Source organism: Muscardinus avellanarius, assembly GCF_963383645.1.
Source record: "Muscardinus avellanarius genome assembly, chromosome: 2".
NCBI classification, from domain to species: Eukaryota; Metazoa; Chordata; class Mammalia; order Rodentia; family Gliridae; genus Muscardinus; species Muscardinus avellanarius.
The window spans coordinates 17,130,673-17,202,761 of NC_137787.1; positions in this window are offsets into that span (position 1 = coordinate 17,130,673).

The following is a 72,089-nucleotide window of genomic DNA, read 5'->3' on the forward strand; positions in this document are numbered from 1 at the left end:
AAAATGTTGTTGCTACCACTTATTTCTCTTGGCATGTTCCATGACTAAGTCCCTTTGTTCTGACTGCCTTCTCAGTAGACCCTCTTCGGCTCCTTCTCTTGAGTAAATAATCTAGCTTTTCTGTGGCTTGTGCAGCAGCTTAGCACTCCTTGGGTAATTTTTTCCCTCTGGCTCTGGGGTTCTGTCGACCATGTTCTGAGTATGCATGCATCCCTTCTTTAGTTTCTGAAATGAAGAGTGTTCTGTTTTATTGTCCTCCAATGGACAATTGTCTTCTCTCTCTCTAGTCCTCTGGAAGCTTCTCAAGCTGGACTTCTGTTCTGATTTCACACTCTGTCCTCTAACAGCCAGCCAAGGGTGCAGCCAAATGAAGCGATTCCCCCGGTACGCTCTGTGTGGGGTATGTCTCTGCTGAATAGCATCGCGTTCTGTGCTCTTGTTTTTTGGTTGTTAAAAACAAACAAATACATAAACAAAACCGAAGACAGCTAAAGACCTCAGTTCTTAATTTATTTCACTTGTCCCTTCAGCTTTCCTTGCATGTCGACCTCTCTGATTCTCTTTAATATCCTGTTGTTTTGTTTATATGTCTCCTACCACTCCAAATAGACATGCTCTAAAGGTAATTGCTTTCCTCTTCTAAGGGTTTCTGTTCACTGCCTGCTGCATACGCCACAGCTGTCAAATCAAAGTTTCCAGGGAAGAATAGACGGGGAGGACCCAAGTTACTCCTGCAAGCAGACGCATGTGGCTTTATAGGTTCATATCAAATATGTTGAGATATATGAAGAAGGAGATGGGCAGTAGCTTGAATTGCCACATCTGCCCATTTAAGAAGCTGTAATATTGAAAACAGAGACTGCTTCTCATTCTGTCCCAGTTTCTTTTCAAAGCCTTTTGAATCTTGAAGCTAGTTTTGCTGTTGTGCAGTTTTAAGACTGTGGCCTTAGAACGAGGAGAGAGGAGGAAACGGGATTTGCAAGACAAAGGCAAGCTCTTTCCTAATGAATGGGAAGTGCTAACTACCTGGGAGGTGTTACTTTACACACCCTGGTAGCATCTCTTCCTCCCTCCACCTGGAAGGTAGCTTATGCTATAAGGCTACCAGTCATTAAACCTCTCTGTCTCTGTTTTGGCTTTCAGAAATATAACTTGGGATGCTGAATTGGGGTTGCATTTTTGTAGGTTAAACTGGGGTAGCTGCATCATCTGCTTTAGCAGAGGGGCTTGATGGATAGGGTGGGGGATCATGCCCATATTTGCTGTATGCTCATCAATCTTATTTTGAATTCCAGCTTTTAAAATAGCTTACAAATGGCTCGTAGTCATTAATGCTGTTTTCCTTTTAAAAAGTTCCATTGCATACTAATGAGCAGCTTAATGCTAACAGAAGCTACATTTCCATGCAAGCTAAAGCTTGCCATATGCTTAACTCCTGTTTCACACAAGCACTAAGTCTGCAGAATGCAGAGTTGCCACAAATAACCAAGTGCAGAATTAGGTCCCATGCACAAGTATGTGAGTGAAAAATTTGGCTCATGCCTACACTCTTGGAAAAAAAATTTTCCCATAGTTTTCTTTTCTCTAAGGTATTGACTGGGCCAATACTTGTCCTCATGTTTCAAACATTTCAGCCCCCTTGAAACATTCTGATTGCCTCTTACATTGACTAGGATTGCACAATACTATGTTCCAAATGATATCTTTTTCACTGGCTTCGTATAATTCCAGAACAAATCCTCTGCTTCATACACTGTGCCCTTATGTATACGGCTTCTATTTTTACTTTGCTTCTTCCTCTGTTTTCCTTCTACCATTTCAGCCAACATGTTTTGAATTTGCGTAGTTGTTTATATTTGAGACAATCATACTTGAAACCAACAATACTTACTTTATTTAAAAAATATTTGTCTTGATGCAATTCCCAATTTGGGGACCTGGCACATCAAACTCAATAGAAAGAATGCAAGCCTTGGGATGATGGAAGGAACCCATGATGTAATCCGCACAGTGGATGTGTTGATTTGACCCTGGTGGAACTTGTGCTTTTATCATCTTCTAATCTCAAAAATAACAGAAGCATAAGAGTAGTCTTTTAGCAGTATAAAAACTCAGTATTTTTTATGCAAATGAGGGAATTTGAAAAAAGAACTCTGGTGGTCTTGTTCTTTATTTTTAAATTGTATGTCATCTCATTTTATCCAATCATCAGATAGGGCCCTAGGTACCTAAGATAACACAGGTGTTTGTGTGTTGATTTTAAAGTAGAGTACCAGGTGTTTACTGGTAAGCTTACAATATGCCTTAGGAAATCAGAAAACTTAAATCCTAGGTCTATCCCTTAAGCCTAGAAGGAACCAATGAGTAGAAAGATATTCATAAAGCGTTGCCTCATCATATTGATGAAGTAGAATAAGATGCCAAGTTTCTCTGGTACAACTTGACTTTCTGGGGGAAATCTAGTTTCATGATTCACTTTCAGGTGAGATTCTACTCTCATTCCCTGGAAGTATCATTAATTATGACTTGCAGGCTAAAGTGTATATTAATACACTTTTATATTAATACATTCACCTCCTGCTTTTTCCTGCCTGGCCCATCTGCTCAGAAATGGCCCTCTTAACTTTGGTTCACTCAACTTCTTTTGCAATGGCTTCAGACCTTTCAGCCTCAGGCCTTGATTGTCTAAGTGGTAGGAAGTCCCACCTTGTTCACTTATCACATCTGTGTTTTGGGCCAGCTTCATGACTGATATTTAATGCCAGTATCCAGTTGCTGGGATGAATCCCCTGTTCTCCTTCTTTCCCCCTTGAATCTTAAGTTCCTGATCAATTAGAGTTTTATCATTGCTCTTTGCTAATCTTGAGTTCATCTCCTAGCAGATATGAGACAAAGATTTGGGTATACAAGTTAATTAGAAAAATGATCTTAGAAAAACAGGGAGGAAGTTGGGAAGGGAGACAAGGAAAAAAGGATGTGGATGATGGGTTGGGATTGTGGGAAGCAGATCTAGGCCCTGTGGCATCCTCTCAGAGACAGACGGGGAGGCCCTTAGGATTATCAGCTAATGAAGTGTAAAGTTTGGGGTATTGGTCCATGATCAGCCTTCATGGTTTGAAGTTTTCTCTTACCTGGGTGTTAACTTTGGCCATACCCCGCCTGTCCTGAACATCTACCTTTGGTCAGACAACGCTCCCTGACAGAAGGACGCCAGTGCTGGAAGTGGGATGCTCTCAGCATGTTGAGGAATGAGTACCAGCCTGCAGATCACCTCCAGGCTGGCCTGTGTTGGGGGTGGCCACAGTGCTGGTAGCATTCATTACACCACTTTTCAATGGAAAAGAATGAAGCCTTGGGATGATGGAAGGAGCCCATGATATAATCTGCACAGTGGATGTGTTGATTCCACCCTGGTAGAACTTGTACTTTTATAATCTTCTGATTTCAAAAATAACAGAAGCACAAGAGTATTCTTTTAGTAGTGCCTTCTCTTTCTTTTAAAACATTCAGATTTAAAAGAAAGAGAAGGCACTGTTGCCAGGAGTTAGGAAATGCTGCTGATGGAGAGTTGATTTCCTGGAGGAATTATCTTTCCGGATCACTTTTTCCCACTAGAGGTAACAGCTGAGGTTCTAGAGAGGCCTTAAGTAGCATTTTCTACTATGAATAGAAGCTGAGTAACACAAAGCATTGTTTTAAAAGAGCCAGAGCCTGGAAGGCCTGTCATAAAACATGATGTGCTGGCTACAGCCCACTGAAGTTCAGGCCACTCAAACTCACTTTGTAACTCACCTATGTTTTCTGAACATGTGCTTTGCATATCTTCAGTGGCAATTTTTTTTTTTTTATAAATGGTAGGCTATTCTTACTTTACTGTTGTGTGCCTTCCTCTTAACCCAAATACTTTTTTAACTGGCTTGAAAGAGATATTCCACTTGTTTCTTGAGCCTAACGTGTTCTGCAACTGAACTTGATGCTGAACTGAGCTAGACTCTCCCGTGAGCACAGCAGAGTGAACAAAGACCCCTATCAACTCTGTTTCTAATTCCGAGTCCGGGGAAGTATGGGTAATCTAAATGAAACTCACATATGCATAGTTTATTTGTAGATATGGTTGTATAAGAGATTTGTAATGAGTTGTATATGCTTAATTTGAATGCTTGGTAAATTTTGGTTATACGCTTATGCATATGGTATGTGCATTAAACCATTCTAAGGGTTGCCTTTGGTTATAAAGTCTCAGTTTAAGAACTCGGGCAGGGCAGACTCTGCTACACATCTGGTCGTTTCTTTGTTCCCAGGCAGTGACTAATTTTGATCAGACCTACTTGCACCTCCTACCTTCCAAGTAGAGAGAAGATAGATTCCAGAATTAAAATACCAACATGAATGTTTGTATAGAGAAATTAACAATTCTTCAACAGATCACAGAACCTGAGCATTCTGTTCTGGGAATGAACTTTAAAGAAATTTAAAAAAAAATGGAGGTTTATGGAGAAACAGTAATTTGCCCTCAGGCCATGAAGATAATGGCTTATCTTTAACTCAAATATAATTTTGGCAATACACTTGTTCTGTTGATAACAAACTATGACAATTTTGACGAATGCTAGTGTCTGGTATCATGTAAAGTTAAGACCCTTTTGTGAATTCCTTTCAACACAGAAGAAGATATTGCGGTCATAAATTTTTTTTTTCAACTGCAGCAGCTGCCCTACAAGACAGTAGTAAAAATTCTCACATTAATCTCTTTTTTTTCCTGAAGATTTCAGTACTTTCTGGACTTTTAAACTACCCTTTATAAATGGAAGTGGGGCCATCTGGCATTAGCTTTCACCAGAAAGCAGCCTGGGACAAGAACAGCCTTGATTGATGCGCGTTAAAGGAACATGTTGGAAGAAAGTGCAGAGTAAGACTGTGAGCTAGGGCAAGGGTTTTTAGATGAAGCTTCCTATTCCCGAGCCAGGCGAAACTCTGAAGGAACGACCCGGTTGGCAACTGGCAAAAGGAAATATGAGGCTAAAAGTCACAGTAAACACTCTTTCTTTGTTTCTCCCCAAAGAGTGCCAACACATTTTTAATTCTCAACAGATACATTATACCTAGAACTAAACAAGGTACAGATTTATCTTTCTGGGAATAACTGTGCATTAACTCTGCAACAGTTTGGAAAAAAGATTGAATCATTTATTCCATGGTCAGTAATAAACAAAAACACACAAAGAGGAAATTGTTCCCTTCGTTCACCACAGACCCCTTGCTGTCTGCTTTTGTTTAATAACTATCGCTGTTTATAGCTATCAATATTTTCTGACTTCTTGTCAGAAAAGATCACTGCACTGTAGTTAGAACTCAGCCAAACAAATGCAGGAAATGCCTTTGATGCGATGGTGGTGTTCTTTTAGAAATACATTCTTTAAGGGAGTGTAGGCATCATTTTTTCTTTGTAATATTCTAAAAGGTAAACAAAGTATTTAAAATACAAGATGCTAATAACAAACACCACATTCCTTCAAATAAGCAAGGAAACAAAAGACCTCATATCAGGATACAAAGAGATGTTGATGACTGTACTTCAACAAGAAAAATAAAATAAATTTAGGGCTGTAATTGATGGTTTAATCTAATTCATCTTTAAAAACCCATGGAATAGTCAAGAGTTGAAGACACCTGCCCCCAGGATACTAAAATCTGAGAAAATGTTACTTGCCCTTGATCACAATTGGAGGTAATTTAATTGCAATTACTGAATGAGATTTGGTGAGTGACATCCTAATAAACTCTGCTGAGGTAAACATCTTATCATTGCAAATATAATTTCTGATGTCCCTTGCATGAATCAGATGAATGACAATTAAATGCCAATTTCTAAACAACAGCAATGATCAAAACTGCTTATAACATCTTTAGTTTGTTTTCTGATCTCTCACTCCTAAGTCAGAAAACTGTGAAGCTGTGCTCATTCACATGACTGGAAAGTCAATCTCTCTCCTCTGGAAAAAAAAAGAAGGAAAGAGGTACCTCTCAGTCCTCCAAACATGCAGGACAATCGAACAAGAAGTTGATGATCAGAATGAGAAAGGTGGTCTTGTCTCAAGTGAGATGGATATTTATGTGCAATGTTGAATCTAAATGTTAGCTTGCAAGTGTTAAATCGAAAGCCAGACTAACACAGGAGACTTGATGGTAGAAGTCCTTTCATTCAGAGAACATCTAATGGGTCACGGGCATACTTAGTGTTTATTTGAACTTACTGAGTTTTCAATGACAGGGCAATGTAATTTTATTTATTTATTTATTTATTTATTTATTTATTTATTTATTTATTTTGCGGTACTGAGAATGGAACCCAGGGGCATTCTACCTCTGAGCTACATCCCGCAGCCCTATTTTTAATTCTTTATTTTGAGAAATGGTCTCACCAAGCGGCAGAATGCCTCACTAAGTAGCTGAGGCTGCCCACAAACTGCCATCCTCCTGTCTCAGCCTCCCAAGTACTGGGATTACAAGTGTGTGCCACCATGCTGGGCAAGGCGATGTAATTTGAAGGGGAAATAGAATGTAATTATTTAGGAATGATACTAGGCAATATATTTAAAACTAAAAACAAGAAGATTGATAGAGGAGTGGGCTTGTAGGTAGAACAGCAGTAGTCCTGACATGGAACCAGTGAGCTGGGTGACAACAGAAATTGTCTAACCTCCATGTTAGCACAGACTGGTTCAGCTCTAGTAAAGACTGAATGGGGAATCAGAGGATTACTCACTCTAGAGACCTTTGCAATAGCAGAAGCCATTGCAGCATGGCTTAGTAAAAGGAAAATGCATAGTTGGTAGGGTTGCTGTAACAATGAGGGTGATCTGAAACAACAGAAATTAATTTTTTCATAGTTCTAGAGGCTAGACATTTGATATCAAGGTGTTGACAGGGTTGGTATTTTCTGGGTCCTGTCTCCTTGGCCCGTAGGTCACTATTGCCTTCCTGTATCTTCACATGGCTTTCTCTCTGTATTCTGTGTCCCAGTTCCCTCTTCGTATAAGGACACCAGGCATACTGGGCCAGGGGCCACCCAAATGGCCTCATTGTAGCTTAGTCACATTGTGAGGTACTGAGAATTAAGACATAAACAACAATAACAAAAACAAAATCAACAAATATATGAGAGGCACAGTTCAACCCATGATAGATGGGTTGTATGTCATTTGGAAGTTTTTCTTGAGGCTGGTAATTCTATGAAGCTTCTTGATTGCTTGGATAATAGTGTATGAAGAAAATATACCATTGTGTTTTTGCTATACAAAGAAAGGTAAGAAGCAAGGAAGTTATTTAGCTAATTTTAAAAATTTTCTATTTAGAAAAATGGTAATTTTGACCTTTTTTCCTGTTATGGTCTAGATTTAGAATATTCCACCAGGCCACCCAAAGATAAGGGAGCCATGCTGGAGTCTGAGGAGGGGTCTCTGGGGTGGAGCCTTTGGGTTTATATATGGTCCCTCCTTCTGTTACTCTCTTTCTCTCTCTTGCTTACAGCCTTCTTGATGTAAGAACAGAGTCTTTGTTTTCTTTTTTTTTCTGCCCCCCACTGCCATGTCTTGAGCTCTGTCCATGTAACCAACCTAACATGGGCTGAGACTTTGAAATCTCCAGAACTCTGAGCAAATACTTTCTTCTTCTAAGTTGTGGTGGTCAGGTGTTTGGGGTTATAGCAGTGAGAATTCTGATTGAAACAGTACCCTAGTTTTTCTCTGACCCCCAGCTCTTCCCTTACATGGTTTTAGAAGGGCAAAAATGTTGCCAGAGACCCCCGTGCTACCTGTGCTGTAATGTGTGTGAGCATTCCCATGGGAGACAGTTCTTATCATGACCTTCATGAATTAGAAGCACATTTCTCTCCTGAGTATAAATTTTGAAGAAGGAAAAGTAGCTGGCACTCCCAGCTCACCTTCTGTTCTTCCTTACTAAGCCATTAGCCCTCAGGTAATTCTGCTTAAATGTTCCCTTATTAACTATGTCAAACATGTTTATAAAAAAGATCCATATTGAGCCTGATCATGCAATTTCTATTCATGGTTCCATGTAATTATTTGTAGCAATCATTTGTATGCATTTACCAAAAAAGAAGAGTTCCAACAAAATCTATAGTTTGCATATAAGATAGTTTTTAATTGTATTTTTGTGGGTATTTTTAGCGTGTGATAAGTTTTCTACTACTTGTCCCAACTCTTACATGCAAATGGGACAGATGCCTGTGCTCTCATACTTATCAAAGCATGATTCACAATAGTCAAGAAATGAAAATAACTTGACTGTCCATCAACTGATGAATGATAAAATATGGTCCATATATACAATGGAATATTACTCAAACATAAAGAGAATAAAATTCTGTCACTATGACAATATAGATGGAACTAAAGTTCTATTAAATAAAATAAGTCAGGCACATAAAGACAATATGGCATGATCTTGCTCATAAGAGAAATATTTTTTAAAAACTTTGATTTCATGAAAGTTGAGAATAGGATAATGGTTACCTGAAGATGGGGTAAATAAGCGAAATAGAGAGATGGGAGACAGTTGATCAAGGGATATTAAGTTAAATCTGCATGAGAGTAAGAAGTTCAGGTGTGATCACACAGGAGGGTGATCATAGGTCATGGCAATGCACTGTGTATTTCAGAAAGTTAGAAGAACAGTGTGAATGTTTTCACCATCAAAAATGCTAAATATTTGAGGAAAAATATATATTTAACTTGCCTTAAATATTACACAATGTATACATATATTGAAATGCTACATAGTGTCCCACAAATATGTACACTTTCTGTTTTTATTTATAATTTAAAAATATTTTTAGCCAGGCATGGTGGCGCATTCTTGTAATTCCAGCGTTGAAAAGGCTGAGACAGGACAATCACAGTTCATGGACAGCCTCAGTTACTTAGTGACGCTCTCCACAACTTAGTGAGACCCTGTTTCAAAATAAAGAATAACAATATGGCAGGGGGTGGAGCTCGGAGGTAGAATGCTCCTGGGTTCCATCCCCAGACCTGCAACATGTATATGTATATGTATGTGTATGTGTATGTGTATGTGTATGTGTATGTGTATGTGTATGTGTATATGTATGTATGTATTTAAATAAAAATTTAGGGGCTGGGATGTAGCTCAGTGGCAAAGCACCTGCTTTGCAGATGTGGTGCTCTATATTTGATTCCTGGTTCCAGAAAGACAAACAAAAAAGAACCCCTTAAATAAAAATTTAGCAGGAACTCAATCTCTGAGCCCAGGGCTTCCATGTCATCATCAGGATTCCATGAAGCATCATCTCCAGGGGCTTGCTTTAGGATCTGTGTTAAGGGTGACATTGAGCTGTATAATATTTACCTTAAAAAATGCCTCTTCTGATGAAGGCTAGCAGATAGGCAGTCATGGGAAATGTTAAAGTCATCTAATCTAAATATGTTTGACTTTCCCTGTGTAACTTGAACTTGAGGAGGCCTTCCCAGTGTGTAGGACTCAGGGTTGGCGAAGAGCTTTCACATGGTGTATTTTAGGATACCTAGCATCCCTATGGGTGGGGTGAGGTATTTTATAGATGTAGGTATTTTGCCCCAGAAGTTAAATGCTTCGTCCAGAGCAGTTTTATCTATTGAGTGGAAGTACAACAACTTCAAGTTTATTCTATTTCTTTGTACTTGCGGAGAGTCAAATCAATCCCTGAAGCTGACTTGCTGCATAACGGAACACTTTCCCTTGTCTAATCACGGTAATGAACCCAGTATGTTTATGAAGACTGACTCAGCTTTGCATTTCTTACACTAGAGAAAAAGTAATCATTGTAGGTCTTCCATCTGCTCTTGTAAATTTTAAGAAGAATTTCCTTGCCTATTTCTCAGGACACCTGTAAAATGATATAAAGATACTCTGAATTCTCAAATAAATTTAAACTACCTTTTTCTTATTTGGGCATAATTTTTATAGTTGATATGGTTAAGAATAAATAATCACACTCAAAAAGAAACAAAAATACCTATTATATTTTGAAAAGTTTACAAAGCTCTGGAGAAAACAAAATAAGTGGGAAAGATGACTCCATGGGAATTAATTGTTTCTCAAAATATACATAACATTTAAAAATTTGTAAAACTCCTGCTTTAAAATTGTTCACTTAATAATTTCCTTATTCTATATACTTTTTCTTCACTAATGTTCTTTCATAGATTTTTCCTCTGTAGCTCACTCTTCCTCAGAAGCTTTCTTAGCCTTTGTTGACAAGTTGTTCAATACTTTGCTGGGACACAAAGCGCTCTATGTGCTCTGACTTGCTCACAGGGAGTGAACTGAGATGAGAAGCCAGGCATTCTAGCTCAGGGTCCAGCTTCACATCCAGGTATGCTGGGTTAGGTGCTCAACCATGCTGTGATTTTTCTGTCTGATATATTTTTAGCACTGGAGATTGAACCCATGGGCACTCTACCACCCTTTCCCTTTTTATTTTATTTTTAAATTTTAAGGCAGTGTCTGGACTAAGTTGCCCAGGCTGGCCTCAAACTCCTTATCCTTCTTCCTTAGCCTCTCTCTGTGCTCAACTCCGAGAGAGATTTTTAATTACATTTGCACCATTTTTTTTTGTTTGTTTGTTTCTTTTGGTGGTACTATGATTCCTGGAAGCCCTTCTACCTCCAGGCTACATTCCCAGACCTATTTTACATTTGTTTTTTATTTGGAAACAGGGTCTCTTAAGCCAGCGAGGCTGGCTCCGAACCTGTGCGATCCTCCTATCTCCACCTCCTAAGCGCTGGGATTATAAGCGTGCACCACCATGCCCCGCATATTCGCACCATTTTTTATAGCATCCTGAGAGGCATTAAGTTCCAAGGCAGCCACACTATTTTAGATGTCTCTTCTCTCCACTGTTGCTTATTTTCCTTGGTTGTATCATAGTTAAAGGTTGTTGTATTCACATTGTTTGAATTGGAACTGACAAAAACCTAAATTTAGAATAACTTAGGCAAAGACAGGAATAGTTCATGGAAGCAGATAGCTGAGGTCAAGAGGATCTTACTTCAGACAAGGCCTAATCTATGAATTCAAATGTTGCCCTATTTCTCTGTCTCTGTCTCTCTGTCTCTGTCTCTCTGTCTATGTCTCTCTGTCTCTGTCTCTGTCTCTCTGTCTCTCTCTCTCCCCCCTATCCCTCAGCAATGCTCACTTTTGTCCTGGCATCTCTTCTGGTTACTATTGCTGTATAACAAAGCACGCCTGTTAGTACTGTAGTACCTGCACTTTACTTTGTTTGGCTCAGAGTTTTGGAGAGTTCAGTATATGCTTGGTTGGCCCTGTTATTTGGGCCTGTGGCAGCTCATCATGGTGGAGTCTAGGTGGTAGTGTGGGGCTAGGAAGATCTAAAGGCTCGTTCATTAACATGAATGATGGTTGATGCTAGTGGTTGTCTGGGACAGAATCTGGAGAGAACGCTCACCTGAATCTGCTCCCTGTGGCTGCTTAGGCTTCCTTATTGAATGGTGGTGGGTATCCATGAGTGAACATTCTAAAAGAACCAGGTAAACCCATATGGCTTTTAGGCTCTGGTCTCAAATGTTGCACCATGTCTGTGGCTTCTGCTGTTTCCCAGATTCAAGGGGAGGTAAATGTAGAGTTCCTTCTAACCCCTTCAGGGGAGGCATGTCAAAAAAGAGTGTGGGATGGGAGACATTTTTGCAGTCATCTTTGCAAAATATAATTGGCCATGGTTTTACTCTCAGCCTGGCTCTGAGGATAGGATAGGGAAGACATGATCCTGGTATCTGGGGGTCTCAGAAAGAGAAGGGCTCTCTCTTTCAGTGTTGCTGTCAGTTGAAAGAAAAAAAAAACTGATTGGTCAGTCTGGGTCACGTGCTCAGTCAGTTGTAGAGATTGATAATACTATGTTAAGCCAGAAATAGTTTCAAAAAGGAAAAAGGTTCTGATGATATCAGAAAAAAAAAAGGATAGTGGCAGATAGAAAAACAGTGTTTAATACATTTGATTTCTTTGATCACTAATCTTTTTTTTTTTTTTTTTTTTTTTTTTTGTAGTGCTGGGAATTAAACCCAGGGGCATTTTACTTCTGAGTGACAATCCCAGATCTATTTAATTTTTATTTTGAAACAGAATCTTGCTAGGTTGGTGAGAGTTTCATTACTTGCAGAGTCTGTTCTTGAACTCGTGATCTTCCTGTCTCAGCTTCCCAAGTGCCAGGATTGCAGGCGTGCACCACCACTCCCAGCTGATCACTATGTCTTATATGCTGCCCCCTCTTTCATCTGAATCAACTCAGGGGTCACCAGGAGACCTGCATTTTTCTCTGATAGTTCTCACCTGACCATCTGACAACTACTGATCTTATCTGTTGATTCTTACCTTCCCCAGTAGAATGTAAGTTTTGTTCATTCATAACCATATCTCACTTGATGGCATGTCTACCGTGTCACCTGACACAGCTCAGAGCTTCTAACTGATTTCTGGAATAGCAACATTATTACCATTCCCTGGGGGCTCGTTACAGATGCAAATCTGCAGACCCCCTTAAGGATACTACTAAATCAGGAATTCTGGGGATAGGGCCCAGCAATTCTCTTTCAGCAAGACCACTGGCGATTCTGAAGTATTTTAAACCTTGAAAGCCACTGTTTTAGATGCTCAAGAGTGTTAATTGACTACTGAATGAGTAAAATGTGTCTCCTGCCCAGAACTTCTGTAAAAAGATCTGGGCAGGGGTTTGGACCGCATGTGCATCGAACATTTGTTTAGTCAAAAGTGCATACTTTGCCAGGGAAGACAGTTATCCAGGGAAGAATTGGAAATAAGATGTGACGAGGATCCACTGCCCCTCCAGCCAGCTGTAAATGGAGCACGGTCTCCCAGGAGAGTGCTGGGAGGGGGCCCGGGGACCCTGCTTATGGTTACCAGTAGGAGCAGCAACTGTTTGTAGTCAGGGCTGCCAGGAACCACCAGGATGCTGAAAGCTCGGGGAAGAAGTGCTGCTCGTCTTTACATTTACATTTTCTTTTCATCATGTTGACATGAATGCAGTACGGCAAAAAGATAACTTATTCCAAATTGTACAAGATGTTTTCCCCGTGCAACCCAGCCCCTGTGGCCGTCCTGGTGCAGAGACACATGGAGACAAAAGCCCATGTGGCCAAATTATCTCCTCAGTTACACATGTACCAGCACTAATGATTTCAATGGGAGTGGCTTGTAATAACCGAGGGTAGGATTTGGCCCATGCAATTTAAATTGAACGAAAGCCCAATTTGTAATACTTTAGTTGAAAACCAACAGTGATTATAAGACTAGCGCGTGATTAAAGCTTCACCTCTAAAATCTGCTGCCCAGAAACAAAAAAGTTTAAAAAATCATTATGTGTGTGTGTGTGTGTGTGTGTGTGTGTGTGTTTCCAACTTGTAGTAAAGAATGAATTGTTAAAACTTCCAGCCTAAGAAAAGAATTAAAGTATTGGGGGAAATTGGATATTCAGGGTGGCTGTTTTCCATTACTCTGCAGCTAATGAAAAAAGTGAGACTTCAAATAGGATTCTGCTTTTATTGTTTCTATTTCCCCAAAAGGACCTTCATCACGTTTTCTGTAACCATATCTATAACTTTCTTCTGAAGTCAGCCTAATCCTAGGAAACAACATTTCAGGAATTTTTAGGTTCTTAGTTTTCAATTATTACTTCCAAATTCTTCATTCCTGTTCTCTATTGTTGTGAGGTAAAAATGACCCAAACTCCAGCGGCTGTTTATTTAGCTCGTGGTTCTGTGGGGCAGGAATTCACCGTGGCCTCAGCTGGGCAGCGGGGTCTGTGAGGTCCGCCTCTGAGAGTGCTCTGCACCCGCTTTGAGGCAAGCCTCCTCTCGGCATGACCTCTCCACATGGCCTGGGCCTCACGCAGCCCGGAGGTCTTGGGGATGTCGCCCTTCTTCCCCACCTTGACTTCTTCCTCACCTTTCTTTTCCTTCTTGTCTTCCAAAAGACAAGAAGTGGACCTTGCCAGGCAAAGTAATTCTTCACCCAGAACTGGGGCAAGATTGTATCCATCCGATTTAGTAGACAAAACTTTCACAGGACCTGCACAGACTCCAGGAAGGGGACAGAATTCTGCCTACTGATAGGGAAATGTGAGCTCTTGGTAAGCATGTATGAGGCAGAGATGCTGTGGCCACTTTTATAAAATACAGTAAGTCACATCCTTAACACCGAACTGAGCTTAACATATCCTATATCAACAGCTATTATAAGCTTTTGTGCCCATGTATGATACCATGCCCTATTATCACTAAAAACCCAAATAGCAGATAATTTTTTTTTGGTGTGCGTGTGTGGTACTGGGAATGGAACCCAGGGGAATTCTACCTTTGAGCTGCACCCCAGTTCTATTTTTTATTCTTTAATTTGAAACAGGATCTCATTAAGTTGTGGAGGTCCTCACTAAGTTGCTAAGGCTGGCCGCAAACCTGTGATCCTCCTGTCTCAGCCTCCCAAGTACTAGGATTACAAGTGCTCGCCACTGCCCCCAGCTAGCACATCATTTCTTAGGGTGACATATGGAAATGTGGAAACCATTCATTCTTTATGAAAAAGAAAAATGCATAACCAGATTCAAGTGTTCTCTTTAGACTAGTAAAAGCTTCTTAAGATTATGAGATTAAAAATCTATAATCTTATAAAACTATAAGATTACACTTATCTCGTGGCAGATGTAACTGTGGATAAAAGTAAGTAGCTTTTAGAATCAATGAAGCCGGGCGTGGTGGCACACACTTGTAATCCCCCTGCTTGGGAGGCGGAGACAGGAGGATCGCCCTGGTTCGAAGCCAGCCTCTCTAGTTTAAGAGACCCTGTTTCCAAATAAAAAATGTAAAATAGGTCTGGGAGTGTAGCCCAGAGGTAGAAGGGTTTCCAGGTACTGTTTCTTTTTTTTTTTTTTTTTAATTAATTTATTTTTTAAATTGGTGCATTGTAGTCATATATCAATCACATTGGAGTACAAGACTTGAGAGGATATACAAGCACACATCATCCAATTAGCCCTCCTCCAGCCCCCGTCCCATTCCCTCCCCCTCCCTCCATCCCACACTTCTTTGGTGATTTACTTTGATACATTTGTTTATGTACCTCCTGCATTTTAAAGAGGCTCCGTCCTCCAGTATTACATACCCTCTGATTGATCACATTAGTTGCTTCACTATAGGGCCCTTTCTATAGCTCAACCTCTTCCTGTTGCCCTTTTCCTCCTAGTTATTGCTGATTAAGAGAAGCGTCTGATTTATATTTTCTGCGATATTTCTCTGTGCATGCTGCGTTGCAAGTACCAATCCCACTCTTGATGGTCCCAGTAGTGGCCTGGCTACTCAGTGGACTGATCCAGACCTCGCTGGCTCACGCAGCGGCCTTGCCTCATGGGAGGACCCAGTTCTGGTCTCACTGGCCCCTGAACCAGTCAAACCCCTAAGCTGGCTTTGGTCCCAACCTTGGAGGCCGCAGGAGTGAACTTGCCTCACGCCAGGCTCCGATGCTGGCCATTGGCCCCTGCACCGGTCTAACCCCTTGGCAGGATTCCAATCCCAGCCTCGGAGGCCCCAACACTGGTAATGCCTCACGGCAGGCTCCGATGCCGGCCTCACTGGCCCCAGCACCGGCCTAACCCCTTGACAGGCTCTTATCCTGGCCTCAGAGGCCCCAGTACCGGCCTTGCCTCACGGCAGGCTCCGATGCCGGCCTCGCTGGCCCCAGCACCGGCCTAACCCCTCGGCAGGCTCTCAACCTGGCCTCGGAGGCCCCAGTACCGGCCTTGCCTCACGGCAGGCTCCGATGCCGGCCTCGCTGGCCCCAGCAGCGGCCTAACCCCTCGGCAGGCTCCGATCCCGGCCTCGGAGGCCCCAGCACTGGTCATGCCTCAAGGCAGGCTCCGATGCCGGCCTCGCTGGTCCCAGCACCGGCCTAGCCCCTTGGCAGGCTCTTATCCTGGCCTCGGAGGCCCCAGTACCGGCCTTGCCAAACGGCAGGCTCCGATGCCGGCCTCGCTGGCCCCAGCACCGGCCTAACCCCTCGGCATGCTCCGATCCCAGCCTCGGAGACCCCAGGACTGGTCATGCCTCACGGCAGGCTCCGCTGCCGGCCTCGTTGGCCCCAGCACCGGCCTAACCTCTTGGCAAGCTCTTATCCTGGCCTCGGAGGCCCCAGTACCGGCCTTGCCTCACGGCAGGCTCCGATGCCGGCCTCGCTGGCCCCAGCACCGGCCTAACCCCTCAGCAGGCTCTTATCCTGGCCTCGGAGGCCCCAGTACCGGCCTTGCCTCACGGCAGGCTCCGATGCCGGCCTCACTGGCCCCAGCAGCGGCCTAACCCCTCGGCAGGCTCCGATCCCGGCCTCAGAGGCCCCAGTACCGGCCTTGCCTCAAGGCAGGCTCCGATGCCGGCCTCGCTGGCCCCAGCACCGGCCTAACCCCTCGGCAGGCTCTTGTCCTGGCCTCGGAGGCCCCAGTACCGGCCTTGCCTCACGGCAGGCTCCGATGCCGGCTTCGCTGGCCCCAGCACCGGCCTAACCCCTCGGCATGCTCCGATCCCGGCCTCGGAGGCCCCAGCACTGGTCATGCCTCACGGCAGGCTCCACTGCCGGCCTCGTTGGCCCCAGCACCGGCCTAACCCCTCGGCAAGCTCTTATCCTGGCCTCGGAGGCCCCAGTACCGGCCTTGCCTCACGGCAGGCTCCGATGCCGGCCTCGCTGGCCCCAGCACCGGCCTAACCCCTCGGCAGGCTCTTGTCCTGGCCTCGGAGGCCCCAGTACCGGCCTTGCCTCACGGCAGGCTCCGATGCCGGCTCCAGGTACTGTTTCTAGTACCACCACCAAAAAAAAAAAAAAAAAAAGAATCAATGAAAATTGTCTACTTAATTGCCTTATTTTCATCTAAGAGGATCCAGAGAAATCATCTAAGTTTGAACAGCTAACTTGCCTATTTGAGATTGCCCCAAGGCAGACTTGGAGACCAGGGCACGGCTATGGACTATTTGGGAGGTGATTTTAAGAAACAGATATCAAAGAACACGGGAAGCAGGAGAAGGAGGAAAGAAGACTATACAGGGCAAGTCAGCGAGTAAATATCCCTGCCAATAACTGAGGCTCAATTGCACTGGAGACTCTCAAGAACCTGGATGAAGCACAACTCAGAGGTGTACTGCCGGACGATGGAGAGGAAGCCTGCTGGGCTTCTTTACCAACCCTCACTCTCCCTTGACTGATGGTAGCCTCTGGCTGTGCAGTTAACTCCTGGTCGTGGTCCAGCAAGTCTTTGTGATGTCAGAGAAATCCTGAGACAAAGAACAGAGATGCTGGTGCTTAAGGTGAGAAGTTGATCCTGCCAGAAACTGTCCACCAGACCTGCTGTGGGACTCAGGGGATTGGAGGTAGCAGGGGGTGGGGCTCCAACAACATTTGCTGCGTGGTTGCTGGTGTCATTGGTGGGGTGAATTTTGAAATGTCATTGTCATTAGGCATTTATTCCAAGGGCTTTATATGTATTGTTTGGGTGACTCATCATAATCATCATGAAATGAAGGGCAATATCACCCCCTTTTTTGCAATACTGGGGGTGGAACCGAGGGGCATTTTACCTTCAAACTACACCCCGCAGCCCTATTTTTTATTCTTTGTTTTGGAAACAGGGTCTCACTGAGTTGCAAAGGACATCATTAAGTAGTAGCTGAGGCTGGCTGCGAATCTGGATCCTCCTGTCTCAGCCTCCCAAAAGCTGGGATTACAAGTGGGCGCCACCACGCCTGGCTTAATAGCACGCCTTCTTGATAGCTAAGGCTTAGCTGAGGCTCATGGAGATTGAGGAAGTGCTTTAAAGCCATTTGCACAGGAAGGGACACAGTTGGAACAGGGACCTACATCGTTTTGATGCCACCATCCTCCATCTTTATTGTGCTACTCTTCTGAACACATTTATGCTGCCTCTAAGACGTCTCTGAGGTCACTCTGGCCTTGCACAGAGCAGCCAAAGTGATTTTGTACAAACAACTCGGCTCTTCTTTCTTTATCAAGAAGAGAGAATACCTGTACACACACATACAGGCACGCACGCACATACACATACACACGCGCGTGCGCGCGCACCCACACACACACACTTCTAGGAGGTGACTTTAGGTTTTGCAAATTTGTTCTTGAGTAGCATTTCTATGAATGAAAACTCATGGTTTTAGTGAGATACGTCACTCCAGGGTATGTGTTTATGTGTAGTGTGTGTGCACAAACTATTCTTTTCTTTTAAAGCAGCTTTACTGAGGTATGATTTATGGGTTATTCACACGTTGTAAGTGTACGCTTCACACATTGTCAGTTTATAGCTCGATGATTTTAGTTAATTTATTCAGTATGCATCATTTTCACAGCCCAGTGTTATAACATTTTTATCAAGCGTCCTCATTTCTGTTGCCGCGGATTGGATCTAGACATATTCTCTCAAAAGCTACTGTGTTGGAAGCTTGGCTCAGAGGTGGGGCCTTTAGGCAATGAGTGAATGGTGAGGAGTCTGACCTCATTGAGGGCATGTCCTGGGAGGAATGACCCAGTCCAGGCTCTCTCATTCATAATCTCTCTCTGTCTCTCTTTCTCTCTGTCTGTCTCTCTCTCTCTCCTGCTTCCTGGTTGTCAAGAGCTTTCCTCTACCTTGCCCTTCTGCCATGCCCTTCTGCCATCATGTTTCTTGCTTAGAGCCAGCCGGCCATGGACTGAACCTTTGAAACCATGAGCCAAAATAAACCTTTCCTTTTCTAAGTTGTGCTTCTCAGGTGTTTTGGTCACAGTGGTGAAAAGCTGAACAACACACCTGTTTCCAGTTGATTTCCATTTGCACCAACAGCTAGAGATGACAACTGATCTGCTGTCTGTCCCTATAAATTTTCTTTCTTGGACATTTTGAGCAAATTTAACATTAATTAATTTCATGTCTTGTTTCTTTCACTTAGCGTAATGTAGTAAGATTCATCCATGTTGTTGCCTGTATAAGTAGTTTGTTACTTTTTAATGTGTTTATTTTTATACTACATTTTTTCATTTATCAGGTGATAGATATTTGGATTATTTCCAGGTTTTAACTATTAGAAATAATGCTGCTCTGAAAATTTGCGTAATTTTTTTTCTGTGGATGTGTATTTTCTTTTTTCTTTCTTTCTTTCTTTTTTGTTTTTTGCAGAACTGGGGATGAAACCCAGGGGCACTCTACCTCTGAGCTACACCTCCAGCCCTATTTTCTATTCTTTATTTTAAAACAGGGTCTCCCTGAGTTGCAAAGGGCCCACCGCGTAGCTGAGGCTGTCTGTGAACAGCAATCCTCCTTTCTCAGCCTCCCAGATGCTGAGATTACAAGTGTGCTCCACCACATCCAGCTGTGGATACATATTTTTATTTTTGTTAACTAGATACCTGATGGAAAAATTGCTGGGTCATATGGTCAATGCATTTTTAACTTCTAAGGAACTTGCCTATTTCAAAAAATAGCTGTTATATTTTATTTTAGCACCAGCAATGTCTGAGCATTTGTTTCTCCATATCTTCACTAACACTTGGTATTATTAGTTTTTATTATTATAACCATTACAATAGATATGTAGAGGGTTCTTATTGTGGTTATAACTCAAATATCCTGATGACTAATAATGCTGAGCATCTTTTATGTGCTTCTTACCAATTGGTTATGTCTTTTGGTAAAATGCTTATTTAAACTCGGCTTTGACTGGTTTGTCTTGCTGTTAGATCTTAATAATCATCTTAACCTCTTCCCCATATGTATTTTTTTCCAAAAGTATCAGGATTGTCCCATAGGCGAAGGCATCACGGTTAGATAATGTCAGCTATTATTTGACCTCACAGGTCATTTCTAGTATTTCCTAAACTGGTGTTCCAGGGAGGAATGTTTTAGGAGCTATGAGATGAGTTCTCCAGTTAAAGAAATTTGAAAAACTGCTTACTGTAGCTTTCATCTTGGAGGGTCATAATATATGTCCAAACCATTAAAGGCTCTGAGAAATTCTATGGTAACAATGTGTGAGCTCCTAGCTGCAACATCTCCTAACCCTACCTTAGCAAGATCAGAACAACAATTAATACTACTGATGTTGACACATTCCTAAAGCAAAGTTTTTCCAACTGTTTTCCATGGAACTAGTTAATATGTAAATAATGAAAAGGGGCATTTACATAATTCTCACTTAAGTTAGTGAATAAAGTTAGTGTGAAGAACATAATTTTCTCAGTTTTTATGTTGGTCCTCTTTATTCAGTGCTCCTTTGGGTTCCTATCAGCTTCTGTCTAAAAACAAAAGAAATCAGACTAGGCAGAGGTGCATGTTACAAATTCCAGCCATCTGCTTGGCATATACAGTGGCCAGAAGATCTCTGTTCTTGAGTGTCCAGCTGGTAGGAGGCAAGCTCATTCTTTTTCATTACCATTTTGTTTTCAAACACTAATCTTGAGTTTAATTTTAATATTAGGAATTTACCCATGAGGTAGGGCTAGGGAGACCCTAGTCTGAACCCCTATCATCGAAACGGTTACAAAACAGTCAAAAATTGGGTCTTGAACAAGATTCTCTGGATGCTTCTTTTTCTTGCAGATTTCCTAGATCTGTTTATTTGCAGGTATATAGCAGGCAATGCCCAGGAGACTCAGAGAACAGCAGTGAACAAAGTGTAGTCTTTATGCTGGTGAAGATTATAAGTGTATAAGGGGAAATAGAAACAGCACAGAAAGATGAGTGAATGTCAGGCAGGGTCATATGCCATGAAGAAAAACAGAACAAAGTAAAGGGAAGAAGAAGAATGAAAGAACACAGTTATTTCAGTAGAGCTTTGGATGAACCTCGGAGAGAGAGTGTCATGGGACTGTCTTTGGGAGGAAAGCTTCAAGTGGGCAAAGAAGAAGTATAAGCCAGGAGTGGGCTTGGCGTGGCTGAGCAGCGCTGAGTAGGTAGAGAGAGGGAGGGGAAGAGCCCAGGAGGTGAACGAGAATGGCAATGTCTTCTGAGCCACCAGGGAAGAACTCTAACATATAATGGTCACACTCAAGGAGTTTATAATCCAGCACAGTGTAAAAACACACAAACACAAAACTCCATGATTGTTTAAGATTCCTGTTTTTCTACATGGGGGTTTCATGGAAATGACTGATATTGGTTCCTGCAAAAGTGTGGCTTACAAAGGGAATTTTTAAAAATTTTTTTATTTTTTAAATTTTTTTGGTGGTACTGGGGTTCTTCGAAGCCCTTCTACCTCCAGGTTACACTCCCAGACCTATTTTATATTTGGAAAGAGGGTCTCTTAAGCCAGCGAGGCCGGCTTTGAATTTGCCCAATCCTGTCTCCGCCTCCCAAGCTTGGGGATTACAAGTGTGCGCCATCATGCCCGACCAAAGGGAATTTTTAGATAGATGTGTGGGAAGTACTTGTCTTGGAGATCCACAGTACAAATGCACACATGCTGCCCACACACAGGTGCTTCTAAATTCACTAATAGTCCAGCATGGTTGTGCATGCTTGTAATCCCAATCCTTGGGACGCTGAGACAGGAGGATGGCAGGTTCTTGGCCAGCCTCAGAAGTTTAGTGAGGCCCTCTTCAACTCAGTGAAACTCTGCTTCAAAATAAAAAATAATAGCTGGGTGTGGTGGCGCACACTTGTAATCCTCGCACTTGGGAGGCGGAGACAGGCGGATCTCGCAGGTTCGAAGCCAGCCTTGCTGGCTTAAGAGACCCTGTTTCCAAATACAAAAAAATATAGAATAGGTCTGAGAGTATAGCCTGGAGGTTGAAGGGTATCCAGGAACCCCAGTACCACAAAAACAAAAACAAAAAATAATAAGAAATAAAAAATAATAAAACACGGCTGGGGGCATAGCTCAGAGGTAGAATACCCCTAGTTCCAACCCTAGTACCACACACACACAAATAAGGTATTTACATAGTATTTACCAAAATATGTTCTATCACAAAGGTCTTTTGCTTCTTAAAGAATGTTGAACAACATCCTGAGAAATAATACCGTGGGAGAATTATTTCTTAAATTGATGGTTCCCTCTTCAGATAACCAGAAATCACAGGATTGGTTACCCCAGATCCTTGCAGACATATTCCTGTCTCTTGCGCAGATAATGTTGAATACTGTGCCTTTGATAGGCACTAAGTGTGTGGAACTAAAAGGATATATTAGGGGCTTGAGATTTTTATCTTTATTTTAAACTAGACAACGGACACATTTTACTTTGAAGTACTTCCCAAATTTTTAACATGCCACATACAAGGATCAGAATTAAACAGAGATGAGAAGTACACAGTCTTAGTAGATCCCAGCTCGGTTGTTTGTACCGTTCTTCTAACCAGTCTGATTTACGGCTCATCTGAAATACAATCGTCTTATAGAGACTATCATGAAGACATCGCTAAATGCTAAATACATTCCACTGTGGCTATCAGATGAGAAATGTACTGTCAATGAATCATATATTTCAAGATACAGAAAAAGGAATTCATGTCAAATTTTATGTGCTTCGAAATAGAATAATCCCTAATTCTTGCAGGGAGATCTTAAACACTAATGTATGCATATTTATGGAACACAGAACTGAGACCTGGCACGCTGCCCCCCAAACGCTGCTTCTGCAAGCACCAATAAAGTCCACCTGCTCCCACATCCATTAGACTTTCTGCACATGTAACACAAGCCAGAGTCCTGCCTTTCATATGTGATTTTCAGAAACTGGTCTTCTTACCTTGGACTACCCCACACCTGAGAAAACAAAACAGCTCAAAGAAAAAAAATGTGTTTAGGAGAAGTGAGAGGAATAAGAAGCCAGTTAACTAAGCATCCTGTTCTCTCAAGGCTGTTTTTTTTTTTTTTTTTTTTTTTTTTTTTTTTACCGTGTATGGCAACAGTCAATGCATGGCCTTTGCCTGGAACTTTCTGAAACTTTATGGATGTGACATTTTTCCTTCCTTCCTTCCTTCCTATCTTCCTTCCTTCCTTCCTTCCTCCCTCCCTCCCTCCCTCCCTCCTTCCCTCTTTCTTTCTTCCTTTCTTCCTTTCTTTCCGGTACTGGAGATGGAACCCAGGGGCATTCTACCTCCAAGCGGCACCCCCAGCCATATATATATATATATATATATATATATATATATATATATATATATTTTTTTTTTTTTTGAGGGTCTGGGGATGGAGCCCAGAGGCATTCGACCTCCGAGCTACACCCCCTGCCCTATTTTTTATTTTTTATTTTGAAACCATGTCTCACTGAGTTGCAGAGGGCCTCACTAAGTAGCCGAGGCTGTCTGCAAGCTGCGATCCTCCAGTCTCAGACTCCGGAATGCTGGGATTATAAGCGTGCGCCACCACGCCCGGCATGGACGCTGCATTAATCAAACTGCACTTGTCAACAGCTGGCCTTTCCCACCCAGCTGGTGCCTCACGGAGGGCCGTCCTCACGCCTCAGGGAGACAGTGCGTGGCTGCTCTTCTGAGCCACAGGGCAGATATGGCTCGAAGTGGGCTGTTGTGTGGAGAGAGGAAGGTCACATCTTCTCTCCAGGTTTCATTTTCCTCTTCTGCCTGGATCTATTGAACCCTGAAAGCTCTGCGATTCTACATTATTTTTTGTGCCCAAATTACTTTGTTTTTAAGATACTTTTATGCCGGGTGTGGTAGTGCACACTTGTAATCCTAGCATTTGGGAGGCAGAGACAGAAGGATCAGGGTTCAAGGACAGCCATAGCTACTTATGCCCTTAGCAACGCAGTGAGACCCTGTTTCAAAATAAATAATAAAAAAAATAGGACTGGGGGTGTAGCTCGGAGGTAGAATGCCCCTGGGTTCCATCCCTAGTATAGCAAAAAATAAAAATAAAAATAAAAAATAAATATGTTTTATTGGTGCAATAAAAGTACCTGTCATAGTGAGATTCAAAGTGATCCAAACATGCATTTCTACCTTACCTGGTATATTTCCCTCTGCAGATCTCCCTTTTCCTCCCCCTTTCTTCCTCCCCATGTACTTTATTATTTATTTATTTATTCACATTTTTTTTGTGTGGTACTGGGGATGGAATCCAGGGGCATTCTACCTCCGATCTACACCCTGGTCCTATTTTTTAGTTCCTTTTACTTTTTTAAGCAGGGTCTCACTGATTTGCGAAGGGCCTTGCTAGGTAGCTGAGGATGTCTGTGAACCGTGATCCTCCTGTCTCAGCCTCCCGAATGCTGGGATTATAGGCCTGCGCCACCACGCCAGGCTTCTCCCCATTTAGTGAGATTGGAAGTGAAGCCTTGTATGGATGTAACCTTGCCCAAATTACTCTCAAGTAATCCTTCAAGTGGCCAAGTAAATTTTAAAAATCCACAAATTTGGTTTAAGCAAGGGTCTCATGTTTCTATCATTTAATATTACATCTTTCTGAATCAGAAACCCCAAACTCCACTCACCATTTTCCCTCCCACATTCTCAAGCCACATCGACAGCAGTGTAGAGTGCTCTCCCTTTTCCATGTCCCCTGCACAGCCCATTCCTCAGCCCTCAGTGGGACACAGGGCTGGTTTTCTTCCCCCATTTATTTCCAGTTGGGGCTGCATGGCCTTCTGAGTTCCTGCTGGAGGAAAATGGGATTTTAATCCTAGAGAGTTCTTTGCTCTGGGGATCAGTCTTGTCTTGTGAAACCAGAGTCTGCGTCTCTTAGTGTCAGCTTTCCCAAAAGGCCAGCCTCATGTGACCAGCCACTCAAGGGAAGGACCTCTTTGCCCAGCCTCACTGTTCCTCGCCCTAATCTGTCATTCCCTCGCATCCTCCTGCTTCCCTCCACACCTGTCACCTTCTCAACATCCACACTCATGGTTTTATATCCTAAGCGTGCGTGGGGAGGGGGCATATCTACTCTCCAGAGTCAGTTTCGTGACCTTCCTGCTTGAGACAATGAATCTCTAGGCAGGAGATTAGATAACAGGTTTTATAATTTGATAGAGAATTCAAGGATTTCTCTAAGTTCTTCAGTTGTTTTTGTGAAATTTTGTGTTATTGTTGCTTGAGGTATTTGTCTGCTTGTGTGTTTGCATAATTCTCTTTTGTTAAAAATGTCTCACTGTCAGGGCACTGCCGGTGTTGGTGACCTTTTGGCTGTGCTGAGATCTAAACCTCTTGGGATGGGCTTGAGCGTGTGTAGGTGTTTAGAGGGGAGCTTTGTGCATTTTGTTGCTTTGTGATTCCATGCTATGGGAGGTCATGGGTTGGAGGAAGACCCGCCATTACTCCCCACTGCACAGTAAGTCATCTATCTTCACAGAAGACGAAGAAGCTATTTGATGGGTTAGTTTGAGAAAGGACATGGTACGGCCTTTTTGTTCTTACTCTTTCTTTTCTATGTCTCCATCTCTCTCAGTTTTCCACATCCACTGACCTACAGAGACAGTGCATTTCACTTGTCCAGCTGCAGTGATGAGACAAACCAGGATGAAGCCTTGTGTGGTGGCTCAAGCCTGTAACTTCAGTATTTGGGAGACTGAGACAGGAAGCTCATAGGTTCCAGGACAGCCTCAGCAAACTAGTGAGACCGTATTTCAAAGAAAAAATTTTAAAAGAAATGATAATGTAACTCAAAGTTAGAATGCTCTTTACCCCCCAGCGATACACACACATGCACACACACACAAATGTAATGGTGAAATGTTATCGCATTCAGTCATAATTTTAAAGCCATACTCTCCCATCTGTCTTCGCTTTATATATTTTTCTCCTTTTTCTTTTTCGTAAGTTTAAAACTGGTATTTTGATTTCTTAGTGTCTGCGATCTTTCTTTCATTTTGTTTTTACTCTGGAGAGGTGCAAAGATTAGTCTTACTTGTTGATGCTGTCTTTGAGTTTGGGAACAGGTGACGAGTTTTTCCACTCTTTACTTTTCCACATTTAGGGATATTTTTTATGAGCCTGAAAGAAACTCCCCCAAAGTCTTTACAAATAGCAACGAGCTTGCCCTTTCAGAACTAATTTAGGCAAATCACAGTGACACGAGGGAGGCTCGCTGAGCTCACAACAATCAGGACGGAGGGATTTAGTGATCTCTGCCAAAAGGGGAGGTGGGAATGAGGACCGAACCTTCATGCTCAGACACACGAGGGTGCATAAACACACGTCCTGGTGGCCTGAAGTTTCCCAGTCACCGTTTCGGCTTCTCACCCACCTGCGCAACAGCGGGGATTAGTGGAAAACGTTCAGTTTACGTATCCTGCCACACGCATGCTGTGTGGGAAAGCGGCACATAGAAAACAAACTTTCTGGCTTTCAAAACAAACATTAAAAGATGTTACACAGGGAGGTTCTGGGAAATGGGAGAGAAGGAAGAGGTGTGGGAACGTGAAGAACTGTGATGTTAAAACAGAATGGATGGAGAGCTGACACGGGCCGGTGTCCTCAAACGCTAGCTGGTGGAAATGTACGCTCTCTTAGACTCTCCCAGGATCCTTTAGGATTTGTAGTGCTTTTTGGTTGTGAATATTTGTTGTTTAGAGGTAAAAATCTTTCCCACAAAGTGTTTTATTTTAGTAGCATTATAATTGTTTCTCTTGACTCCTATGGGGAGAAAAAATGCCAGCTAATGAAAGTCTCTAAAGAGCCCTTTCCTGGAAAATCTTAAGTTGACCTGAGAAAGTCTAATTTTAATTAAGTTGGAGCATTTATTAACCAAAAAGCATGGGGTTATCAGACAGCTCACTTGTTTCCCCAAGTGTTTTAACATCTCTGATGGTTATGAAGATCTGGAAGAATGGGAAGAGATTTCCATTCAGAGCCTTGCACTTTCTTGTAAATATTTTATATGGCTGTAGATACAATATTTTATTTTTCTCTTGTATTCCTGGTAAACCTTTTATGTCCCTGGAAAATAAAGGGTGGAATTAAAAACACTGGAGGTGCGGGTGCCTTCTTTGGTTGATATGTGAGAAGTCTTTACCCAGGTCATTGGTGATAGCAGGTCCTCCAGAAGAATGTCTTATTTCTGTGAGACTGGAATTTTGTCCCAGTCTCTGGCACCTTCTCTATTCTGGCTTGGACCCTTTCCTGTGCACCTGTGAGAATGCTCAAGGAAGCCATTCACAGTTGTTCTTGGACTTCTTGGACAATTCACAGCAGCCTGATATTTACACATGAATGCTGGAGCCCTGCCTGATTTTGAAATGTTTTCAAGGTGTTATTATATGCTTAGTACGGCCCATGTTTCAGACACAGAAATAAATAAAAAGCTCCTAATCGAGCCATGTATAGGTAGAAACCAAATATTTGAAAAACAGCCATTAAAAAGTTAAAGGTAATAGGATGTCTGGGGAAGCATGTCTTGGACTGTATTGTCTTATAATTTGCAAAAACATGTATCAGGCTTGGGAGGAAAGGAGAGCAAACGAGTGTATACTGACATTTCTCTAGCAGGTTTCCTTCTAGACACCTCAACATAGATAAACTCATGTAAATTTGATGGAAAAAAGTCAATCCTGTACACCTACCTGGGAAGGTTGCAAGGTTGCATTCTTTGAAAGAACTTGTATCTTTGGGAAAGATGCAGTTGGAATAAAGGGGAAAGAAGGTGGTATCTGCTTGTAGTAAGGCTTGGTAAATTTTTTTTTTTCGGTACTACAGCCCCCAGCCCTATTTTTTAGTCTTTTTATTTTCATTTATTTATTTATTTTGGTGGTACTGGGGTTCCTGGAAACCCTTCTACCTCTGGGCTACACTCCCAGACCTATTTTATACTTTTATTTGGAAACAGGGTCTCTTAAGCCAGCAAGACTGGCTTTGAACCTGCGTGGTCCTTCTGTCTCCACCTCCCAAGTGCGGAGATTACAAGCGTGTGCCACCACGTCCGGCTTTAGTCTTCTTTATTTTTGAAACAGGGTCTCACTGAGTTGCAAAGGGCCTTGCTAAGTAGCTGAGGCTGTCTGTGAACTGAGATCCTCTGGTCTCCACCTGCCAAATGCTGGGATTACAAGCATGTGCCAACACACCCAGCAAGGCTTGGTAAATTTGACATGGTGTCCACCGGTGTGAGGGCATTGCTATGGCTCCTAACACCCACCTGGCCTCTCCTCTATCGTATAGTGGCATTGGGTTTGAGTAAGACTGATCTCAGAGATATCTTCCTGGGCAGAGCCTGAAGGGCCCAACCCCCGAGTAATTCTGCCTGACTGGTTGCTATGGTGAGTGGTTTACAGGTGGGCATATGGACATTGGAATGATTGGTTCAGGAGTGATGCTTGATTAGAGTTGGACCATTAAGGGAGAAGCCAATGATTTTGTTCAGTTGTTAAGGAATTTTGTTCAGTTGTTAAGGGATATCTCACTCTTTTGGGGTGATATAAGAACTGAGGCTGGGCAAACTGTAGCCTTTTTACTAAAATAGAGGAAGGAGAGCTAAGGACAGAGCCAGCAAATGGAGAAGGCAGAATCTGAGCAACTGCAGAGAAAAGGAAGCAAGACCTTGGTCAAACTTGTCCTGAAGTCTTTTGCTCTCCTCGGCTCTGAGTTTTGTGAGCCAGAATTTTCTGTTACAAATCACAGAGCCAGTTGAGTTAGAAGCATGAGTTGATTTAAATGAACTTGAATCAACATTACTCCCTAAAGAGGAGCTGATGTGCTATACTGTTGTACCCCATCATACTCACAAAAATGCACATTAATTTTTTAGAAATGTCCTAAGAGGAGCATTGACATGTAGAGGACAGAGAACAATAAAACATGCAAATTTGAATCTACACCTTCACTATGTAGGTCAAATGTCACAGTCACTTAGTTTCAACTGATTTACTGGAGAAAACACAAAAGCATATAATAAGAATCAGATGTACTACAAGTTGCATATAACTAATTGGATTCAACAAAATCCTGGAGATGTTTCTGCTTGGTTCTTTTTTTTTTTTTAAGCAATCCAACAATTTAGTCAAAATAGAAACTGTCTTCTTTCAATTCTGAGTAACAAATGAAAAATATACAATACAACATAAGAAAACAATGCGATTTTGTTCCATTGAAACACACACTCACACATACCAAGAAAACTACAAACATATATACACAAACACAGAAAAAATTATACAATCACACACACACACACACACACACACACACACACACACACACATCATTTACCCAAACACAAAACTAAACTGTCTCAGATGCTGAAATCCATGGGTACCAATACACAAAGAAAGGGTATCTGCCCTGTTTCAACAATTACGGCTTTCTCTATAGTGACAGCCCAAATAATTGGAGCGCACAGTGGTCGCTAAATTTATGATAAATAATTTGATATTTGCGTGCCTTTTTATTCTTTTAAAAAAGTAAGGGACAGCCGGTCCATAAAATTGTTGTAGAACCAAAGCATAAGGTAAGACTAGAGTAATTAGAAAGTGCCTTGTGCTTCACTTTTTTTTCTTCCTTTTTTAATCTAAGACTACAAGGCTGGCAGAACAAAGAAGAGGGAGAGGAGAAAGACAGAGGGCTGGCTAAGCAGGCAGGCAGATGAGGGAAGAGGAAAGGGATAACCAGAATTGTGTTACCTAAACAGTGAATAGTGGATAAATTAGAGGACCAGAGAAGACTGCATGGGCTTTATTTTCAGGATTTTTAAATCCTAACATCATCACTGAAATCATCATCCAACCCTTCAGTTTAGCTATAATCATGCTTGTATTAAAAAAAAAAATGGGGCTGATCAAATCAGATACTTTTTTAAAATTTATTTATTTTTTTGCGGGTCTGGGGATGGAACCCAGGGTCATTCAACCTTCAAGCTACAGCCCCTGCCCTATTTTTTATTCTTTATTTTGAAACAGGGTCTCACTAAATTGAGGAGGGCCTCGCTAAGTAGCTGAGACTGTCCGAGAACCGTAATCCTCTGGTCTCAGCCTCTCGAATGCTGGGATTATGAGCATGAGCCACCACGCCCGGCTAAATCAGATATCTTAATAAAAATTTAAATCAATTTTTTTGTTTTGAAATTACAAGAGCAAACCAAAAATTGTTCTGAAAACGCTAATTGCAATACCTCCTTTGCCACAGCCCCATCTAAGGGAAAAGGCTGCATTGGCTTTCAAGTTTTCTACCATGTTTTTCTAGGCCTTGTGCTCACAGATTCTTAAACCAGATATGGGATGTTTCACTCCAGGGCAGCAACGCCTTAGGCTGTCCAGCAAATTTGAGCATGACCTGGCTCTAGCAGACAAACTGGACCAATCAGATTTTCCATCTTTGGGAGTGAAATTAAGAAAGACAGAAGAATCTGCCAGTTGGCAATAAAGAAGAAACCGCAAAGTTGCCTTGAGGTGAATTGGAGGCATTGGGAGCCAAAGCCACGGGCGGCCAGGAGCATGGAGGAGCCGAGCCTCGGAGGAGGGACAGGGGGACGTCGACTGTGGAGTGCCTCTTGTTACCGTCATTAGTCACATAGGAGGCGGAACACAGACTGAAGCTCCACAGACTTCTCCTTCCTGGCTCCCTGAAGATGCAGTGAGCCTTCTAAGGGGATCTGTTACAGCACCTGGTATGAGAGAATTGGTCCCCCTGGTGGTGCTGAGTGTACCTTTGCAATCAGCTCACCTAGTATTGGAGTTATTTCCAGTGTGTCTCTATGCCTGTAAACCAAAGACATTGGCTGAAATACTTGCCAACTCATTTTGGGTGTTTCTGCCTCCAAGCTTTAGATTACATAGAAGAATCAGCTGGAGAGCTTGTTAGAAATGTAATTTCCTGAGGCTGAGCCCTGGAGATTGTGATTCAGTGGGTACAGAGAAGACTTCTGAGTCTGATGCAGCTGTCAGGGTACTGACAGCTCCAGCAGCTTATCGGGAATATCCACAGCTTATCAAGACCCTGTTTCAAAAAACAAAACAAAACAAAAAAAATGTTAGGGGTTAGCTTAAAGGTGGAATGTGTCTGGGTTCAACCTCCAGTACCTCTTTTTTTTTTCAAATTCATTAAAATAGTGGCCAATTACATGTTTTATTAATTCTTCAGGATTGCTATATCAGAGTCTTGTAGACTGGGTGGCTTTGATTGCATACATTTACTGTCTCATAGCTCTGGAGGTTAAGTGTCCAAAACCAAGGTATCAGCAGGATGGTTCTTTTTGAGGGTCCCTTTCCTAAGCTTCTGGTGGTCTCAGGAATTCCTCAGCTTGTAGGTGACATTGCCCATGTCTGCATCTCTCAAAACTTCTCCTTTCCATGGGGAACTGGTTACATTAGATTAGGGCCCAAGGTAATGACTTCATCAAATCACCTGTAAATACAGATTGTTTTCTAATAAGGTCACATTAACAGGTACTGGTGGTTGGAATGTCAACGTCTTCTTGGGGAACACAGTTCAACCTATGACGTGTCTTAGTACAAATATTATATTTCTGTGAAAATAAGAGCTGGATTTGGTGGCACATGCTTATAATTCCAGAACTTGGAAGGTTGAGACAGGAGGATCTCAGGTTCATGGCTAGACTCAGCTACTTAATGAAGCCTTTTGCCAGTTAGTGAGAACTTGTTTCAAAATAAAGAATGCAAATAGGGCTGGGGGTATACCTCGGAGGCAGAATGCCCTGATTTCAATTCCAAGTAACACACACACACACACATACACCATGAAATCTAGTAAGAAGGTGAACATTGTTTTAGTTTTTATAAATATCTTTAATGTCTAGCTTAATAGAAGGTGGCTAATTCCGCTTCCCAATTAGTTGGGATGTATTGTTTTGGTTGAAATATATGGGGAAAATATGGTCTTACACATAAATGTAGTTGGGAAAGTGGAGGTTATTCTAATAAACATGTCAGCTAATTGTAGGTAATTTTCTTGGATGCTACAGTAAAACTTGATAAGTAGTAGTTTTTATTATGTAAAACTTGAAATCATGTCAATAAACTTTACGTGTTTTGTAGCACCAGAATTCTTTATTGCCTCTTCACAATTTGAAGGACACTTTGATCCATGCATAATTTTGTAATATCATATGATGATCATTTCAAACACATCGGTTTCCTGAAGATTTTCCAAATGTGCAGTAGAAAATATTACGCGCATATGTGAAATTATCAATGTGAATCTCAATATCATGTATGGAGAAGGCGAGAGAGTAAGGAGGGAGCTATGGCTGATATGACTAAGTGCTATGTGTATGTATATCCCTGCCACTCTGCACTAGGTTATGTTGCGAGACCACAAAGCATATATGTATGCATTCATGTATGTATGAAATTTCACCTTTGTGAAAGAATCAGAGGATAAAAGGCATATGTCATAGTCTTTATTTAAAAATAGTTCTCACCTCATGTTCCCTCCACAATGGTCTTCTTGGTTCTCCACATCATACTTAGAGAACTTTCATTCTCTCTCTACCTTTGCTGATGGAAATTCTGCCAGCGTTTCGCTTTCTGCCTTAAATTCTATCTTCCCCAGGACATCTTTACTGATGCCCGATGTAGATGCAATGGCTTCCTCCTTCGTATGGCTCCATCTGTACCCTCACTATGTAACACTGTCCCCTTGTGATTTCTGGGAACTGGATCTTCCCATTTTTATCATCTGAGGGAAAGAACATAGCACCTTGAGTAAAATCCTTTCTGGTTTGAATGGGATCAAATACATTATGTTGTTTCTCTATAGAATAGCTCTCAACAGTGAAGGCACCAAGCTTTATCTGTTACCATTTCCAATATTCATCACTGCGAGAACTTCTCATCAATTTAGAAAAGATTTCTGACTTCTCTGCCCTGTGAAGGAAAATAGTTTGGAAAAATAAGTCCATCTCATAACTTTCCTGCAATCTCACAACCATACTTTAAGCTTCCATGATTACTTTACTTTCTATCTAGATTGTCATATGCCTGGCAAATATCTTCTTTCTTTCCTGACTTCATGGGTACCTTTCATCTCTGATGTTCTTTTAATAATGCTCCATTGTGCTCTAAAATGCTGCTGCTGCTGCTGCTTCTTCTTCTTCTTCTTCTTCTTCTTCTTCTTCTTCTTCTTCTTCTTCTTTCTTCCTCTTCCTCCTCCTCCTCCTCCTCCTCCTCTCCCTCCTCCTCTCCCTCCTCCTCCTCCCCCTCCTCCTCCTCCTCTTTTTTCTTCCGTACTGAGGACTGAACTGAGGATTGAGCTAGGCCTTGTGCATTTGAGGCAAACGTTCCATCACTGAATTATATCAGCGGCCTTATTTTTCTTTCTTTTTTCTTCTTCTTTAAAGAAGTCTCTAAAAGATTTCCAAAGTTGGGTGTGGTGGTACATGCTTGATGTCCCAGTAGTTGGAGGCTGAGACAGGAGGATTGCAGGCTTCTTTCTAACCCGACTGGTTTCCACAGAAGAAATCCAACTCCAACTCAAGTAAAATGAGGAATTTATGATTGGATTTTTGGTAGGTTGAAGTGTCCAAGCACTGGAAAAATAGCTGATCCAGGAGCCTCAGGCATAGAGAAACCAGGGATACTCAAGATTTGACAGTCTAGAATTTAGACTTGAATGCTTCCCGAACTCTCTCATCTTTAATTCTTTCTGTAGTTTTTTTCCACAAAGTTAGAACTATGGCTACTGCCCACAGCTCCAGGCATCATATCTCACTAACACTACATCCACAAGGAATTTTTTTTCTTCCACCAATGACTGAATAATCTAAAACATTAGATGGTCTTATTTCAGACTACGAGCCCAAATCCCGGACAAATGACCATGACCAGGAAGGTGAAGATCTGCTCTACTTGAGTCATAACCCCTATCTAGGAATATAGTTCCTATGGCAAAAGGAAGGATTCATGAAAGAAGATGGCAGCAAACCTTTGGTCCTAATTATTAGAGGTGGATAATAAGAGAATAGGGGAGAAACATATCCCCTAAAGACAGCAGATGTTGTCTGGAGAAAAATGGGCGTATATCCTAGATAGACTAATCGTTAAATGTCGACTACAGTAACTGTCCAGTCTGTCTTTACAAACTTCTTTGTGAAGACATTTGAAAATCCCATGTTAGCCAGCCATGGCCAATTTAATCATGTTGTATCCTTTGGAGTAGTGACATCAATTAATGTCTGTGGCTGAATGAACTTAGTTATTTAATAATTGCATTTTAATATTTCAGGTTACATGCTTTCCTAGTATTGCAAATCAGTACTTCATAGGGAACTGTTTGTTATTATTTTCCTATAGTGAATGATGTGATGAAATTATACGGTTTGGTGCCACTGGATTTTATGCAGAATTGGCATCCGTATTAGTCTCAACCCGTTTCCCCAGGATTAGTCTGGGCCTGTCATATAATGCAGTCATCTTAGGATAACTATGGCCCTGAAAAGATCTTTTGTGAGGCCTAGATTGATGATCCAGAGCCATTATCCAACGCAGAGGACTTGATTCTTTAAGTTTACCCTTGGTTATCCAGCACGGGGCTTGGCACGATGGGTGTGGGTTGAACAATAGCTGCAGAACAGACTTCAGTTTAACTGCTTCATGCAACAAAACCCAATGTCATAGGAATGAATCCTATACTTCATTTTCACCTTCCCTTTGCTCTATTATTTATTTATTTATTTATTTCCGCTTAATCTTTGTGATTGTCTATCATTTGGTGACAACCTAGTTTAAAAGCTTTGCACACTGTAGGATTTTAGGTATTTTAGTCCTCATGGTTCTAGTGAATCATCTCTAGGTAATATCACCAGTGTTAAGTATAGGGACTTTTCTGGTTTTTTTTTTTTTTTTTTTTTTTTTTGTGTGTGTGTGGTACTGGAAATTGGACCCACAGTTGTTCTACATCTGAGCTATACCCCCAGCCTTGTATTTTTTAAATTTAGAAACAAAGTCTAAGTGGCTGAGAGCCTGACTACTATCTTAGCTTCCCAAGTACTGGGATTATAGTGATGTGCCATGGCCAGCTGTGAAAGGCCTTTTCTTAGCCCTCAATGCAAGTTCGATTTCCTCTACTAAGCTATCTTACCCTATCCTCCATTTTTTTTTTACAGCATGAATTGCAATTTTTAATTATATACCTGAGTGTTTACTTGGTGAACATCTTCTCTACCTACATCAAAGAGAGGTACCCTATCTTTGTTCGTTGTTGAGATGCCTCCATCTCACATGGGGCATGGCATATTTGGTGCTCAAAAATAATTTTGTTCAAGCCGGGCGCAGTGACACATGCTTTGAATCCCAGCATTTGGGAGGCTGAGACAGGAGGATCGTGGTTCATGGACAGCCTCAGCTACTACTTAGTGAGGCCTTTTGCAACTCAGTGAGACCCTGTTTCAAAATAAAGAATAAAAACAGGGTTGGGGTATAGCTTGGAGGTAGAATGCCCCTGGGTTCCATCCCTAGTACTGCAAAAAAATAAATAAATAAAAATTTGTTCAATGACAGAATGAGTAAAATAGTACATTTTAAACATCATACTCCAGGAAATAAAATCAGCCTCGTGTGCAACAGGTAATTCTAAGTAATGGAGGCAAAGGGCGGATACAAAAGGAAATGGCAGGCAGCCAAAAATACAGCCAGCAGAGGTTTTTATTCTTTAAATATCCTCCCCAAATGCCTTGTGCCCTGTGATGCTCTTGAAGGCAGCCTGCAAATGTGAAGTGCACATGTTTTATATTTGAATACACGGAAGAGGAGGCATCTGGCTTCCCACTGTGAACACTCTTAGGGTGGGTGGCGGTGACTCAAGGTCCCACCCCTTGAGTTTGCTTTATGTCCTTTTCTTCCAGACCAAAGCGATGACCCACAGAGGCCATGGTGTGGCCATCCCCTAGATCCGACACCCAAGGCCTGCCCTGCACATATTGACCACCTCTGAGAAGAGGGCAGCGTGCGTGGGGGCAGGAGTCATTTGCATTGAAAATACCTTCCTTTTTTTCTGATTGCCAGCATGTGTTTTTTGGTTAAACTGAAATACATTTTCCCCCCAAAGGAAACAGAAGAGCCATACTTGTTTTCCAACACTTCATCATCGACATCAAAGCATTTACCAAGCTCTCGTCTGCGCCGAGCATCATGCTACTTGTCTTCTGGTTCCTGCATGGACCCTCGTTTACTGTGTGACTTGGGCTTGCCACTGTGTGTCGGGTTGATTTTTACTTTAACTTCCTTATTGTGAAAACAAAGAAAAGGTTGAACTAGACTTAGATCAGGTCTAACAATCGAAGAACAGAAACATACAACATACCTCTTATTTGAGATATCATCACATCTCTTAAATACAACGAGGCATTGCTCAAGGGAACTAGAAAATAAATGAATGAATTCATTCATTCATTGTAATCCCTGCATAGTCCTACAGGATAGTGATGCCAGCATGCATATACAGAGCCTAAACTCTAACTCTGGTTCTGCCACTTCCTTGCATTGGGCAAGTTACTTAACCTCTATGTGTTATCTTAGATAAAAAGAAAATTGTTGACACTAGTGCCTAACTCAAAGGGTTGTTGGGAAGACTAAATGGGAAAATTATAAGATTCTTAGAATATGTAATAGAGAGTTAATAAATATTAGCTATTATTAGCTGAGAATTTACTTCATGTTAGGAACACTATTAGTCACTAGGGGCATAATAACAAATAACAGGGCAGCTGAACTTTATTGAATTCAATCAAGCCTCTAAAGTAGTGGCTCTTAAGCTTTACTATTCTTTAGAATTACCACGGTCTTAAAGAATTCCTTTGTGTGTGTGTCACCTTTTGGGAGTTGGGACTGGAGAACCAGCATACATGCCTGTAATTTGGCTACTGTAATTGCTGTGGGTGATAACTATCCTTTGTCTGTGACCCAGATGTCTTGTGTCTTCTGCAAATACTTCTGAAAGTGAGGAAGACTGACCTTTAGCTTGAAGGTAGGATAAACTCTCAGACCCTTCTTAGTTTTGACAAAAAAATCTAGATCTAACTACGAGTCTATAAAAACAAGAGGAAAAGAACAGGTAAGACAATCCTATTAAGATATAATCAGTCAAACATGGTATGTGGGAAATTCTACAGGATAAAAAAACCCAGTTACTTTAAAAGTTAAATAAGATTGGATAAAAGGGTGGGAGCCATTTAACCACTGTTTATTAAGGAGACTTGTTGGGGTCTGCTCAAACTGCCTGACAGAACTTCCGATGAATCAGCTACATGTAGCATCGAGCGCAGGTCTGCACAACCGCCTGAACTTCCAATGAATGAATCTGCAACATGTAGCGCCGAGCAGATATGGAGGGTGTAACTATTCTCCTTGCCCCCACTAGCCCAATTTGGTAATGTTGAGGCTTATTGGCTCAAATAATGCTTTCGTGCTTGTGAACCCCTCGTGCACTGGATAATGATTGGCTCAGGTTATGTACTTTACACATGCAAGAGTGACCTTTAGCTTGATAGGTTAGAATAGTTTCCTGATGGAAATCCCCCTTGCGGTTTTTTGCTTAAATTGGGTTGCCTGAGAGAAATAAATGAGATCCTGCTTGACACATCTCCCGGCTCCGTGTGGTTTTGTTTGGGGCCGTTGGCACTCAACCTTCCTCCTCAGCCCCACAGCTGACGGGCTGGACCCATCAGAAACTTACCAGACAAATATCAATACAATGAAATGTGTGACCATTGTCTGGACAATTATTCAAGCAAACATATTGTAGGAATTTGGGGGAGGGGAATTGGGAAAATGAACCAACTAGGTATTAGATATTAAAAATAGTTTATTTTGGAGGTGTAATAATGCTTTTGTGCTTATATTTAAAATGAAACTTATATTGGAGTATTTAAAGATTAGATGGTATGGAGCTTATTAGGGTTTAGAGCTGGAATATTCCTCCCTAAAAAAAACGCATGTATTGAAAGCCTGATCTTCAGTGTAGCAAGGCTCAGAGGTGGAGCAAGGCATGAGGAGGTGGGGGCACTGGTGCGGCCTTGTGCTCCGCATATACTTCTCCTTTCTCTCTGTTTCTTAGCTCCCATGATGTTTCTGCCTTGGAATCAGTCAACCATGGACGAATCTATAATGCCATTAGCCAAAGTAAACCTAGGGGAGAAAACTTCTGTCAGTTGTTCATGTTGGGTATTTTGGTCATAGCCATGGAAAGACACAGAGCTAAAGATTTTCTTGAAAAAATTCAACTTTTAGCTGGGCATGATGATGCAGACCTGTAACCCCAGTACTTGGGAGGCTGAGACAGGAGCATTCCAGGTGTGAGGTGAGTGTCTGCAACATAGTGAGGACCTCAGCAACTTAGTGAGTCCCTGTTTCAAAATAAAAGATAAAATAGGGCCGGGGTATGGCTTGGAGGTAGAATACCCCTGGGTTCAATCCCCATTATTGCACATATGCACACTAAAATAAAATTAATAATAGTGTTCTAATCTCAAAATATTGGAGTTTGGGATGGATGAGGTAAGGATAAATAAGATTTAGTCTTGTTACTGAAGGATTTTTATAACATATTGGGGACAAAAATATACTTGTAAAATAATGGGATAAAAGTTTTAAAGGCTTTTAAATATTGTTTCTGGTAAACTGTAAGCACCTTAAGGGAGGAACTGTGTTGGATTTAATTTCCCAGTAGGTAACAGAACTGGTATATGGTTGGTTAGCTGACTGACTGAATGCTTCACAACCAGTCCCCCACAAATGTCCTTGACTTGGTGCCTGTAGCAGAAGAATAGCTAAAATCCTAATCTTCTTTCAGGTACTTTGTATCTAGGTAGTAAAGTTTCTGGATGGTGGCTAATTGCTTATTTCTGCAGAAATTAGCATTTATTCATTCAATCATTCATGTAATTGGGTTGGGAGATGAAGATAGAAGGAATAATAATTTCTACTCTCATAAATGTCTAAAGAAGGTAGACAGACATGTAAGCAATACAGAAAATGTAAAAGAAGTGAATACAGGGGTAGTGAGGGGAAGCATGGATATTAATCTATAAGAACTAGATAAAACTAAAAAGAATTCATGTTGGAGGTACTCTTTTTTTTTTTTTTTTTTTTTTTTTGGTGGTACTCGGGTTCCTGGAAGCCCTTCTTCCTCCAGGCTACACTCCCAGACCTATTTTTATATTTTGGAAACAGGGTCTCTTACACCAGCGCGGCTGGCTTCGAACCTGCGCGATCCTCCTGTCTCCGCCTCCCAAGCGCGGGGATTACAAGCGTGCGCCACCACGCCCGGCTTGGAGGTACTCTTGATGATGATGATGATGTGAACTGAAGCAGTGGACTGGCTAGAGACCTTTAGCATCAGCTTCACCTGGGAGCTTCTTAGGAGTTCATCCTACCCCATGACAGACCTACTGAGTCATAATCTCATTTGAACAAGGTCCCCAGATTCATGCATAAAGTTTGAGAAGCACTAGGCTAGAGTCTAGGCCATTTTTTTTTCTAAGGAAATACCTGAAAATAGGATAAAAGAGGTTTAGAAGAGAGGCCGGGGGAAGGTGAAGTGAAATTTGTTCTTAAAAGTGAAGTACTTGATCTTTCTGTCAGTTGGTGAGGAATTAGGTGAAAGGGAAAGACTGAGAATAAAAGGGCAAGAAAGAATAAAGAGTGGGCCACGGCATGAGGGAGGGGCCAGATCAAGAACCTGGGTGGAGCCAGTCACCCTAGTGCTAGGCTTGTAACCCTAGTGCTTGGGAGGCTGAGATAGAGGAATCATAGGTTTGAAGCCAGCCTCAGCAATTTAGTGAGACCCTCAGCAATTTAGTAAGACCCTGTTTCAAAATAAAAAATAAAATGGGGCTGGGAGTGTAGCTCAGAGGTAGAATGCCTCTGGGTTCATCCTTTAGTACCAAAAAGAAAAAAAGAAAATGAAGGAGGAGGAGGAAGAGGAAGAGAAGGAAGAGGAGGAGGAGGAGGAGGAGGAGGAGGAGGTGGTGCTGGATGGAAAGTAGAGACACTTTTCCCTTTGGCTTTGGAAATAGAAAGTGATGGTTATACACACACAAATTTTTGTGTAGTGATTAAGAGCTGAAGGAGCAGGTAACCAGTAGACTCATCTTTTTTTTTTTTTTTCTTCATGAACTTCAAGGAATTTCTGAAGAAAGACAAGAACGAGTCAGCTAGAAGGAAGGTGTTCAAGATGAGGATCCCTGGGGTCTGGCTGGGGAGAAGGGCACAGTGCCATGGCATGAAGCAAACATGGACTGCGATGAAAGGGAAGGCCTGAGGAGCTGTAGGAGAAGAGGCCTCCAGGAGAGCCACAGGGCCTGGAGGACCCAAGGACAAAGAAACAAACAAACAGGAGTGGAGCATTTCTGGACGGTGCCCATATCTTGAGCATGGCCCAGGAGCAGGTGGTGGCTAAGGAGTGGGAAAAGATCATCAAAACCACAGAGGTTAGGAGATTTGAGCAGTGTTTCAGAAGACCGGCCAGGTGGGTGTGGAGGTGATCCATGGGGACAGGAGGATGGAGCTAGAATCAGATTCTAGGGATCCCCATGGAGACCCATTGTGATTTCCAGGAGAAAGATGTAGAGGATGGAGGAGGAAGATAAACATGAATGAAGTGAGGTTAGTGTAAGAGCAGGGAGGCATGGCTCAGAAATGATGATGGGGAACATCAGGGCTTGAGTGTCCCCTCCAGAACTCATGTAGCAAGGGCCGTGCTCTGAGGAGGAGCCATATCGCTGTTGCCCGCATGGGTTGCTGTTGTGAGCCTGGATTGGTTACATGTTCAGCCTGTTCTTGACCCCTGTCTGTCCTGTGCTTGCTCACTCACATGTCCACCAGATTAGAGCACAGCACAGAGGCCGCAGTCAGATGCATGCACCATGCTCTGGGACTCCTCAGCCTCTGGAATCATGGGCCAAGAAAACTCCTATGGTTCATAATTTACCGTAGCATCTTGTTTTAGCAGCAGAAAATAGACTAAGACTTTTTTCTAGGAAGCAGAGTGAGGACAGCATTGTGGGCTTGGCTGTGAGGAGGAGTGGGGTGCCAGGATGGGTAAGGGCAGAGGTTCCATGCTGCTCTCGGGTTGCCAGTTTCCACCATGAGCTCTCACTGCCAGCAAGTCACAGTGCTGTGTGGCCCCGTGCCCTGTCCATCCCTGCTGTTGTTATAATACTGAGCTGCTCTTCATCTGCAGCCTTGGAGGAGCAGGCCTGGCTCAGCCACCCAGACCCCATGGCACAGGTGAACCCTTCACCTCCAGGCATGCCTTGGAGTGTGAGCCGCTCAGCAAACGTTGGCCCTCTGCCTTCCCTCCTCTTGTACGTTTCATTGACTGGAGAGTAGAAGTCATGTGGTTGGAAAGATGTGAGGAACCAGGAGATTCTTAGAGGCTAGAGAGATGGTCCAGAGACCTGTAGAAATTACATTTGTCTGCCAGGATTTATAAAATGTGGGAGCACTGGAGGCTGAGAACTTGGAGAGTGATGAGATTAGCTTTATCATCAAGGAAGATCAGTAGCTATGTAATATGATGGCTCACTGGGCAACTGAGTAGGAACTAGGAGAAGAGTTAGAATTCAATCAATCTTTAGAATGATTAAAAGGGCAGTGATGTTCAGGGCGAATTGGAATACAGTGGCATCGTGTCAGAGAAACAGTGGAAGGGAGCTTCCGATTATCCAGGCATGCGCAGGTAAGGACTTAAATCAGTGTGAAGTGCCAGGGGGAAGGAGAAGGAGGGAAGGTGTGAAGGTTACTGCTTCAAAGATGGAATTTAAACTGGCTTATAATCACCCTATGGCCATATTGTTTTCCTTCCTTCCTTCTTTCTTTCTTTCTTTCCTTCTTTCTTTCTTTCTTTCATCCCTTTCTTCCTCCCTCCCTCCCCCCCATTTCTTTCCTACTAGTTAATTGTTTTTGTTTATGGTTTTATTTAACTGAAATCAAACTCAAGCAAAAGTCTTATACCAATTGTTACATTGAGAGCCAAGAATTAAGACCTTTGATTTTTGGAGTAAGCAAAGTTGTTAAGAATATTTTTGACTATAGATTATGACATATATATTTGTAATTTTGATCTACCCAGTGACTTCTATTCTTTGTCACTGATTTATGAACTGGCCTAAAATAAATCATGAGAAAGTATATCTGATGATATCTATCTATCTATCTATCTACTAATTTATTCAGTATGTAGAAATGACCACACTAGAACCTCAGTTACAATCTAGGATGAGACGGGGAAGAAGAGAGTCATGTATCTGCAGTACCTATGAATTCACCAACACACCAAACTCTGAATTCCTCTATTGCTTAACTGCTTCTTGATGAATTTTCTGCTGGGTGATACAATTTTATTAGGTAGGCTTCTGGCTTGCAAAATATAAATATGTGTTTTTGTAATATTAGTTCTGTGGTATTTTAATCCATTTGTGCTACTGTAACAGAATATAAACCGAGTGGTTTCTAAATGATAGAAATTTATTCCTTCTGGCTCCAGGGGTTGGGAAGTCCTGGGTCAAGAGGCTACTGATTTGCAGTCTGGTGAGAGTCTATTTCCTGGTCCATGGACGGTACCTCTTTGTTTTGTCCTCCCATGGCAGCAGGGATGAATTCTGGTCTCTTCAGTCCCTTTTAAGGGCACTAACCCAATTCACCAGGGCTTCACCCTCCTGACCTAGTAACACCCAAAAGCTCCACCTCCTAATAACATCTCGCTGGGAGAGTTCAGCATATGAATCTGGGGGTGGGTACACAAACACTCAGTCCATAGAAATTTCTATAACCACTTGGTTAGCACTCTAGAACTGCTTTAGGTTTTTTTGAAAATGGAGAGGAAGTCTACTTACTTCTTACCCTAGGCTAAATGACGTATATTTGGCAGCATGTTCTTTGGGAATGCAGGTGCAGTGAAGGGGTACGACATAATCATTAATGGCTAAGGGTCAAATGGACTTCATTCAAGTCCCAACTCACTAATCCCTTAAGCAAGTTATTTGTTCTTTTAAACTTCATTAGTTTCATTTGTAAAATAAAATGTAAAATAATAGAACCTACCTCGGAGAGCAGTTAGGAGAATTCAGTGAGATGGTATGCGCAATCATTGATATAGTGCCTGGCACAAAGAAAAGTAGCTGTTTTATCGTGTATTTTAGTAACCCATTCCCCAGAGATCTGCAGAATTTACAGTAAGGAAAACTATGTTGGTTTTTTTTTTTTTTTTTTTTTTTTCTGTTCAGCACTATAACTAGAAAATCTGGAAGAACTTTAGGGAGGAAATGAAATGCATATATTTCTAGATATAAAAGCCAGAAAATTGTTGTAGTGGAAAGAAAGAAGGACTAATAAAATTGACAGCAATCAGAGCGAGGATAAATGTCAGCCCGAGAGGTCTGATGCAGTGGGGAGAAGGAGGAACAAGTCTGGGTTCAGACTCGCTCCAGTGGCCCACACAAGGCGCTCATTTCTCTGGGCCTCAGTTTTATCAAAAGTCAAAGAGGGACAGTATCCCTGCCTGACTCCAAAAGTGAGAGTCAGATGAAAAGTGAGGAACATACCACAATCCTTTATAAATGTAAAGGAGAATAAATATGTGCATGAAAGCAAGTGTTTAGGGATGACGGTGATGGTATCATTACCGAACCCACAAATCAACTACCTTCTCTCTCGCTCTCTTTTATCGTCATCTGGTTTATTTTTTCTTCAGGCTTTTAAAGTTTTATTTATTTTATTTATTTTTAAGATATGGTGGTACTGGGGTTCCTGGAAGTCCTTGTACCTCCGGGCTACACTCCCAGACCTATTTTTACATTTTTATTTGGAAACAGGGTCTCCTAAGCCAGCGCGTGCGGCTGGCTTCGAACCTGCGCAATCCTCCTGTCTCCGCCTCCCAAGCGCAGGGATTACAAGCGTGCGCCACCATGCCTGGCCTATTTTTAATATTTTATTGGCGCATTGATTGATTGGTGCATTATGATGTTGTTCACAGTGGTCATGGCACACATACACCCAGCACTTGGCGGGCTTTCCCCCGGGCTCCTTCCTCACTCCCCCTCTCCATACAGGACGCTGAGGTTGATATTGGCATTATCACATAGTACAAAATGTCAGTGGAAGTGATTTCTTCATGGATCCTCTCTCTCCCCCTCCCTTTCTCCTAGACCTCCTCCCCGGCTCCACTGGAGTTTTTTCTCCATGATCTGAAGTCCCTCTGGTATCCCCACGACTCCCTAGCTTTTGTATATGAGAGAACACATAAGATCCTTCACTTCTGTGGCTGGCTAATCACTTAATGCAATGTTCTCCAGGTCCATCCATTTTCCTGAAAATGACATTATTTTGCTCTTTTTTAATTGCTGAGTAGAATTCCATTGTGTGTATTTACCTTCTATGTGTGTGTGTGTGTGTGTGTGTGTGTGTGTGTGTGTACCGGGAATTGAACACAGGAGTGTTCTGCCTTTGAGCTACGCCCAAGCTCTATTTTCTTTTCTATTTTTAAACAAGGTCTTGCTAAGTTGCTGATGGTTTCTCTAAGCCACTGAGGTTGTCCACAAACCTGTGATCCTCCTGTCTCAGCCTACCAAGGACTGGGATTGCAGGTGTGTACCACCAAGCCCAGATCGTCTTCTCTTAATTAAGGGTCTTTTTCTTTTTTGCTTTAATTACAGCGACACAATTTGAGAGAAACAACATATATGGAGAACAATAGAATAAAGCAGGTTTTCAATAGGTGGCATTGTTGACTGAGGCCAAGCCGTGCGGCGCAGGGATGACACTGAAGGGGTTCAGTCATTAGGCTGGAATTTGTGCTTCCGTCTCCTGGATGTGTGAACCCGGGCAGCCGGGCTTCTTCCCTCTGGGTCCACTTCATTATCTAAGAAATGATAAGACTCTCTGCTCTTTCTGTCTTATAGGATTATTTGGAGGATGAAATATGTAGTGAAAGATCCAAAATAAACATCTTAAAATACATAATCCAGTCACAGTTTTATTTACGTGATTTATAAATATTTTGAAAATTAAGTGAGGTTAAAGTGTGAAACCGTATAGCTCTAGGTAGGTTGGAATATGATGCCGCTCTGATAATTGGTGCTTGAAAAAGAGAAGTTAAAAATCTGGGAAAATATTTAAAAAATATCATTAAATAGTTAAAAAGACACATCCATGGGTACCCGTACATTCATAGAGAAAATAAAAAATAATTAAAAGACCAAAAGAAATGCACCAGCATGTCAATGGTGATTGCTTCTAATATTGGGATTGTAAAATCTTGATTTTTAAACTTTTAGAAAAATCTCTTCTTCATTTTCCGCGCGCGCGCGCGCGTGTGAGTGTGTGTGTTTGTGTGTGTGTGTGTGTGTGTGTGTGTGTGTTACTAGAATGGAACCCATAGCCATATTACCTTGAAGCTACATTCCCAGCCCTATTCTTTATTCTTTATTTTGAAACAGGGTCTCATTGAGTTGCAAAGGGCCTACTAAGTAGCGGAGGCTGTCTGTACACTGTGATCCTCCTGTCTCAGCCTCCCAAATGCTGGGATTACAAGCGTGCGCCACCACGTCTGGCCCAAATTTTTAAATAATCAACACAAATTGTTATTTAATAAGGAAAAAGTTATTTAAAAAGAAATATCAGCCGGGTGTGGTGGCACACGCTTGTAATCCCAGTACTTGAAAGGTTGAGACAGGAGGACTGCAGGTCCACAGGCAGCCTTAGGAACTTGTGAGGCCCTCCACAACTTAGCGAGACCTTGTTTCAAAATAAAGAATAAAAATAGGTCTGGGATGTAGCTTGGAGGTATAATGCCTCTGTACTCAACTCCAGTACCACAAAAGAAAGAAAGGAAGAAAAGAAAGAAAGAAAGAAAGAAAGAAAGAAAGAAAGAAAGAAAGAAAGAAAGAAAGAAAGGAAGGAAGGAAGGAAGAAACCAGCCCAGGCATGGTGGCCTTTGCTTGTCATTTTAATACTTGGGAGACTGGTTTGGGGAGAGCCTTATCAACTTAGTGAGGTTCTCTGCCACTTAGTGAGACCCTGTTTAAAATATAGAATAAAAAACAGGATTGGGAGTGTAGCTCAGAGATAGAATGCCCTGGCTTCTATCCCCAGTACTGCAAAAAAAAAAAAAAAAAATTACCATATGACCCAGCTCTACTGCTCCTGGGTATCTTTCCAAAGGCACTGAAATCAGAGTGTCATAGTAATATGTGCCTATTCATATTTACAGCAGCACAACTCACAATAGCCAAATTATGAAACCAGCATGGTGTCCATCAACAGACGAACCAACTATGAAGCTGTGGTATTTTATGAAGCAACGGGATTTTAGTCGTCAACAGGAAGAAAATATGTTACTTGCAGGACAATGGATGAAACCAGGGATTCCTAGGTTAGGTGAGATCAGCCAGTCTCAGAAAGTCAAGGATTGGATGTTTTCTCTCACATGTGGAAACTAGACAGAAATTGAGAAACAAAAGGAGCTTCACGTAAGTGAGGAGACACCGGCAGCTTAGAGAGAGGAGCTCTGAGGACAGAGATGGGGAGAGGAAAAAGGAGCCGCGAGGAAGGAGACGGTTCAAATAGGGCCATGCCCCCATATGAGGTTATCAATTCCGATCTCAGTAGTGTGTAAGGGAGGGGGCAGGGCGGGACGGGGCCCCAGGGAATCCTACCAAGTGCTGTGTGCATGTCTGTTCTATCACGCAAGAACCTCGTTGTGATGCATAATTACAATGCACCAATAAAAGTATATATATATATATTTTTTTTTAAAGAAACAAAACTAACCTATATCTAAGATCTGCAAACAGTGTCCTGTGCACACTGAACAGGTATGTCATAGACGTGAGTTGCATCTGAGTCTAAACTCTTACATATCTCGTAGGCTCTGCCTTCTGACGGAGTTCAAAGGAAACAGACAGAAAGGACCCATCAAACAAGCTGCGGCGGAGAGGCCTCTGCCCTGACGTGGATGCTAGACGAAGCCCTTGATCCCGGAGCTCTGGACCATGCTGAGGCTACATCAACTTCCTTCAGGACAAACAACTGACATGTAAGCAGCTCTTGTTCTGGATACCATTAGAAGCATGTGAAAGGTTGAAAATATCTCTGGGATGACATGTTATGTAGCAGCTGGCTGGCTGGAGGGGTCCCATAAATGTCACAAGGAAACTTATACCAATAGGGAAGGCGGGAGACAAAAATAATAACAATAATTCTTTGCATTCACATGGCATCTTTCATCTGAGGAGCTCAAAGTCTTTTGCAGATGTTCCATCCATTAAGACCTATGTGGCAAGCATTATTCTCCCTGGATTACAACTGGGGAGGGGACTGTAATCCTGTCACTCGGGCTAAATCTGGAATGAACGCATAATTATCTTTGAGAGGAGCTCGTTCTGATGTAACCCCTCTCCTTTGGCAGTTTCCTATTGCCTCTGAGTGGCTAGGACAGGTCACATCCTTGGGCCTGGAATATCTGCTGCAGGTATCCAAACATTGAAATGAGATCACCTCTCAGTCTTCTCTCCCAGACGAAACATATTTAACTTTTCAAGGCTGTCTTCAGAAGCCGGAGCTTCCCCTTTCTCATTTCCCTCCAACCTGGAGGTGGTTTTCGGGCTGAGTAACTAAAACCAGCGTCTGATGCTGCAGCTCAAATCCATTGGCGACATGGCCCGAGTCAAATGACGATCTTGAGGTTAGATTGGTATTTTTGCAGCTGGGGCATCCACAGAGATACGCTGGTTTGGGTTTTGGCATTTTTCTGATAAGGCAATGACTTTTATCCTGTTTCTGATTTTCAGAATTGTTTTGTTCTTTTTTAATATGATTTAGGAACTAAGCTTTTTTTTTCTTTATTATTTTGGTATTGGGGATCGAACCCAGGGCCGTATGCATGCGAGACAAAGGCTTTACCATTGAGCTATACCTTAAACTTCTTTTAAAAAATGAGCCTTTAAACTTCTTTTAAGAAACACCAAGCACATCGACAATATAGAACAGGGAGGAGAAATCCTTTAATCTTTGTCTTTTTGCTAATATAGCAATTATTATTACTTTTCCATACGTCATTTTGTATTCATTCTTATTTATCTTTAAACATGGTTCTGTACATGTTGTGTTTTTTAAATTGCATTCTACTTTTAAGGATTATATTATAAGCTTCACTGCTTCTTGGAAAATAAGCACAATTTTTATTATAAGGATTCTAAATTTATATTATAATATTTTCAGTCACACTCTTAGAAGATATTAAAATTACCTCTACCTTTTTTATTACTGTAATATTCTTTGTTGAACATCTTTGCACTTAAAGCTTCTTTTATACTTTATGTTGTTAAGAATTTAAAAAAATTATCAGATGTCTAATAGCTTTGCTCATGACTCATGCTAAGGACAATGTCCCAGTAATATCTGATAAGGTCAGTTACATTACACTCTGCATAAAATTGAATTTCATGATTTTTTAAATTAGTGAAGTATTTATATTGCTTTAAAAATGAATTTTGTTATTATTTACAAAACTGGCTATTTAAAAAAATGTGTTTCCTCTCCTTAGAGAAGTTACACATTAGATGAAGTATTATGTATAAATCTAAACTAAGTGAAAAAAGAAATTCTGCCAGGTGAGGCGGGACACTCTTGTTTTCCTAGTATTTGGCAGGCTGAGGCTGGAGGTTTGCAGGTTCATAGTTAGCCTCAGAAACTTAGTGAGGCCATCTAGAAATCAGAGAGGTCTCGTTTAAAAATAAAAAGTAAAACAGGTCTGTGGGTATAGCTCAAAGTAGAATGCCCCTGGGTTCAATCCAGACTCTCTCTCTCTCTCTCTCTCTCTCTCTCTCTCTCTCTCTCTCTCTCTCTCTCTCTCTCTCTCACACACACACACACACACATTTTTACTTATAACAAAATCTCCCGGTTATAAAATTTCTTTCATGCTATAAGTTCTGAATGCTGCTTTATTCTATAAAAGGCATTTGTGAGGTAGATGAGAGATACTATGATTTCTAAGGATGAGGGCAATAATAATAATAAAAACCCTAGCACTCAGCCCCCTGACTAAGCGATTGCTGGGTTACGGCAAATGACACTGGCCGCGTTTGCTCACTGGCTTTCAGCAACACCACCATAGTATCTTGGGCTTTGACTTAACCTTTCTTTACCTTCTTTGGGCATTATTGCTTTCCCTTTGTGTTCTGAATATATATGTGATTATTTATCTTATGCTCACAGAGTGGTAAAAAAAAATCACTAAGCCAGTTGTTTGGCAATATATAGGGAATAAAAGGGCCTTTGCAAATTTAATCTGTTCTTAGAACTAAAATGATTTTCATACATGTCAAAGAGCCAAACTAGTTCGTGCATGTAGACACCACCTCAGACGGACTGATTGTCATTAGTGATAAGCTTAACGTTTGGGTCTAGCTCTGATCTCTATGGAACTTACTTGTGACATGGCTCTATGAGAAACCCTGGCCACGAAGTAGAAATCTTTTGTTGTTGTTCCTATTGGTAGATTTTTATCATCTCTCTTTCCCCCTTTCCAAAACTGTGTTTTTCATGATCTCTGTGGAGGCTTAGCTTATAAATTCAGATGGTTTCTCCATTTTGTCATTATATCCACCCATAAACTTGAAAATTGGCACCTATATAAACTAGGCTTTCTTCCGTGACTGATGGTAATACGGTCTCTTGCCTTTTAACTTAAAGCCCTGAAATTATCTTCTTCAGCCTTTAGTGGTCCTTGATCCTTTTTCAGAGTAGGATGTGCTTTGGGAACACAGCTGGAGAGGAATTGATTTTTAATAGAATGGAGCTCGGTGAAATTTGGGGAATTGAAGTAAGTTTTGGGAGTATAACCCAGTGTCTCAACAAAGCGAATCTTGTGAATTTCCCTGAGTGCGCGCTCTCTCTCCCATTGGAAATGAAGGCGAAAGCAGTTTCAGCACACACTTGTCTTGCAGATGCGAAAAACTGGACTGGATTCTTTAGTAGAAATGTTGCAGATTACTAAACAAGGAAACCTTTTAAGTGGGAGATACAGGGATGGGATGGGTGGAGAGGCAGGGATGCAGACACTGAGAATCTGAGACAAACGGGATTCAGGTTTGCTAGGCTAGTACCTCCTTCCCTGTCTGCCCAGGACTTAATTCTGGCACGTTCCAGTAACTTCAGTGGTGAAACAGACCTGGCCCAGTTCCTTCCCTCACTTCCCACGTCCTGTCCTACAAGAGGGTGCTGGTGCTGGGTCTGCCTCCCTGCTCCAGGCCCCTTCGGTTGCTGGGAGGCTAACACCCCGTTCTTGCCCAGCCTATTTTGACCACCTGAGAGTAATTACCTCAAGCCGAACTGACTGGTTCCAAAATTATATTTTCCTGGAATAGCTTGTTGAACTGGAATGTGTTGGCAGCGGAGAAGCCCCGGCTCACACCTGAACAAATCAGTCTGTTTTCCCTGAAATGTAGTACATGTTCCCCTCCTGGCACCCACTCAGGTGAACGGCAGACCCGGGCGTCTGGCTTGAGCACACCGTGGTGAGATCATCAACTCATCCTGGAGTGCTCAAAGATTGCAGAGAATGAGGAGTTGTATTGATTGATTGGTAGTCTAATTACATAAGCAGTTCAGATGGAAAGACCTAGAGAAAGGAAAGTCTGGTGAACACATCCAAAAATATTTTAAAAAGGTGAGTCTACGTCTCACAAAGTAGACTTTCCAGAGGAAATATGGATATGAAATAATTGTGCCATGACATATAACACACACACACACACACACACACACACACACACACACCCCTACTGCCCACACCCTATCCTTTCTGCTAGAAAATAAATAAACTCTTTCAACATTCAGAGCTCTGGTTCATATCTTTATTGTCATTATAACTATCTTCCTTCTCTTTTTCTTTGGCCCAAAGCCAGTAGGTCTATATGAATTTGTAAAGCATTCTGAGGAAGAGTGTGGCAGACTCAATTTGAAACAAATGCTTCAGAAGCACTTGATCAGAAGAACCTCTGAAAGTGTTTCTCTCACATTCAGACCCAAAGGTGGTTAATTTGGGAAGGAAAAAAAAAAGTACAAATAAGAAGTGTTTCAGAAGACAGATGTGTTAGAAATGGAAGGCATAATTTTTTCTCCAACACTCCATCTCCAGGGAGCGAGTTGGCTCCGTACTCTCTTCTCACTGTATGAGAAACTGTTCTAGAAATGTTTCAAAAAGCCACTGTGACTAAAGTGCCCAAACACATCCTGAGCTTGGCCCCTCACTCCCTCCCGGCCCAGGAAAAAGAATTGCCCTTTGCAACCCTTATAGCTGTGCTGAAGAATCCCAGGGCCACCACCTGCCATTCATGGTGAACTGCATGATCTTGGGTGCTCCAGGACTTAGCACAGTGGCTGAGATATTAGACATGGCAGCCAAGGCTTTTGGGATGCCATGGGGAAATACATAATCCTTCATTAGTAAGCACATAAACAAAGCCACAAGAAAACCAGGGAGGAGACAAACTCCGCTTGTGATCCAGCCTCACTCATTAACTTCATGTACGCTTGGGTTTTGTGTGGTGCCAGCCCACTCTTCCCCTTTCATTGTCCATCCTTGGACAGACCCACGTGTCTCCAACCCAAATCAGTAGCGCAGTGGCGGATGTGGAGCACAGCCTCCAGGGCTGTGAGGGTTGGTTTCCCTTTATTTTTTTTTTTTTTCCTTGTCATCACAAAGAAAATCTATGTCCTCAGAGGCCTTGTGGTCTCGACAATCTTAACCGTAGGAGCTTTAATAAAACTGCTAAGGTGATATATCCTGGGATAAAATTTTAGACTGGAAGAGCTCAACTCAAGCGTGGCTTTGGACAGAAATAGAGGTGTAGATGTGTACAAAGAACCAGTCGTGCACATTCCACGTAAGCACCGACGGTGATGTTTAAGAAGGCAGAGGGGTCCCTCCATGATAACCATGCACATTCTTTCCTCTTGATCTAAATGACAAATAGAGTGGCTCCTAGTCCTTGTTCGTTTCCTGTAATCTCACGTGCAGTAAGCAAAGGTGCAAAAATGAACAGTGATAGTGTGTTTTGCACCAAGGAAATGCAAAGGCAGGACTTCAAGTGTTTCGGGGAACATCTTTATTCTTGCTAGTGTGTTCGGCTGTAATATAAAGGCTGTGCTTATTTCAAGAGACAGTTTTAAAACACAGTTACATTTTATTGCTCCTTTAAAAACGCTTCTCCCCAATCCCACACCACCAAGCAACGCGTTGGTCCAATCTTTTATTGACTGCACTCCTCGTCCTATTTATGACCCACGACTGATACATCAGCTCATAAATGTGATTTCTCTGAAGCAACGAAGGACAAGCATCCAGCTCTATGCCTGGAAGGCCTTTAACACCATCGTTTTGCTACTCTAGCAGAGCTTCAGCGGCCAGCACCCAAACAGGCATCAAAGCTTCCCAGGGATTGTGCTTTGCTGGAAAAGCACAGAATGTTTTAGAGAAGGTAGTCCTAATTGGTGGGAAACATCTTGAACCTTCGAAGTTCTAATGGATTTGAAAAGGACCCTGGAGAATCAAAGGAAGAACAAAATGATGTAATTGTTTCTTGAAGATAAAAACAGAATGAAAAAAAAAAGCTTTAATTCATTTCAGAAAGAGATGTCAACTCTCAGTGTCTCTGGGTAAAGTTGCCAGATAATCACCCTCAATTCCGAATCAGTTCTTGGATGGGAAGCCAGGGGTAGATGTCAGACAGACAGAGAATATCAAACAATTAGTGCCATCTAGTGGTTGTAGAAGATAAAGGCGGAGAAACCAGAGAATGACTTCAGTCTGGAATACCCCAGAAATGTACACGCAGGCCAAACTCTAGTCCTCTGGTGTCTTAAATCTGTATCTCCATTTATTTACCAATTAATGAAACTCAGATGATATGATACAAGCTTAAGGAGGTGTGACGATGAAGCCTAAATAGAACAACAACATGCCTAAAAGTCAAGTATAGAAGATAAACTCTTCAAGCCGGGCGTGGTGGTGCACGCTTGTAATCCCAGTACTTGGGAGGCCGAGACAGGAGGATCACACAGGTTCGAAGCCAGCCTCAGCTACTTAGTGAAGCTCTTAGCAACTTAGTGAGACTCTGTTTCCAAATAAAATAGAAAATAGATCCGGGAGTGTAGCTCAAAGGTAGAAAGCCTCTGGGTTCCATCCCCAGGACCACAAAATAAATAAATAAATAAATAAATAAATAAATAAATAAATAAATAAATAAATAAATAGAAAAAGAAAATAAACCCTTCAACATATTTTAAATATGTACACTTTACTGTGTTTCAGAAAAACCTGAGTTAAAACTGCTGGCTCATCTGGGTGTGGTGACACACATTTGTAATTCTAATACCTGGGAAACTGAAATAGGAAAATCACAAGTTTGAGTACAGCCTCTTCTAAAAAAAATAAACCTCAAATGTGCATATTTCATATACTTTCTTTTTTCTTTTTTTTGATACTGGGGATTGAACTCAGGGGCATTTTTTCTCTGAGCTACATCTCTTGTTTTATATTTTATTTAGAAATAGGGACTCACTAGGTTGCTAAGGACCTTGCTAAGATGCAAAGGCTAGCCTTGAATTTGTAATCCTCCTGTATCAGCCTCCCAAGTACTGGGGTTACAGAAATGTGCAACCATACCCTGATTTCATATAATTTTTTAAACTAATATTTATAATAGCTTTGAATAATGAAATGCTATGGTCACTTTCAGAACCTTAGTTAAGTGTCCCAATTCAAAGTGACAGAGAGATTAAATGGCTAGAACACAACTTAAAATATTTTGGTAATTATCTTTTATTTACCAACTCTTCAATATTCAAAAGCATTAGGAGTTCTCAAAGTGTACTTTATTTTATTTACTTATTTTTTGTGGTACTAGGGTTGGAACCCAGGGGCATTCTACCTCTGAGCTACATTTCCAGCCTTATTTTTTATTTTTATTTTTATTTTGAAACAGGGTCTTACTGAGTTGCAAAGGACCTTACTAAGTAGTGGCTGAGGCTGCCTGTGACCTGTGATCCTCCCATCTCAGCTTCCCAGATGTTGGGATTACAAGCGTGTGGAACTACGCCCGGCTCAGAGTATATTTAAAAAGTTGGATGTTTTGTTTTTTAGTCTTTTTTTTTTAAACAGGGTGTCACTGAGTTGCAAAGGGCCTCACTAAGTAGCTGAGGCTGTCGATCCTCCTGTCTCCGCCTCCGAATGCTGGGATTACAAGCGTGCGCCACCACGCCCGGATCAAAAGTTGGACTTTTTAAAAGATGAAAGAAAGAAAGCATATCTAGCTAAGTAGAAAGAAATACTTGTTTATAAGGCTACTAAGGCTGTGCTAACTTAATTAGAGGGTCAGTCCTACACTGACGGAAAATTGAAGAGTCAACTGAGAGTTTTATGGACTCCCTGATCTGCAACAAACTTCTCCATCATGCTTTTTTCCCTACAAAAATATTTTAATTGAGTACTGTGATTCAAGTATCTGCCATAAGAGTAGTGAATGAGGTAAACAAAGTCCCTCCCTAGAGGAGCTTAATTCCCAAAGGAGGCGGTGAGGAGACCGGGGAGCATACCCATCTGGCTGATTGACAGAGGAAACAAGAATCAAGGGATAAAGAAAGCGCCGTGTGCATGATGTCGCTGTTCACAGGATTTACTCTGTGACGTGAGACTGTAATACACCAGTAAAAATAAAGAGGAAGAACTAGGTCTCCTCTGTTCAGGTAACTATTGCATCACAGCAAGGGTTTGACTAGAGTTCTTGCCAATGGTTACCCTGCGGTTGCCCCACTATATTCTCAGCTCCTTCTGGGAGGAATCCATGTTTGATTCCTAGAGAGAAGACGCACCGGTCAACAGGCCTCCTTACAGAAGTAAATGTGACCTTCTGTATTTTGCTGGTCTGGGATGTAACCAGATTTTAGTGGGGACACGTTGAAACCGGCATTAGGAGGGCCGGACTGGACTCTTGGCTTTGCCACTCTTGGGTCTTGTGACACTCGCCCGTCAGCTGTGTGGCTGACCTTCGGTTTCCTCACTCTAACTTCGGGAGAGATTAGAAGCTCCCCGGGTTTTGGTGAGAATGAAATGTGCTGACGTTTTGAACATCTAGGAGGACGCCAGTCCGTGGTAGGCATATTGCACATTCGTAATGGACATGAAAATCCTAATTATTTACTTGAAGAACTGATCAAAGAGACAGTGAATTTGTGAAGGAAATGACTCGACTTGCTGAACCTGTTTTCTTTATCTGTGATGTGTGGGCACTAACTAGCATCTACCACACAGGTGGTATTAGCAATGGATCCTATAGTGCCTCTTGTACCACTTCTGAAATTAGCAACTGTGATTATTACTATTTATGAGCCTAATAAAACACACATTGACTAGATTTTACAACATATGTTACAAATTTGAATTGAGAGACTGTTAATGCTTTTATTATAAAAGCTTTGGGGTATTTGATCAAAAATCCTAAAAAAAAAGAGAGAGAAAACTATAAAGGCCATACATGCTCAAGTTTAAAGGAGTATGCAAGAATAACCACTAAGCAAGAGCAATTTCCCCCTAATTAGGAGTTCATCGGTCTTAATAAATGCCCCACCCAAAGCATATCTGTCCATTTCAGTGTTTCTTCTTGCTTGGCATATGAATGAGAAATCGTGTGTATACTGCTCATGAGGTGTGGGGAGCCTTGGAAGAGAGAGCATGTTAGTGGAGACCAGATTCTTCTATCAGCTTCACAATTGTCTGATGAGAGTGGAGCCAGCAGATGTAAACATTTCAGACTGAGAAGAAAAGTTTGGCACCGCACATGCTGTAGGATGCTGCTGACAGGGTCACAAGGGAGTTTGCAGCCATTGTAGAACTCAGTGTGGAGGCTCCTCAAAGGGCTAGGAATGGAACCACCATATGGCTCAGCTATAATACTCTGTGGTACCTTTCTAAAAGAATTAAAATTAGAATATTATAGTGATACACGCATACCTTCTTTATAGCAATAGGATTCACAAGAGACAAATTATGCAACCAACCCAGAAGTTCATCAACATCTGAATGACTCAAGAAAATGTGGGATATACACACAATGGAGTCATGCTCAGCCACAAAGAACAACATTATGTCATTCACAGGAGAATGGATGGAGCTAGGGAACCTAATGCTAAGTGCAATCAACTAGCCTCAGAAAGTCAAGGAGTCCTGTGTTTTCTCTCCTATGTGGAAACTAGAGAGAAAATAGGGGAAGGGAAGGGGCGCCCATGATGAGGAGAATAGAAGAAGAGTGGAAGGGGATTGAGGAAGGGAGAAGGGGGGAAGGAGGGAAACAAAACAAAAAAGGAGAGAGAAGGAAACTGGCTAAATAATATCATGTTCGTATATGAACGTAGCAGAGGGAGGAAGGAGTAGTGGGTGGAGTTAAGAGGGAAAGTCACCAAGACATGTTGTATGCGCACATGAATCTATCATTTTGAGTCTCGTTATGTAGAATTGCATTGCACCAATAAAATTCTAATAAAAGTCACTTAGGAAGCCAGGCTTCAAATTGAAATACCTGCTCACAGGTCTTCTTTACCAAGGCACCCGTTGGCAAAGCTGGATCTAGATTTCTTTCCAAGCTTCATGTAGCATGTAGCCCTAAAAAGGATGGGGTTGGTGGTCATGGATCAAATCCTCAACATCCTGCTTCTAAAGTTTTCAGTGTGGGTGAGGAGGAGTTCCTTTCTACACACACACACACACACACACACACACACACACACACACACCCTTCCAAATCCTATCAGCTCCTTTTACTGTGGAGTAATCAGCAAGTTAGCTCAACCCTCATTGCACTTTTCAGAAAGAAACAAAAGGTCTTTTTTTTTTTAATAAAAGGATGAGGGAGCTCGTGGCTCCATACTGAGCTATTTTTGAAAATGAAGTGCATTCTAGCTGTGTTTTAGAAAGCTCCAGGAGGCAGAGCCTGGAGGCAGCCCGGGGGCTTTACAAGAACTGTTCACTCCAGGATGCAATCAGCGCTGGGTTCTCTCCCAGTGTCTTTTCTGGCTTCCTGGCACTCCCTCCTCTGGGACCTCTGCCTCCTTCCCAGGCACTCCCTGCCTAATTAGAGCCCTCCTACCTCCCGCCAGACTCCACAGCTGATCTCCAGGTCTCTAATTGTGACTGTCGGTTAAATCTGCCTAGCAGGAAGTCAGTGGCTGGCAGCCGCCCCCAGTTATGCTGCCCTCACTGCCCCCCACTGGCCAAAGACAGTAGTTAACACTTGAGGTTCATCTCCCAGGAAAAGCCTATAATTAAAGCTTTCAGAGGGTTACAAACAGGCTGACAGATAAGTTTAGAAAATAAAAGGGGGAGGGAGGGAGAAAAGGAAGGAGGAGAGAGAGAAAGAGAAAGAGAGAGAGAGAGAGAGAAAAGAGGAAAAGAGGCATATTGTAAAGGTTGGAATGCTTGTTCTTATTTGAAACATGAGTATTTAAGAAGATGCTACTTAGCAAAATATTCTCCAGTTCCATCCATTTCCCTGTAAATGATGTAATTGTGTTTTTCTTTATGGCTGAGTAAAATTCCATTGTGTACATATATCATAGTCTTGTTATCCATTCATTTGTTGATGGATATCTTGGTCCAAACTGGTTCCATAGTTTGGCAATGGTGAATTTTGCAGCTATGAACACAGATAAACACGCATTAGTTTAGTACATTGGTACATTGGTTTCCTTTCTTTTGGGTAGATGCCCAGAAGTGGTATTGCTGGGTCATATGGTAAGTTCATTCCCATTCTTTTGAGGATCCTCCATACTGTTTTCCAAAGTGGTTGCACTCATTTGCAGTCCCACCAACAATGTAGTAGAGTTCCCACTTCTCCACATCCTCACCAGCATTTGTTGTTGTTTGTGTTTTGAATGCCATTCTAGTTGGAGTTAGGTAAAATCTCAGGGTAGTTTTGATTTGCATTTCTCCGATTGCTAATGATGTTGAGCATTTTTTCATACATTTATTGGCCATTTAAATTTCTTACAGTCTGAATGTATGCCATTTAAATATGATCCACATAAAAATAAAAACAAATCAGGATGCAGGGGAATCAGAAAAGAAGATCTGAATTTTTGTAAATTTTATTTTTTTTGTGTGTGTGGTACTGGGGTTCCTGAAAGTCCTTCTACCGCCAGGCTACACTCCCAGACCTATTTTATTTTTTGGAAACAGGGTCTCCTAAGCCAGTGTGGCTGGCTTCGAACCTGCGTGATCCTCCTGTCTCCACCTCCCAAGCACGGGGATTACAAGCATGTACCACCACGCCTGGTGAATTTTTTAAATTTAGAAGTGAAAAACTTTCTTATCAAGACCTTAAAGAACTTTAAAGAGAGTACTAAAGCTCACTAAGTACAGGTTAAGAAGGAGATCCAAATATACTATTAAATGAAAAAGTAAGGGCACAATTTTCTACATTTTATGTGTATAAATGCAAAAAATAGGCATTTTTTGTTTGTATTTGTTTCAACAAAAATAAACAGAAAAAACAAAAAAAATAAATTTCTTCTTTTGTAGTCAGTCACAAAGGAATCAGATACTCTCTATAATATGTGGAAGCTAGGAAGAAAATGGGCCACGGGAGGAACTCTAGACAAGTAAGGAGAAACTATAGATGAGCAAATAAAGTGACCTGACTGAGGGGAATTAGAGGAGGGAAGAGGGAAATTCCACAAGGTACATAATGCACATTGAAAAACATATCAAAGTCAATCACTAAGCCAAACACGAGAGAATGGGGAGGGAACGGGGAGGGAATTGGGGAAGGGCTGATTGAGTGATTCGTGCATGTATGCCTCTACTGTCTTGCACCCCATTAAGAAGACGCTGCTTAAGTAATCCAGTGTCATTGGATTAAGCAAAAATCAAATAGTTTATTCAACTACTCAGAGTCTGGCAACTCTTCATTCTCATTCTCTAAATAATTGCATAATTCTGTATTTATGCAGTGAGGATCTTCTTTGGAAGGATGGAAATGACCTGTTGCCCATGCTGGAGGTCAAGTTTACCCTTTCAGGACCCCTGGACGAGAGCAATGCCTCTCAAATGCCAGCCATCACTGGGTCAGGAGAGCCCAGAGTCTTCAAAGCTGCTTCCTATCAGGTGCTGTTGAAGCCACTGGCCCACTGTGGCTCACACTTTGAGTAGCAAGGCGATTGGATCATTTGATTAAAGGTAGTCCTTTTGATTAAAGTGTAAATGAATGTTAGCCCCAACACAGCTGGTGTTTGCACATTAATGGAGTTGTGTTCTTCCAGCAACCCTTGGAGATTTCAGGAAGAAAATTGAAGGAACTCTCACTCTTTCTTTAAAGCCTCTTTTTCAGAAGTGGTGAGCGAGGAGGGCAGGGTTAGTTCCAGGAAAATTGCAAAGGTTTTGTTGGCTTCCCGTCTCCTGTCTGTGTTTTTATTTCCTGGCTCTTCCCATCCATTTATTATTTGGGTTTTTTTTTAGCCATTTTTTGTTTACTCTGGGGCATAGAAAAAACTCTGTTTTATAACATTATTAAGATTATTTTGCATGATAAAATTATTTCTATGTTCTTGGTAACAGATGGGTTCAAACCCAACATTTTCACAAAACTTAGGAGAAATTATTGCATACTTCCCCGTGAAGTGATTAATTAGCAGTATTAGCTTCCCCCAAACAAGTAAGACTTCAATAATTTTAGAAATAAAAGTCCATTAAAATCAATTTCAGAGTTTGTGCTATTATGAATTAACCAACATCCACCTAATAAAGACTTTGCTTTAACGGGAAGAATACTGGGTTGGAGCTAAGAGTTTGGTTCCGATCCCGACTCTCATACAGCCAGCTGTGTGAGCTTGAGCAATAGCAACAGAAATTGCACATCAATTTTCCCATTTGTGAAACCCACTCACTAGTTAAACATGTATTTATTGACTTATCATGAGGTCATTAGACAGCCAGCAAGTACTCAGGCTTAGATATTGATCAGATTCTTAAGTATTTTTAAGTTCCAGGGTATTTTTTTTGTTTGTTTTTTTAAGTTGCATTTCTTTGCATCCAGGAAGTGATTTAGATGGCTATAGTTCTTGCTCTGTGAATCCTGGATGTGGTAGGAGGTAACCACCTCCTGTTTCCTATTGCTTTCCTGACCCTGAGATTACCATGTTTGGAAGGCCTGAAGACTCAGCAGGCTGGTTCTTGTGACTACTTCTCTCTGTTGGATGATGGCCAAGGAAGGTGTCCAGTTGCACACGAATAAACTGTGTCTGGTGAGCCGGGGCTGTTAGAACTTGGGTGGGCTCGATCATCAGGGATGCTGGCACGGGCCAAGAGGAAGTATCGATAAAACCTCGGACCAGATGGGAAGAGGCTGGAGAAATTTCTCAGCCGAGGGGCTCATTCCAGAGGCCATGGTGCAATCTTTGGGGTTGGAAAGGTCAGCCACGTCATGGATCTGGAGATTGAGCACATTTGGAATGGTACCCATGCCAGCAGCTGCAAATTCAAGAACAAGCTGAACCCTCCAAGGAAGGACAGGGGGAAGGACACAGCCAGGCTTTGGAGCCCTGCCAAATGGGCTTTGATGGTTCTAGGCAGAGCTCCAGACCCACCAGCGGGCTGGAATTCTGAGCAGGAAATTGAGGCTGAAGTCTGGTTAGAAACAGAACTGCAGCCTGGTGCTCCGGGCTCACCCGACACCAGGCCTACAGTGGGAAGATGATTTCCAGGCTGCACACAGTGGTGTTAATCCCTGCCCTGGTCAGGGCTGGCTGACGCAGGGCCTGGGAGGGCTATGTCTTTAAATGGCCAGGAAGGCAACAGTTTGTGGGGAAGGAATCATCAAGGGGCTGCTTTGGTACCCCTAGTTTCAGGATTGTCACGTCAACCTCATCTCTTATAGGGGAAATTATATTTTCAGGAAGGAACCAGTACTTTGATGCTACAAGATTTTGTAATGTCTTTTTACAAAGTGAATACTTCTAAGAGATGGGCTGGGCTTAATACCTTAAGGCCAGCCTCCCTTTTTCTTATTAAAAATTCTGAGCAAGCGTTTTACAGACACCTTCCAAAGACTACCCGGGGCACACACAGTGGTTGAACAAGTTGAATTGATTCCTCCCTGCTCCAGGAAGAGCATATAGTTTAAATGTATACATGTGATACTATGTATAGTACTTTATAACATAAATAGATATTAAGCTACATACATTTTAATTTATTTTATTTTTATTGGTGCGTTATAATTGTATATATTAGTAAGATTTGCAGTGACACATTTATTATTATTTATTATTATTATTATTATTATTATTATTATTATTTTAATTAGTGTGTGTGGCACTGGGGATTGAATCCAGATGGGTTCTACCTCTGAAGCTACAACCCTAGTCCTTTCTATTTTTTATTTTCTTATTTTTTTATTGATTATTTTTGTGGTACTAGAATCCAGGGACATTCAACCTCCTAGTTACAGAACCATTATTATTATTTTTTAAAGACAGGTCTCCACTAGGTTGAGTTAGAATCTCATTACTTGGTGAGGCTGTCCTTGAATCTGTGATCCTCCTGTCTCAGCCTCCCAAGTACTGGTATGACAGGGGTGCCACCATGCCCAGCTGTGATGCATTTATTTATGCACAGGCCATTAGTTGGCATTTTGATAGCCAAAATTTGAGCAACACAGGTAAACTCATGTTCTTATGCTGCCAGTTCTCACATTTTCCTTTGCAGCCAGGAAATACAGTGAATTCCGTAACACCTCATTAATCTCTCAGATGTTATTTACAGTTTCCAAAGGGAGGAACGGGTGTCCCCTCAAGTTAGAAAAGCTCCCGCTGTGCTGGAGGTGGGGAGAGGGGCTGTGTCTTTCTTGTCAAGTGACCACCAACCCCTGGACACTGAGGAACTCGTCCGTCAGTTGGTGACCGTATTTGAAAGCGTTTGCAGAACCCTTTGCTACAAAGTCAGTCAGCTTAGAAATAGAGGAAAGTGTATAGCGAGCAAATACAAGGGCATGCCCATAATATGTCAGAGAGTGATAAACGCTATGAAAAAAAAAAAAGAAAACAAAAAACTAAACAGAGAATTCAGAGAATTCCAGAATGGAAGGGCACTGAAGGGATCGCAATTTTAAAGAAAGCAGGTCAGAGATGTTTTCTAAGAAAATGACATTCGGGTAAAGGTACCCAAACAGCAAGGAACAGAGCCATGTAGATATCTAGGGAGTGTGTTCCAGGCAGAGAAGAACAGAAATGCAAAGGCCCTGGGGTAGGGAATGCCTGGTGGATTTCAAAAAGAGAAAGTGATGGCCATTGTCGCTGTTACAGAAGGAGCAGAGGTGACAGCCTGGAGGTCCTCACTCTGGCCTGTTGGGTCCCTGTGCGGTTACGGGTTTCAGAGTGTGTGTCTTCAGCAGAGCCCCATTGCCTGGCTTGCGTTTTGAAAGGCCTGTGCTAGCGTTCGTGTGGAAACTGAACCATAGGAGACCATAAGCCACGTGTTCACCCACCGCAGACCGTCGAGTAGGAGACTATTGCAATCCTCCGTCCATAAAGTGTATTTCCATCCCCCTTGGCCAGGGACACTTTCCTCTAGACAAGGACATGGCTCTCAGGTCCTTGCTCTTTGAGGACTTTACGCAAATGTTTTCTTAGAAAACATCCTGACAGCTCTCTTTAAAATGGAAATCTCTTCAATGCCCTATATTTTGGGGGTTTCTGTATTATATCATGGAGGAAATGCTGAAGGGAGGTGTTGTGTTATTGTATGACACCAAGATTTTCAATGAGACAGAAGGCAGAGGTTAGGCTGGGGCTGGAGCACTGCGGTGAAGCCTCTGCCCGGCCTGTGCAGGGCCCTGCCTTCCACCCCCAGCTCTGCACACACACACACACACACACACACACACACACACACACACACACACTCAGATGGGACTTTGTGAAGCTGCATCACACTCTTAAGGGGACTGTTCCCGAACTAAATATGTATGCAACGGACAGAAACAAAAGACATCTTCAAGATCTACAGTGCCCTAAAAATGAAAGAGTGCACAAATGTTTAACAAGGCGGGTTCAGAGCAGAGATTTAAGCCTGAGCACAAATAAAACAAGACTTTTGTCATATTCCTGTGATTAGAGATAATAGTCTTTCGCTGACAGTCAGCTTATGCAGGTGTGCCGGTTGTGCAGGTGTCGTAACATACCGCTTAGGTCTCCACACCGTGCTGGGTAATTACCTTATTGAAAACGAGATTACTTATTGTTTGGATGTCAGCTGCCTGAAAATGTGCCAAGTAACCCTCAGACAACTGGGAATTACCAACAAGACTTGCCCGATGAAGGCGCCTGTGATTTTTATGTCCTGTGCGTAGCTGGGGCGGGTGAACTGGTTCAGAGAAACGAACCTGAACCTCGTTCTGTGCTGCGGCAAGGCTCTTGGATCCGCCCCCAGCCTGGTTTGGGACAATCAAGAAGAGCTTTCTTTTTTTTTTTTTTTTCTTCTGGTGGGCTGGGGCTGGGAGAAACATATAATCTGTTTGTCCTCTGCCTGAGAACTTCCAAAGTGCCATCCACATCATAACATCACGAAATTCAGTATTCTAGAAATCACATCTGTTTTGAACCTTGAACACAAAAGGATGAATGCACCTTGTACTTTGGTGCCATGGAAGACCAGTTCCAGGACATTCCTTTGATACCAAGATCTGAGGATCATCAATTCCTTTATGTAACATGGTATAAATGGTATAGCATTTATATCACTTATGCACACCTCTATCTTTTAGACTTTTTTTATTGGTGCATTGTAGTTATACATCTAAATAGGCTACAAGATGGTAGAGGCAGATGTGCACACATCACTTATTAAGCCCTTCCCCGATTGCCACCCCGTTCCCCTTCCCTCCTTCTCATGTTTGGCTTTGTGATTAAGTTTGATATGTTTGTGAATGTCCATAATGTACATTAGGGAGTTTATCTATATTTTTTAAATCACTGCCAGGTTTTTTGTAATGCCTAATACGATGTCAATGCTATCAAATAGTTTTTGTATTGCCGAAGAAATAATGACAAGGACAAAGAGTCTGCATGTTCAGTAAAAATATATATTTTTTTCAAGTATTTTTGATCTGGGGTTTGTTGAGTCTGTAGATGTGGAAACCATAGGTATGGAGGACCAGCAGTATATGTTCTTTGACTGACTTAAAAGAACAACCTTAGAAATGTTTCTTGGCTTTCTATGGTGGAAGACAGCTAAAACTCAGCAGTTATTGTTTGGTTGACCTCTGCTTCAATCTTTTACTTGTCATTTAAAGTGGGTTTATTTTCCCTGAAATGGGAATAAAATAGGAATTTGTCATACTGTAGTTTTTTTTTTTCCCAGGACTTAATGAGGAAAATGCGTGTAGAAGTCGCTGACAAAGACACTCATTCGATGTGAGCACTAGCTAATAATTACTGGGAGGGTGCTGTCAACCACGTTCAAACATAAATCTGAAAACTGAAGATGGATTGGAGTTTCAGTTGATGGGGCAACTCTTCTAATCCTCTAATCTCTCTAACACTCAACTTCTCTATTCAGAATCCCTGGGTAGTGCTACAAGCAGTCAGTGATTAGTAGACGCTAATTATTACTCTTATCATTTGCTGTGAAGTTCAGAAGGACAAGATCATCTAAAAGATAAACAATTATTCTGGGTTCTTGGATAAGAGTAAGGGAAACTGAGGACTTTAGAACATGGATGTTGCAATGTAGTTGGCCAGGCAGACTTTTACTTGCCTGGGCTATAATGTCATGATTTTTAGGAAGAGCATAGGGTTGGGAGTTAGTACACTTTTTTTTTTTTTTTTTTTTTGTCGTACTGGGGGTGGAACCCAGAGGCTTTCTACCTCTGGGCTATACTCCCAGACCCATTTTATATTTTATTTGGAAACAGGGAGGGTCTCACTAAGTTGCTGAGAGCCTCACTCAGTAGCTGAGGCTGGCTTCGAACCTGTGTGATCCTCCTGTCTCAGCCTCCCAAGCGCGGGGATGACAAGCGTGGCCCACCACGCCAGGCCTGGGAGTTAGTAGACTTCAATTCAGAATCAAGCCTGTCACTTAATGAGGTGACAGCTTAAACAATCTCTTCCCTCTGATCCTTAGCCTCCTTCTCTGTAAAATGAGTATAACAACAAAAAAAAAAAAAGCAGTAGGTAATGAGGATTGAGTGATCTGGTCCTGTGAATGAATTTCTTTATTGAGGTCCACATACATAGTCATTATTATCAGGAGATGAAAGGTGAAATCTCATGTAACAAGGACCTAATTAGGAGTATAGTAAAAAAGTGTTGAGAGAGAGCATTTGTACTCTGGCTAGAAAAATCTTAGACTATTTCATGGGGGAAATGGATCTACATATAAGCATCAAAGAAAGGATAAGGTTTATTATTTATTTATTTATTCATTTATTTTTAAAAAGCAAGTAGAAAGAAATAAGTTTCTACTAGGAAAAATCCCATGAGCAAAGACACAAAACTAGAAATTCAAGGAACATGGGGGCCCCTGTGGTGTCAAGTCAAGCAGGTGGGGGTGTGGTCAGAAGGATTTCTATAGAGTGTGGTGGGCGGGAGTGACTTGGCTTGAAGTTGGGTGGCTCCTGGTCTTGGCTCTGGGATCTGCTACTTACAAGCAGTATAATCTTGGGCAAATTAACGTCTCTTCATGGGCTGGTGTCCTTCTCTTGGGATCGTTGTAAATTTTACATGGGTCAGTATATAATAAGGCACACATTTCCCTGCCACTGATATTTATCTGCTCCCTTCACATTGGTCTTTAAGAGTGAGCACCAGACAACCCAAAGCAGACAGGTTTTAATGACTCATATCACAAACCAGAAAAAATAATAGAAATGCTCCCGAATTCCATCAGTTCAATAAGTGAACCACAGAATGTTCTCAGATTCCCTTTTGATGGCATACCTACACGTTTGTTTTTCATAACTATAACCCTGACATAGATAAGAACTTGCTAGTGAATGTTATGTATATTTTAAACTAGTTTTGAGTAACCCCAATACCTGAAAACATCTTTGAAGCTTCAGATCAGTTCTTTCATTTAAAAAAGAGGCTTTATGAATCATGATTAGTTTTTGCATTTAGTTATCAGTATCCCTTATTTGAATGTTTGGAAGTACTGAAAGAATAGGAACAGATTTTGAACAGTGGCCCTTAATCAGGGAGATTTTTGCCCTCCCGGGATTCTGGCAACATCTGGAGGTTTTTCTGGCACCAAAACTGGGGAAGAGGGCAGTATGTCGCTACTATGCCTGAAGAGTAGGGTAGAGCCAGGGGTGCTACTCAGCATCCCACGACGCACAGGAAAGACTCCACAGCCCAGCTAATAATTTCATAGTCTAAAAAAAATCAATGGTGTTGGGCTGAGACTCTCTGAGCTAGGTAACTCCCCTCATCCTCCCTTGAATAGGACCGGGCTGAAGATACTTGAAAAATAATGAAATTTTAGAGGGGGCAACTTGGTAGTTTCCCCCCTTATTTCTTTGTGTCTGCCAATCAGCACTAAGCCCATTTTCACTGGCAGAGTAAAATGGAAGTCTCTGGGAAACCTCCTTCACAGACCACAGGCAGGGTCATCATCTTCGTGTGTGTTTACCTCGGTGTAGCCAAGGGGATCAACACTATTTGGTTTAAGTTGCAGAATTAGCAATCACACGAAACTTTTAAGTAGAACCTATTCAACTGCCCACAAATATCACCTACCGTATGTCTACTGTTTCTTGAGGGTGAGGTGTGTGCAGTTTCAGGGCTCGGTGGTGTGTATTCACTCAGGAAGAGTGAAAAGTCTGACAATTCTCATTGTAAGATGCATTTTTGTTAAGATACATACAAATTCCAGACATGGTAAAATGGGGGAAGAGTCCATTCTGAAGTTGCCGAAGGGTGGTCTTTATTGTCCATGTGATTGAATCACATCAAATTTACTTTCCTTAAAAAATACTGTATCTTTTGAATATTCAGAATATTTTAAAATAATTTTAGCAACTTAAAGTTGTAACGCTCTAAAATGTGTTCACAGTAAATGCGAGTAAAAAATATGCTCAGTTATATAGCCCTAATCCCCAAATCGAAATTGTAAAATTCAAAACTTTTTGAGTGTCAACATAATGTCACAAGTCAAGAATACCACACGTGGGCTCAGGGGATGGGATGGAGTCAGAAAACACAGGTGCACTAAAAACATTGTACAACATTACCTTCTGGCTGTACATAGATGAAACAAATGAATTTGGTGTCCAGAATTAGATATTCATTATGTATATGCAAATAGTACTCTAAAGTCTGAAAAAAATCTGAGATCCCAAACACTTCTAGTTCCAAGTATTTTAAATATGGGATTTTCAAATTGTAATGAATTGCCTTTGTGTCATATTCTGCAAAGAAGAGCACATGCTAAGCCATTTTTAAAAAATATCTGAGGGAATGCAGAGGAAAAAACATTTTGAAATCCTTGGAAAAACTACAGAATACTATGACACGATGATTTATATATGAGTAGATATGTATATTCATAAATGTAGGCAGAAACGGACACACCCATTTGCAGGACGTTCTGCTTGGTCCACTTTTTAAAAATATATTCTCTCGGACTCTAGAGTTGTCTCTTCCCTCATTCATTTTGATTTTTGAGATCCTATTCAGCGATTTGGTTACACCTTCTCGATCTTTCATAATAATATTGATCTAGTCCTGAACACTTGTTACTCTCTACTCAGCAGCCCCAAAATAGAGACATAACTAGTTTAGGCTACAGTGAAAAGTATGATCGAATCATTTTGGCTTCATCTGATTTACTTATTCTTCATAGTCATCAGGAAAATCACAGCGGGAACCAGAAACCCCAGGGTGCATGACAGGTAACACTGAAAACACAGCAGCCATAGGAAGAAAACCTCTGCTGTTGGTGACTCCGCCCTGGGTTAAGTCAGGACGTCTGCAAACGGTGATCATTATGAAACAGCCAATCTTCTGAGAAAGAGGTCATTTAGAAGCTGGCTACAACCTCGGCCCATTAGCCCCACATCTTTGGCACAAGTTTACCCGAAGTAAGAGTTTTGTCTCCATGTCCCATTTTCAAGTATGCAGGGCTATCTTGTTTTCGTTTATTTCTACTTGAATGAAAATAGCCCAAACCAGCTCCTCTGTAGCAGTTTGCTGTATTCAAGATTTCTTTCTTCAAGTCTTGTCCCTAACATGTACAATTCTTTTCCTTAAGTTCAAGGGAAAGAGTAGTGTAGTTTATCCTCTAAATGCTGATAAAACCTTCCATCTCCTGTTATGTAGAGCCGCAGACTTTACCTGAGAAACCCAACATGTTCCCTCCCCTTCTTGTTCAAACAATTGCTAAAAGATAGAAAATGAATTTTCAAGTATTTACATGTATTTAAGAAAAAAATATTGCTTTTTTATTTTGGCAGTACTGGGGATCGAATCCAGGGGCATTCTACCTCCAAGCTACACCCAAGCCCTATTTTTTCTTTCTTTCTTTCTTTCTTTCTTTCTTTCTTTCTTTCTTTCTTTCTTTCTTTCTTCCTTCCTTCCTTCCTTCCTTCCTTCCTTCCTTCCTTCCTTCATTTCTTTCTTTCTTTTTCTCTCCTTTCTTTCTCCTTTCTTTCTTTCTTTCTTTCTTTCTTTCTTTCTTTCTTTCTTTCCTTCCTTCCTTCCTTTCTTCCTTCCTTTCTTTTTCTTTTCTTTTCTTTTTTTTGTGGCACTGTGGATGGAACCCAGAGGCATTCTACCTCTGAGCTACACTCCCAGCTCTATTTTTTAATTGCAAAGGGCTTAAGTAGTGGCTGAGTCTGTCCTCAAACCACAATCCTCCTGTCTCAGCCTCCCAAATGCTGGGATTACAAGCATGCACCACCATGCCCAGCTTTTATTCTTTATTTTGAAACAAGAGTCTAAGTTGTGGAGTCTCACTAAGTAGCTGAGGCTGGCTGTGAACCCGGATCCTCCTGTCTCAGTCTCCCAAGTTCTGGGATTACAAGCATGAGCCACCACACCTGACCAAAATATTACATTTTTGAATATTATGTAAATATGTATTTGTAGCTGTTCAGTTTGAAATAGGCGACCAGAAGGTAAAAATAATTCACATAAAAAAGAACCAAAATTGTGGTGCGGCAGTTTAATAGAATTTTAAGAAACTTGTATAAATTAATTACTGACCTAGCGATAGAGAACATCAAGACTAGTGAATTTCTAGATTGAAGCTGGAACTTGTATTAAACTGTAAAAAAGGCTTCTCTTTAACAAGGGCAAAATTAAGAGAAGACTTGAAATTGGCGCCCTCTTGTGGTAAATATAGGTAATTGCCGTAATCTGCAATCTGAAGAGCAACACTTTTCAGTCTATTTTCTCTTACACCAAATATATGAATGTTTGCTTTAAAAAATCACCAGTATTTAAAAATAACAAAACTTTGGGTAAGCACCTAGGCTTCAGAGTAAAAGGTCTTGTTGACAAATTCCTTTTTCTTCTCAGCAGTGGGACGTCGTGGGTCAGGTTCTCAATCTGCAAAAATCTATTTTCATACACATGAAATAAGGATGAAAGACGTGTTTAATAAACCCACAAGGTCATTTGAGAGGTCAAATGAATTGACTTGGCATTTTCAAACGTAAAGTACTACAACTGTAGTAGTGTATTATTTATTCAAAGAACAAATGAGCGGTTATAATCCCTCCACCCCAAAATAAACCCAAATACTGATCTGATGCGTGATCTGACAAAAACCCTTTCAATCCTCAAACACATACATTTTAAAATGGATTCTTTTCTTTCTCGCCATGTATCTTTCTCTACCATTTTAGTTTTTAAATTCTTTCTAAATTCTACTGGTTTTCCTCCAGCTTTTTTTGCTTCAATAATAAATATTATTACCTACTGTTTAATAATCTGGCTGTTTCCCATTGTGATTCTGTTGTCTCTAAGCTTCTAACATCACCTTGTTTTGATCACTGGTAGATTCTTCAGCGTCCCTGTAATTGAGTGCCAACAATGTGGTAATTACTGTTCAGTGCACTAGGGATACAGAGGTATAAAGGCGATGTCCCTTCCATGGACCCCATGATTTACACATACATGCACCCCTGCATATATAATGTTCAGCACTGAAGCGAGAAAGCAGGACTCAAAAGCAATGTATGGAGAGGAGGGAAAATCCTCCCCAGGCTGAAGGAAAGAGAGCGTGCCATGTCCTGGGGCGGTGCTGGTGGAGTGACCATCACTGGGAGAGAGTTGAGAAAAAAATAGGTTATTGCATACCACAGAGAACCATGTTGGTCCAGGAAAGCCATGTGACAGAAGTCCCTGGGGAGCCTAGAGGGGAGATGGTGGTAGATTCGTGTCTCCACAGATCACATGGCTGCCGTGTGGAGGGTTGGGGGGCTCTGAGAACCGCAGTGGAAGGCTCTAGCTGTGCTCCTCCAGAGGCGGAGGTGGCCTGCATGCAGACGGTGGTGGTGGTGATGGTGCACAGGGTGTGGGGAGTGAGTGGGAAAGGAAGCTGAGAGGGCAACTGTGAGGTTCTGATCTGTGGAAAAGAAGAAATGTGGTGTAGCTTAAAGCTGGAGGGCACCGAGGAAGTAGACTCTTCCTTCTTGGCCAGTGGTGGCCAGGATCTTAAGAGTTCTGCTCTGCACACCCCAGGTCTGAGGTGCCCCATTGACACGAATTAGAATCGGATGTTTGGAAAAGTCTGAGATAGTGATGTAAGTTTGAGATCCTCGAATTTACAGGTTATATTTAATTTGCATATTAAATGTGTTATATGTTATATGTATGACATATGTTTACATTTAATTATTTGTAGATTATATTTAACCACATAATTCTGGGAAATGAGTCTTAATGGGTGTGAGAGAAGAGCCCTAGGGCACAGGTGCAGAGGTTGGAAGGGGGCACAAGCCATGGGGCAAGGAGGAGGAGCTAGGGAAGTAGAAGGAACGTCAGGAGGGCCAGCAGCTCAGAAGCCAAGGGAAGAGGTGTCCAGTGGTGAGTGGCCGTCGGGCTTTGCCAAGAGGAGGAGCGAGGTACATCAGGAGTGGACCATTAGCCAGGTGTGGTGGCGCACACGGGTAATCCCAGTACTCAGGAGGCTAAGACAGGAGGATCACAGGTTCAGGGCTAGCCTGAAAGAACTTGCTCCAAAAATTAAAAAGGGGGAACTGAGGTGTAGCTTGGAGGTAAAATGCCAGTGGGTTCAATCTCAAGTACAGAAAAAAGAAAGAAAGAAAGAAAGAAAGAAAGAAAGAAAGAAAGAAAGGAAGGAAGGAAGGAGAGGGAAAGAAAAAGAGAAATAAATAAAAAGAAAGAGTGAAAGAAAGGAAAAGAAAAAGAAAAGGAGGTGTGGGCCATTGAATGGAGCCAGAGGAGGTCGTCGTGTCTATACTGGGCACCCCTGCATGCCACATTAGAAGCTTCTTGACCACCAATGTCCAACTGAGCTTGAACTAAGTTCTCCCACTTATATTCTTGTCTCTAATCCACCTTTGTACCTATTTTTCTGCCCTGATGCTTCGGGTGGGTCACCCCCAGGAACTTGCTCTGTACTTGCATGGGTTCAGACTGCGAGTGCAGGAGACTTACTATGCACAGGGCCACTCCTATCTTAAGGGGAATAGGAGTCTATGGATTAATCCTGCTTGTTCTTATTGCCCTGAATAGTTCTAAAGTGTATCTAGGAAGGATCGCAGAGGCGCGCACGGCCTGAGCACCAGTTACCCACAGTGCTATTATAATAGTATTCCCTCCACTCCTTTATTTCTTTTGTGGTACTGGAGGTGGAACCCAGGGGCTTTCTACCTCCGGGCTATATCCCCAGACCTATTTTATACTTCATTTAGAAACAGGGTCTCACTAAGTTGCTGAGAGCCTCACTAAGTAGCTGATGCTGGCTTCAAACCTGTGCGATCCTCCTGTCTCAGACTCCTAAGCACTGAGATTTACAAGCCTGAACCAGGATGCCCGGCCCCTTCCCTCTTTGTTGACAACCACCATGTTATATAACCATTATATATTATGTTGCCTAACTATGTATTATAATAA